Raw genomic sequence first — 72,089 nt, forward strand, 5'->3', positions numbered from 1 at the left:
AAAGATGATAGCATACGTTTGAAATGGAGGAAGTCTGCCTTAGAGCGTGACTTTCTCCACTGTCCCTCAGTATTACGTGAGCATTTTTGCAGATACCTGGAGCATTTGGTGGGCCATGGGTTAGGTGTTGATCTTTGAAGGTGAATGGTGGTTAGTGGAGCGACGGAGTTAAGAGCAGAAGTAAGTGAAGCCTTGTATAGGAAGTGGCATGTTCAGAATATGAGAGAGACAGTATAGGAGAGAGAAGGGAGTCGAGCAGGGAGGATAAGGAAGTGGTGTTGATAGCCTCAATGTCATTTCTTTTTCACTGTTTTATCACTTGTCCATGCTTAATACATCTACCCTTATATTTCCAACCAACAGTTGATTATTGGTTTTCTCGTTCAGAATCTTCTACCCATGAATTATTATTAACTTCTGATGAGGAACTGAGGAGAACAGAAAGCCCTTAACTAAAATCAAAGAATGGCCTGATGTTGTGATAAAACCTTCAGATAAAGGGTGAAATATTGTATTATAGCCCACAGAACTACATCTAAAGGAAGCGTAACATCAGTTAGAGGACAAACTGTGTTACCAACATATTACCTTTAATCCCACTGAGGATTTCTCCATCCTCAATCATATCATCAATAAGGCCAAAGCAGTCTGTATTATAACAAAACTAGAAAATGTATTTCACCATGTAGCCCACCCCAAGATACCCACATTTTATTTCCTGCTAAATATGTATGAATATCTCACTGGCCCACTGGGTGGAACAATTGTGTCTGTATACAGGGACTTTCCAAACATTTTTATTTATTTTACTTTAGGAGATGATCACACTGTCACCTGCATTCCCATGACAGCTACTGAGGCTGATAAACCATCATATGATAACACTGATATCCTGGTTACTAATGAATATAAATAACTGGATCCTAGTGTATATAAACAGAATTCCTGAGCCAGTAAATTAATAGACGTGAGCATCAGACAGCCTGTGACACAGTAATACAAGATGGATGCCAGCACCCATAAATTCTATCCTGTACACGGCATTGATTCTAGAGAACATCTGGACACATATTTATCTAGTAAACCAGGCATGGCCTTTGCAGACGATACAATTAAATTTCCAATGGAATGTTTTCACCATGTATTCAGTGAGGGTATGTATATTATACTGACAGTATGTATACTATACTGACCAACTTACCCTAGTGTGAGTGATTGCATGTACATTGTGTTAGGGAATTTAGACTGTATTCTCGAATGGAGCAGGGACTGATGTGCATGACAATTATATTCTCTGTACAGTGCTGTATAAAATGCTCGACTATATAAATAAATTGTAATAATGATACTTTATGATGGAGCTAAGATTATATATTTCTATGCAGTTGTTAAAGTTAATAATTCGTTTTTTAATTTGCTAAATGCAATGCCTATGAGTCTGTCTTTGATGATGGAACATGACTGTGTACAGTACATACTGATTGCCATTGAGTGTTAGGAATATGCATTACATCATTATATCTGTCCACTGAAATGTCTATTTAACATAGTACTACATAAGTAGTTCTTGCGCTATAGTGTATTTCAATGGAGACCTCCCGCATGCACAATGGTGATTCTTGCACTATAGTATTTTATTTGACACCTCATGCATGGGCAGCAGTGCATTTTAAAAGCAAAATCTGGTGGATGATCACTAGTATTACACTCGGCAGTAATGCCATACACCGTGCCATATACGCCAAATGCCAGAGATAGATAGATGAGTGAGGCTTCATCTGTATGCATTATGTCATTAGATCTGCCCACTTACATACTGTAGTTACAGTGTATTGAGTAAGGATTGAAGAACCCTGTGTAATCACACTGTCAGATGACAAGGACTAGAAGGGCAAATTGAGCACTTGAAATGGCCTCAGACAAGACCAACTAAAAAGTAGGTGGGATTGACCAGGGACAAAACTAGGAATTTTGTCACCCAGGACAAGGCAGCAATTTGGCACCCCTCCTGTCTGACATAAAAATAATATAATTCCTCCTCCCTACCACTCTTTATACAGGACAGAGTGCACTGCAAACAGAGGGGTCTTACAGTAGGGTGGGAGGATCCCTGTCAGCCAGGATACCCCCAGGTCTTACAGTTTGGTGGGAGGATCCCTGTCAGCCATGATACTCCCAGGTCTTAAAGTTGGGTGGGAGGATCCCTGTTAGCCATGACAATCCCAGGTCTTACTCCAGGGTCACAGGATCCCTGGCTGCACAGTACCAGACCCCAAGACATGGTACAGGATCTCCTCACATTAAGTGTAGCCACCAGCCCATGTGCAAGCTACTGTAACTCAATAGCTAGTTCCCTTGTTGGATGTAATTTGTGGTCACACCATCTGGGTCCCCCCTCAGAGCTTGAAGTCAGGGCAGTGGCAGGAAAAGGGCCAGCATGATGTTACCAGAGTAGGATGTGGGACTGTGCCATCGCTAGGGAGGATGGAGTAGAAGATAGATAAGTAAGAGAAGGAAAATCACATGAGGGTAGAATGCCCTGCTCAAGAGAGCTTAAATTCTAAATGGGAGGGGCAGATAAACAAGGGTGACACAGATGGGGTAAACAGTGGGTGTGGGAAAGAAGGCCTAGGAGGAGAGTTTGCTGGGGTTGGTAAACAAGTAAAGAAAGGGGTGCAGTGTGTACAGTTTTAGCCCCCCTTAAAGCTGCATGGTCCCCATAAAAGAATGAAATACAATGCTCAAAAAGCTTCCTACCTAGAGTAGAGCTGAGATGGGAAGAGCTGGCAAAACATATATAGGGCCTGGAAGATACAGGGGGTGTGGCCAAATCCTGGGGGTTTGGCCATGCACCTCTAAAAAAATGAATGAGGAACACTATGCATACTCTATGGACAGGAGCATTTATCCTTCTCAACAGCTGGCCCAGGCCCCTGCCAGTACCCTCAGACATGGCTGTGCCCAGGTAAAGAGTTTCTAAATCTGTTTTTGAAGTGCTACAATGCAGCAGCAACACTTTTTCATTCCAAGTTCTGTTGTGCTTCACATACAGACTCATTTGCACACAGATATACAAGTGTTGCATTTCATATTAATCTGCACACTCTCCTGGTACGGGCTAGGTGTATTGCATTGTAATAGTAGTAGCGGCTCTTGCCACAGGAAAGCAGGACTTTTGCCCGGGGTGCTGCTGTCCCAAGGGCGCCGCCGCCGTGGCAAGAGCCGCTACTGTGTCCAGATGGCGACGGCGGTGGTTAGGGAAGGTCCTCTCCGCGAAGGGAAACTAGACACCTTTCCCTGCTACTGGAGCCTGTCGTGCGGTGCACCTGACGTCATCACGCACCGCACGGCAGTTTAGGACAGTCATAGACGCTAGGGGTCATAATTGACCTCTAGTGTCTATGCGCTCCTATGGATCCGAGGAGTGGCGCTGGCAGCCGAAGGCAGATGGCAGCAGTGGTCAGGAAACAGGAACGGGGCTGGTGAGTATTCTTGATATTTTTTTTTACTAGGGGCACAGCAATGGGGGCTAAAGTAATGGGGGCACAACAGATACTGGGGGCAAAACTAATGGGGGCACAACAGCTACTGGGGGCAAAACTAATGGGAGCACAACAGCTACTGGGGGCACAACAGCTACTAGGGGCAAAACTAATGGGGGCACAACAGCTACTGGGGGCAAAACTAATGGGGGCACAACAGCTACTGGGGGCAAAACTAATGAGGGCACAGTACTGGGGGCACAGCTGCAGGGAGCCCAACAACTAATGGAGGCACAACTAACGAGGGCACAGTACTGGGGGAAAAACTACTGGGGGCACAGCTGTAGGGGGTGCAACAACTACTGTGGGCACAACTACTGAGGGTGCAGTACTGGGCGCACAGCTGCAAGGGGTATAGCTACTGGGGGCACAACAGCTACTGGGGACACAACTACTGAGGGTGCAGTACTGGGGTCACAACAGCTACTCGGGGCAAAACTACAGGGAGCAAAACTGACCCCGCCCCTTCCCTATGAAACCACGTCCCTATTTTTGGTGCGCGCCTGCGGCGTGCACTAACTCTATTTCACCTCTGGGGGGGGGGGGGCGCCAAAAGAAACTTTCGCCCTGGGAGCCACAAGGTCTACAAACGGCCCTGTGTAATAGACACTAGCAGAGGGAACTGTTAACTCACACACGCCAGGCATAGGTGATATCTAAGTGTGCATGTTTCCTAAGAGATCAAATTATGGCACATTATGGACACTAATGAGGTCTGTAAATGTCTGTGTGTTTATGCTGGAAAGGTGGCTCCAGTTACTGGAAATGCTGATCAAAGAAGTACTTGCATACCTCATACACTGAAGCAGCAACAGGTGTGTTGTGAGGAAGTGGCTTACCTGTATCTAGGGATGTGCGGGTTCTCACTTGTTTTGTATAACCAATAAGATAAATATGGATAAATCCAAACTTGCAATAAATTTGGCAAAAAAAAAGTTAATCCGAACCCACATATCTCTACCTGTAACAGGACATTACAGAATGATGCATAGTAAAGTACTGTAGATGCCACATATTATATTACACTCTGTAATCACTGGGATCTTTCCCTGCAGGTCACATTAAGGGAGACCTTTTGATTGACATCAGTACTGGATCCTTCATTCATCAACTCTATACAGCCAGTGGATATTTCAAACAGATCCTTGTGCTGAAATGCTCTGAGCAATGTATTATGGAGCTGAACAAATGGATTAACACACGTACCGGAGCATTTGATTGGTCTCACATAATGGAATATGTTAAATGCACAGAAGGAACCAGGTAAGAAAACATATTTTCCAAAACATCTATCACTGTAAACCCAGTGTCAGCACTCAGTACATTTTTCCAAATGCTTTACACTGGGCCTCATTTAGCCTAGGATGAAAGAAATATCTGTTGTACAACTCATGCCATTGGGGGTAATTCAGATCTGATAGCTGCTGTGCGATCAGGTCCTAACTGCGCGTGCGTATGCACTGCAATTCGCATGCGCGTCAGTCAACAACTGAGATTGTCGGTCAGCGACGGGATGGTGCGAAAAATCCATTTGCATGGGTATTCGCAAGATGATTGACAGGAGGAAGCCATTTGTGGGTGGTAACTAACCATTTTCGGGGAGTGTTCTGGAAAATGCAGGCATTCCCAATTATTTTCAGGGAGGGTGTCTGACGTCAGCTCTGGCCATAATCAGCCTGATTCAATCGCACTGGAAGAGTAAGTCCCGGGCTGCTTACAGACTGCACACACAGAATTTTAGCAGCTCGGCGTACACATAGCTTTGCACACTTGCACAGCAAAAATACACTCCCCCTGTAGGCAGCCACAATCTAAATGCAGGACAGCATAAAAAAACGCAGCCCAGCAATCACATCTGAATGACCTCTATGGTCTCCTTTTTATATGTATTTCAACAGATTTAGCTAATATTATGAAACCCATTACTGTTGAACTCTTTCATTTGAAATAAACAACTTTCCCAAATCCCTGGGTTTCAATTTCATCCATTGCCATCCATATGGATTCTTCTTCTCTTCTCTCCTGAAGGAGAGCAATAGGTAAAATAAAAAAAAACCTTTACTGAGGGACATGAAGCTGCTCTTTACAGAATATAGACAGAAATTAATCAAAAGGAGCCTTATATCACATAACTGTTGTGAGTCTGGCTGCAGTATGAGGAACCATTCTGTTAGCTGTTTATTATTGACTTCTTGTGGTCAATGAATGAACATATTATTAAGTCAGATCAATTAAAGTACTGGCATCTATTTTTATAGGTGTGATGCAGCCTGTGGCAGGCTGGGATTGGGGGGCATGTTGCCATCTGCCGTCTTAGCTCCTAGGCTACCTGCAGCCACACTTTGTTTGCACATGGCTGGCTGTGGGAAGCAGGAAGGAGGTAAGCAGAGAGGATGCTCGCTGCCTGGCCACCCTGCACTATAACACAATAAGATAACCTGGCCAGACAGCTCCGCCTCCCTGAGCTCCTCTCTCACTGTCAGTCAGGTGTAACTATGCATGTGCATCGGGCTGCTGTGTGCAGCCGCTGGGGAGCTTGCCATCATTGGACAAGAAGAGCTGGGCAGTCACAGGAGACTAGGCAAAAGTAGAGCAGGTAAATTTGTTTGTGCTGCTGAGGGGTGGTTATTGGAGGAACCAGGGAGATTGCTGTGGACTGGGTGTGGGAGAGAGAGACTGCTGTGGGGTGGATACTGATGGGGCTTGAGTAGGGGTTGATGTGTGATGGTTGTTGAAGGGGAGCGCATTGAAGGGAGATGCTGTGAGGTGGACATTGAAAGGGTTAGGGAGTGATGTGAGATGGACATTGTAGGGGGTGCTGTGTGGGGTGGATAGTGAAGGGGGAGTTCTGTGATAGATGGACAGAAAAATAGGGAGGGGTACTTTGACATGGGCATTGAAGGAGGGTGACTGCCAGGTGGTGTGCATTGGAGGGGCAGGGGGGTTGTAAGGTAGTTATTAAAGGTGGGGAGTGCTTGGGAAGTACAGTGAAGGCCCTGGTGGGAGTGCTGTGAGGTGGATTTTGAGGGGCCGGGGTGCCGTGGGGTGGCTGTTAAAAGGGGCTGTGGAAGGGGGGAGTGCTATGAAGTGCATAGTAGAGGAAAGGGATGGGCTTTGAGGTGAACTTTGAAAGGGACAAGGGTGACACATGGTAGATAGTGAAGGAGAAAGTGAATGCTGTAAGGGGACAGTGAGGGTGTCTCTGAGGTGGACAGTAAGTGCTATTGTTGATACAGTGAGGCCATTGTGTGCTGTGCGGTCAGTGAGTGAACTGTGGGGGAGGGGGGGGGGGGCATGGGTGAGCTATGAGATCACTGAGTGCTGCAAGGGGCTCAATGTTATTTGGAAGGAACTGACTGAGACCGAGAGCTATAGAGGTGGTAATGAGAGTCGAGGGGAAAATTGAGGATATATGCAGGGAGGACTAAGGGGCCTATTTATCACCAACCGCATCCTTGGATGCAGATGTCATGTGATAAAATTGCTCAAACTCGCACTGCAATAATTGATAACATCGCAGGGATATATCAATTATCACATGCAGGGACACAGCTTGCGAGCAAGCTCTGTCCCTGCAATGACACTCCACATCATCATCGGGGTATTTTTTGTCATCGCCGATGGGCTGAAAAAGCTGGGCAAATGACTGGCCTTCACAGTGCTGCCATGTGATCTCACCAGCCTGAGCTTGCAAAATTTTCACAGGGCACACTGCAGTATTTTTTCACATTTTTTTTTTTTTTGTAAATTCGGCCACATTGCATTTTCCATTATAAGTATTGGGAATGTATTGTGGCTTATAGGATTTGGAGTCGTTTTTCATGAAAACTGCTCCAAATGCCCTTTAATACATTCAGGTGATACTTAAATAATGTGAAACGGGTGTGAAAACAGAAAACACCCCTTTTCACATTATTTTAGTAAAAATAATGTTAATAAATGGACCTCTAAATGAGGCAGCTATGGATGGGTCAGTCAGGAAAATATGTGGCGCCCCACAAAAGATCACTTTCCCTTTTCATATTCACTGTGGAATGTCTTATTTGTACTCATATATTTGTCTTATGTGTTGTTGTGGTATATGTATTTATTAATACAGTATCTACAAATGCATAGAGTGCCCCTTGTACATTGGTGACAGTGGGCAGGAATGTGCAATGCTGAAAGTACAGATGCTTCCTCCATTATCTTGGCTGTTTCTGCACCTAGACAGAGGTTCAGTCATGCCTAGGCAATAGCTTAGGTAGCTGAGTTTAATCAGAGAGGTGCTTTGAGGCATGAGAATGCAAAACACATCTCCACTACTGGGTGGCTAATGTTCCACTAATCGAGTACATTAGTTTGAATAGTGGCAAATTGATATATAGTACAAGCTCTGACAAATGGTCATTGACGACTTGAATGTTAATATACAATCCTGTACTGCATAGCGCACAAACAGAAGTTGAGCAATGGTCAGACGGAGAGAGTAAAAGAAATAGTTCATACAGACGCAAAAGAACATGTTAAAACACTTGTGTATGCAGACGCAACTAATGTGTGAAAGGAATAATGTAGCTCATTGACTTTAAAGTATGTACAGTGCACTAATTATCGTGTATTGACGTATGAGCGTCCGAGTCCCCTAACTGCTTAAACAAACACCAATTGGAAGGAATCGCTGCTTGCATTACTTTAATGCATTAATGAGCACCGGTAGACATACAGTACCAGTCAATATAAATTAGTGTATTCTGACGCAACTAACTGTTCAAGCAACACAGTACTGTAGATTGTCGGCGTTAGAGAATCTGTGTTATACTTTATACAACTCGGTAATATACAAAGAATTTGTATTCTCAGTCACTGCTGACAATAGTCAAACACTGCCGAGAGAGCCTAGAATTTGGGAGGGGGGGGGGGGGGGGAGCTTTCAAATAGACCTGCATTTTCAGTCAGATCCGTGCATGTTTCTCTCTGGAGTAGGGTAAGAAATAGTTTTAAAAAAATATTGTCTTTTGTTTTAGAACTAGAAGTCCCAGCAAGCCTCTCCTGTTTGCTGGTACTTGGAGAACCACAAGTACCAGCATGCGGGGAAATAAGAGCCCACTGGTACCTGTAGTTCTACAACAAAATAAATACCCAAATAAAAACAAGACACACACACCGTGACAGTACAATTTTATTAAAACACACTTACACACTCATACATACTTACCTACATCCCACAGCGGGGAATCACGTCCCCTTATCCATTTAGAATCCAAACATCTTCAAATACTACTGTGTGGAGCAGCACTTACCGGTGTTAGTCAGGAGAATGCTAATTCACTTCCCTTTTCTACTCTCTCAGTGAACAGGCATAGATAGAGCAGGGTTATATGGATACACCTGCTATTATTGCTAGAATGCATTAACCCCTTCAATCCCTGTGGATTTATACAAGTAAAGAGAGATTGGGGAAGCCTAGTTAGTGTTGTTTCACTCTCTGGAGCCTTGTAACCGGCAACTGTTTCAGAGGAAAACAAGACTCATTTAATAGAGACATAACCTACAAAGGATTTTTCACATGTGCACCAACAAGGGAGAAGGGGTACCCCGATGCACTGATATTGATATTGTACTGTGAACTTGATGTATTATTATATAGTCAGCTAAGTCAGTGTTAATTGTTGTGGTGACCAAAGCAAGCATTGTATCAGGGCCGGCCCGAGCATATTTTTTTTGGTAAGCGAATATAGATTTTGGCGCCCCTTGATAGTATAAACTTTATAAAGCAACAGTAAAGAGAGGGTGTGGTCTCACAAGAAAGAGGCGTGGTCACACAACAGTACCCAAATCAAATGTCTACAGCGTGCAGATTTGGCCAAATGCAGTCTGATCTTCACTATAAGGCCATGGAGAGTAAGGCCTTACAGATCTGATAATTTGATGATAAGGCCCAATAAAGATGAAAAGCCAAGGCATGATAAACATATTACTGACATAACAAAAAACACTACGAGTGCAACTGTTTACTCTCTTCACAAAACATAGGTTGCAGACAGTTATATTAAAAACACAGTGCCAACATAAGCACAAACTAATATACATACAGTATAAAGCAATAATTCCTTACACATAACAGTTCTCTCCCCTCACCTCATAGCGCAGCACCTCTCTCCCCTTACCTCATAGCGCAGCACCTCTTCCCTCACCTCACAGCACAGTAGCTCCCCTTTCTCACATCGTAGGACCTCTCTCTCCTCACGTAACAGCACATCTTTCATCTCACAGCACAGTAGCTCTCTTCCCTCACCTCGTAGCACCTCTCTCCCCTCACCTCACAGCACCTCTCTCACCTCACAGCACCTCTCTCACCTCACAGCACCTCTCACCTCACAGCACAGTAGCTGTCTCCTCTCATCTCACAGTACCACTCTCACCTCACAGCACAGTAGCTCCCCTTTCTCATATCATAGGACCTCTCTCCCCTCACCTCACAGCACCTCTTTCATCTCACAGCACAGTAGCTCTCTTCCCTCACCTCATAGCACCTCTCTCCGCTCACCTCACAGCACCTCTCTCACCTCACAGCACCTTTCTCACCTCACAGCACCTCTCTCACCTCACAGCACAGTAGCTCTCTCCTCTCACCTCACAGTACCTCTCTTACCTCACAGCACAGTAGCTCTCTTCCCTCACCTCGTAGCACCTCTCTCCCCTCACCTCAAAGTGCAGCACCTCTGTTTCCTAACCTCACAGTAGCTCTCCTTTCTCACATTGTAGGACTTCTCTCAGCATACCTCACAGCACAGTAGCTCTCTCCCCTCACCTCACAGCACCTCTTTCCCCTCACCTCTCAGCACCTTTCACCTCACAGCACAGTATCTCTTCATCCCTCACCTTGTAGCACCTCTTTCCCCTCACCTCATAGCTCAGCACCTCTCTTCCCTCACCTCACAGCACCTCTCACCTCACAGAACAGCTCTCACCTCGCAGTAGCTCTCTCCCCTCACCTCACAGCACCTCTCTCACCTCACAGCAGAGTAGCTTTCTTCCCTCACCTCGTAGTACCTCTCTTCCCTCACCTCACAGCACAGTAGCTTTATTTTCTCACATCATAGGACCTCTCTCAACTCACCTCACAGCACATCTCTCAGTTCACAGCACATCTCTCACCTCACAGCATAGTAGCTCTCTACCCTCACCTCACACCACCTCTTACATCACAGCACAGTAGCTCTCTCTACTCACATCACAGCACAGTAGCTCACTTCCCTCACCTCACAGCACAGTAGCTCTCTTTTCTCACATAGTAGGACCACTCCCAGCTCACCTCACAGCACATCTCTCACCTCATAGCGCAGCACCTCTCTCCCCTCACCTCATAGCACAGCACAGTAGCTCCTTTCCCTCGCCTTGTAGCACCTCTCTCCCCTCACCTCATAGTGCAGCACCTCTACTCCCTCACCTCAAAGTTCCTCTCTCCTCACAGCACAGTAGCTCTCTCCCCTGAAGTCAACAATAGATCAAGCAGGATAAAAAGTGATACACCTTAGCGTTTCACTCAGCTTTTCTATATTGGCATAATTAATCACAAATTCATATATTCAATGTTAAGTGCTCACACATCTATTAATGGCTGTACTCCTTCATAGCCACACAATAAAAGTAATCTTAAATTCTGTATGCAGGCTTCAGGCAGCATATATCTAAAGAGGCACACTGTGCTGGAATGACTCACAGCACTGCCCTCCCCTGCCCACCTCGTAGTTACATCCCATCCATGTCTGAGATGCCGGCGACACTTGGCTGTGCAATGTGCATGGCGGCTACAGGCGGTTCTGATACAACAGGCACAGCGCTCACCTCATAGCTGGTCACTGCCACTAGAGTCCCAAGTCCAGCTGCCGCATCCAGGTGTCCGAGCTCTGCAGTAAAGTCATAGGGGAAGAGACTGGGCGGAAGCACAGAGGAATAGACTGAGCAACATTATAGCCATGGAGAAGCAAATGGGAGGAGACACTAGAGGGAGGCAGAGAATGGGCATGGCTCAGGGAGGAGACTCAGTTGGGAGCCATAGACCATGGGAATAGGGGGCGGGACACCTGAATCTGATTGGCTGCGGTAGGCGCCACATTTGAAAGTCCGCTGGCGCTGTGTGTCTCTGTGACTACCCAACACCCTACTAACTGTGGTGCCTTACTCGGCGTATGGGGCGAGCTGGCCCTGCATTGTATGATAAATAAGGTTGAGGGTATGGTATTGTGTTAATCTAAAAGATATTGCACTAACCCTTTATACCTGAGATACTCTAGCAGAACCAGGTAAAAGAAGTGACAAAGAGATCCGGAACAATAAAAATAATTTATTGTTTTTAGGTGTGAAAACTTTACTGCATTGGGGGTAATGCAGACCTGATCGCTGCTGTGCGTTTTCTTATAGGCTGTGATCAGGTCTGAACAGGAAAGCAGGGGCCAATTGGTTGCATTTTACCCCCAGGCTGAGAGTTACCAGCCAGCCCCTGGATGCAGCATTCTGCATTAGTGGACACCAGTATAAGAGGAAATTATAAAAGCTGCACAGAACTTACAATAAATGTCTGTTTCACTATTTTGTATTTAGTAACATCATAAATACTTTCCGGGTGGAGCCCCAAATAAAGTGTCTAAAGCATGTGGCAACAAAGAAAGTATTCTCAAGGGTCCTCTGGCTCCGAAGCATAAGATGATCCCAGAAGTGCTTCCACATGTGCAGCAAATCTCTGTTACAGCCTCTAAGCCTTAAGAGCCACCACAGATTCCACTGTGCCTGTATATTGAGTCTTCCCATGGCCTGAGTCGGTAGTGTAGTGAATCACGTAGATGGGTCTCAGGCATAACTTGTGGCTTCAAAATATTGGAAAAGCATTCCACTTCAGCCTAGACCAACATCTTCTTACCTCACCATAGGGACTTTCTTCATCCTGAAGCATGCCAACGCTCAGTCTTGTCAGTACTGTAGACTATATAGAAATCTCTCAGGTACTGTTATCATATATACAATTTATGGCACCTGCACCTCCTATAATTTCCTGTTTTCTACTTTGAGCAGTTACAGATGTAGCCACACTCATTGTGGCTGCACCTAGTCATGGTTGCAATTAAGTTGCTGCGTATGCATGCGTGTGTGTATATTCATGCACGTGATGCATACGCATAGCATGTAATTAAGCATGGGTGTGAATAGGCATAGCCAGGCACGGCTAGTCATTGTTGTGATGTGTATGAACGTACACATTGCGGCAATGATGAGCCTGGCTATATCTGTAAATCTCCTAATCCAGTGGTTCCCAAACTTTTTTAAATCACGGCACCCTACAGTACCAGAAATCTTTTCACAGCACCCATAGGCTAAAAGTTTCTTAAGAAAGAAATATTAAATTAAGTAAATTGTCTTTTTATGTTATCCTCTGGTTCAATTGTGTGGTGAGGGGCAATACCTGCTTCTGTTTGTCCACATATATTATAATTAGCAGCCACCAGCACCTATTGCATTGACCATAAATCATTTGAATTAGTCCTGGACCATAAATCTAAGGCTCCCCTGCAAGTTCCCTGAGAAACACCAGGGAGCCACAGTTTAAGAACCATTGTCATAATTGTAGAAACATCTCAAAGGATGAAATGTACCTGACTTTAGTCTAGTTCTAATGTTTATGATAATAAAAACAAGTGCAATACTTGCCCAATGCTTTATATCTAACTAAAGCAATCTCTATTGCCATTTGTCTGACCTTGCCAGAGTCAGACTGGCCGACAGGGGTACAGGGGAAACCCCCAGTGAGCCCCATTGCCGTTGGCCCACCTCCTCCTCTAGGGATCTTGTTCCAGACTGACCACTTGAATTTTGTCATTGGCCCAGAGACGCAGCACACTGACTTGGCACGTGGGGGTATGAGACACTATGACACAGAAGTTTGATCAAATTCTCTATGGTATAATACCAGCAGCTGCAAAATGAATGGGTAGACTGCAATAAACATCTGATTAGGATATACTCACTGTTATGATCTATGTACTCGGAACACGAGAGATAGGATGGCAATAGTTGAGCTCCGAATACAGAAGCGTGATATTGCAGTACAAACTGAGATTCGCAGCAACCCCTAACGGAAAACCCTGACTCCGTTGTCCTTCCCTAATTGTCGGTTAACGCCTGCAAGACTATGGTTTCTTATGCCAACGGCAGCTGCATTTGAATGGGTGGATTAGGTCTGCCCGAAATCAAATGCCCCCTGGTCTTAATAAGTGACAAGGCATTAACAAAGACAGAGAGAGAACAAGGGGAAAACTAAGACAGACACAAAAAAAGGTGAAACCACAAAAACAATAAACTAATTTATGTGCGGCGTGGCCGCCAAGAAAAACCGTAACCAAAATAACGCTGCCCAAATACCGAATACAAATCCGTTGTAGTTCAGCAAGGACAACAGTGGCAGAACCTCCGCAGAAAACACGACAAGATAATTAGGATAATACGGCTTCATCCGTAAGGTGCGGCGGAGCCGCTACTCTCTACACCAGAAAAGGTGCACGTAGAAGCAACAGAACCCCAAGGCTGAACATTCAGGATCACTAGACTGGAAGGCTGGAACAGATTCCTAGGACCAGGCTCTGGAAACCGGGACACAGGATGCAGGAACGAACTGGCTGAAAGCAGGAACACTCCAGAGGCAGGGTACAGGCTCCACAGGAAGCTATCACTGGCGGGGATGCACTGCCCTGACTCCAATAAAAGGCCATGCAGACCAATAAGAGGAGACCCAGCAGCCCCCCAGACCTTGATCATCGCACCTGTCTCTGGGCACGCAGCGCTCAGCGTCCTGGCTGCTTAGCAACAGCTGGGATCGAAGTGCAGGGCGGCAGCCTGGCATCCCTGGTTGCCAAGCAACCAGCTGGGGATGGAGAGCCAGGGGCAGAAGTGATGCACCAGCCCCGCTGCCTAGCAACGGCCAGGATCTGGTGCTATGCTCTGCCACCCCTGACATTGCCCCCCCTTGAGGAAGGGTTAAGGAACCCCTAAATCCAAATTTAAGCGTCAATTCCCGAAAAGACATCTTTCAGTTTAGTAGCATGCAAATCCTTGTCGCGGACCCAAGATCTCTCCTCTGAGCCATAGCCCCTCCAATGGACCAGAAAATAAAGCTGACCATGAGAACGCTTAGAATTCAAAACCTTTTCTACCAGGAATTCCTGTTGGCCTTGAACATCCACGGGAGGCCTACCGCAGATATCTTTCCGAGGGAATTTCCTGGAAAACTATAGGGCTTAAGCAGAGAACAATGGAAGGTGTTGGAAATTTTAAGTGAGCTTGGCAATTGCAGCCGACAAGCCACTGGATTGACTTGTTTGATAATACGAAATGGCCCGATGAATCTGTGGTCCCAACTTAGCCGGAGGTTGTTGAAGTTGATGTTACGGATTGACAACCACACCTTGTCTCCCACCTTAAATGTCCATGGACGTCGGAACCTTTCAGGAAAAAAATTCTCCGGGAATTCAGCATTCTTAAGAGCAAGGTGTACCTTCTTCCAAATAGCTCTGAGGCGGGAAGTTAAGGCCAGGGAGAAGATGGACAATTAGGAGTAAAGGAATTGGACTAGGATGAAAGCCAAAGACCGAAAAGAATGGAGACACCTTGGTGGATGAATGACAGGCATTGTTGTAAGTCGACCAGGGGAAGATAGTCCGACCAATCATTCTGAAGCTTGGCAGTATAAAGACGCAGATACTGCTTCAGCGATTGGTTCACATGCTCCATTGGACTGTGGATGGTATCCAGAGGTTAAACTGAGTCTCATGTTTAACGATGAGCAAAAGAGCTTCCAGAAACACGCAATAAACTGCGGTCCTGGGTCCGAGACAATATCAACGGGTGATCCATGGAACCTGAAAATATGACGAAGGAACAAGACTGCCAAAACCTGAGCGGACAGCAATCAGGGTAAAGCAATGAACTGGGCCATCTTGCTAAATCGATCCACCACCACCACCACCCAGATCACCTGAAAACCACAAGAGACTGGAAGATACACAACGAAATACATGGAAATGGGTCACCATGGCCTGACTGGAATGGCTAAAGGCAGGAGCTGCCCCACGGGCAGAGACCGGGACACCTTGTGCATAGCACAATCTTGACAAGAGAGAACAAACTCCCTAAAATCCTTGGAAAGATTAGGCCACCACACCAAGTGAGAGAGTAACTCCGTTTTAGCAACACCAGGATGGCCAGCAACTTTGTTATCGTGAAACTCTGCAAGGACACTGCCTCTCAAGAACTCTGGAATGAAGAGACGGCCAACGGGAGTGTTACTGGGAGCCTGTTGCTGAACCTGAACTAATTGTGTGTGTAAATCCTGTGTGAGGGCAGTCCGGATAGAGTATGCCAGAATAATAGGAGTGGCAGGAGAACGGTTATCGTAAACAGGAAGAAAACAGCGTGACAGGGCATTGGCCTTGGTGTTCTTAGAACCGGGCCTGTAGGTGATAATGAACTAAAAACGAGTAAAGAACAGCACCCAGCAAGTCTGCTGGGAATTAAGCCACTTAGCTGACTCAATGTACTGTAAATTCTTGTGGTCCGTAAACACAGTGATGGTATGCTTTGCTCCCTCAAGCCAGTGCCTTCATTCCTCAAAAGCCCACTTGACCGCCAACAATTATCTGTTACCCACATCATAGTTGGTCTCTGCGGAGGAGAATTATTTTGACATGAAAGCACATGAATGAAGCATCAACGACTTGGGGTCTTCTTGAGACAGAACAGCTCCCACCCCAACCTCAGAGGCATCTACCTCCACGATGAAAGGAAGATCAGGGTTGGGGTGTCTAAGGACAGGAGCAGAGACAAAGGATTGTTTCAAAGCCTAGAAAGCATGCTCGGCATGAGGCAACCACTTAAAAGGATCAGACCCCTTTTTAGTCAAAGCCACAATAGGGGCAACTAACTCGGAGAAAGCATGAATAAACCGTCTATAATAATTATCAAAACCCAAAAACCTCTGAATAGCCTTCAAGTTGGTGGGTTGAGCCCAATTCAAGACTGCCTGGAGTTTTTTAGGGTCCATAAAAAACCCTTCCGGAGAGATTATTTATCCTAAAAAGGACACCTCTGTAATGTGAAAATCCCATTTCTCCAACTTGGCATACAAGTGATTCTACCGCAATTTTTGAAGCACTTGCCGAACATGGAAAAAATGATGTTCAGGAGACTCAGAATAAATTAGGATGTGATCCAAATAAACTACCACGAATATCCCCAGGAAATCACGAAGGACATCATTTATAAGATCATGTAACACTGCAGGAGTGTTGGACAGACCAAACGGCATCACAAGATATTCATAATGTCCGGACTGTGTACTGAAAGCCGTCTTCCACTCATCCCCAGATCTTATTCGGATGAGGTTATACGCTCCTCTAAGTTCAATTTTAGAAAAAATTACCGCGGTCGGAGTTGATCAAACAACACAGAAATGAGAGATGAGGGGTAAGTGTTCTTGTCAGAAATCTTATTCGGGAACCAATACTCAATGCACGGCCTAAGAGATCCGGGTTTTTTTCTCAACAAAAAAGAACCCCGCACTCAAAGGGGACTTCAAGGGCCTAATAAACCCCTTTTTTAGACTTTCCTGCACATAGTCGTCCATGGCCTTAGACTCTGTCTGTCACTGTCTGGCCCGGAGACTATCTTTAGGCAAAGTAGCACCAGAAATGAGGTCAATGGCGCAGTCATAGGACCGATGGGGTAGAAGGATATCTGCATTTCCCTTGGAAGACATCTGCATAGACCTGGTAAACTGCTGGAATAAGTTCTGAAATAAAGTGACAGCTACCCATACCGAATGAGTAATACACCTCTTAGCGCAGTTGGAACCCCACCATGAAATTTCCCCAGATTGCCAATCAATGGTTGGATTATGGATGGCAAGCCAGGGGTGACCCAAGACTAAAGGCACGGCCGGACAATGGGTGAGAAGAAAATTCAATTCTTTCAGAATGCAACACTCCCGCCATCAAATGCAATGGTGGAATCTGATGAGTAATTACCCTGTTAGAGAGAGGGCCACCATCTAGACTGTGCATGGTAATAGGTCTACAAAGCTGGAGCTGCGGAATTCCTAGAGTTTAAGCCCAAGTAAGATCCATGAAGTTCCCAGAAGCTCCGCTATCAATAAATGCTGAAACATTAGAACTCTGACTTCCTGAAGATATTTCAGCAGGAACTAACAAGGAATCATGTGAGGAGACTATTTGAAGATCAAAGTGAGCCCCCTCAACTTTAACTTAGTCAGGGCATTTCCCTGCCTATTTGGGCAGCTGCGCGCAACATGTCCCTTGCCGCTACAGTATAAGCAGAGCCATAAATTCAACCTTCTGGTTCTCTCTTCAGAGGAAAGTCGGGACAGACCCACTTGCATGTGTTCCTCGACATCCTCAGGGAGAGCATACACACATGGACTAGGCCTAAAACTAGCCCCTCTTTCAGTCCTCCGCTCTCGGAGACAGCGATCGATCTTAATAGCAAGTTCCATGAGCTTATCCAAAGTCTCTGGAGCTGGGTACTGAATGAGACTATCCTTGATCCCTTCTGATAAGCCGAGGCAAAACTGACAGCACAAAGCAGGATCATTCCAGCCACAGTCGTTTGACTAACCGCGAAACTCAGTACAATACACATCAGAAGGATTTTACCCTGTTCTAACGCACGTAAATGGCTCTCTGCAGATGCTTCCCTATCCAGATCATCATACAACAGGACTAACGATTTAAAAAAGGCATCCACCGTGAGTAACGCTGCATCATCAGGTTTTAGCCCAAAGGCCCAAGTTTGTGGGTCTCCCCAAGTAAAAACATAATTATGCCCACCTGCTGGGATTCTGAACCCGAGGACTGGGGCCTTAAGTGAAAGTAAAGTTTACAGCTCTCCAGAAAATTTAGAAAAAAAAATTGGTTACCAGAAAAGCGGTCAGGAAGATTCATCTTGGGTTCTGGGGCTACACTCAGGGAAGTTCGCAAAAGATCCTCCTGAGGCCTCACCCAAAGGGTAAAATCCTGCACTATCTGAGTGAGATTCTGGAACTGACTAGCCAATACCTGGCTGGGATTCTGACCTTGCACCGAAGAATTCATGAGGACAGAATTTCAAGGTCACCCTGATTGTTTTGTTGCCAGTGATAATGTTATGATCTATGTACTTGGAACACGAGAGATAGGGTGGCAATAGATAAGCTCCGAATACAGAAATGTGATGCTGCAGTACAAACTGAGATTCACAGCAGCCCCTAACGGAAAACCCTGATTCCGTTGTCCTTCAATAGTGGTCGGTTAATGACTGCGAGACTATGGTTTCTTGTGCCCATGGCAGCCGCATTTGAACGGGCGGATTAGGTCTGCCCGAACTCCGATGCCCCACGTTCTTAATAGGTGACAAGGCGTTAACCGAAACAGAGAGAGAACAAGGGGAAAACTAAGACAGACACAAAAATGAAAGGGGAAACTACAGAAAATAATAAACTAATTTATGTTGCTGCGCGGCCGCAAAGAAAAACCTTAACCAAAGTAACGTTGCCCAAATGCCGAATATGAATCCATCATAATTTGGCAAGGACAACAGTGGCGGAACCACCGCAGAAAACACAACAAAAAGATAATTAATTAGGATAATACTAGTGATGAGCGGGTTCGGTTTCTCGGAAACCGAACCCCCCCGAACTTCACCCACTTTACACGGGTCCAAGGCATACTCGGATTCTCCCATTTGGCTCGGGTAACCCGAGCGCGCCCAAACGTCATCATCCCGCTGTCGGATTCTCGCAAGATTTGGATTCTATATAAGCAGCCGCGCGTCGCCGCCATTTTCACTCGTGCATTGGAAATGTTAGGGAGAGGACGTGGCTGGCGTCCTCTCCATTATTGTTGAACTTGATTGTGCATTATTGCTTAATATAGGAGGAGTACAGTGCAGAGTTTTGCTGATCAGTGACCACCAGTTTTATCCGTTCTCTGCCTGAAAAAAACGCTCCATATCTGTGCTCAGTGTGCTGCATATATCTGTGCTCACACTGCTTAATTGTGGGGACTGGGGAGCAGCTGTATTATATAGTAGGAGTACAGTGCAGAGTTTTGCTGACAGTGACCACCAGTATACGTTGTCTGCCTGAAAAACACTCCATATCTGTGCTCAGTGTGCTGCTTTATTGTGGGGACTGGGGACCACCAGTATAATTAATATTATATAGGAGTACAGTGCAGAGTTTTGCTGACCAGTGACCACCAGTATATAATATAATATATAGCATTACGGTACAGTAGGCCACTGCTGTACCTACCTCTGTGTCGTCATTAAGTATACTATCCATCTACATTCTATACCTGTGGTGCATTTTAGTTTTGCAGTTTGCTGACACAGTGACCACCAGTATATATAGCAGTACGGTACGGAAGGCCACTGCTGTACCTACCTCTGTGTCATCATTAAGTATACTATCCATCTACATTCTATACCTGTGGTGCATTTTAGTTTTGCAGTTTGCTGACACAGTGACTACCAGTATACTATATATAGCAGTACGGTACGGAAGGCCACTGCTGTACCTACCTCTGTGTCATCATTAAGTATACTATCCATCTACATTCTATACCTGTGGTGCATTTTAGTTTTGCAGTTTGCTGACACAGTGACCACCAGTATACTATATATAGCAGTACGGTACGGAAGGCCACTGCTCTACCTACCTCTGTGTCGTCATTAAGTATACTATCCATCTACATTCTATACCTGTGGTGCATTTTAGTTTTGCAGTTTGCTGACACAGTGACCACCAGTATATATAGCAGTACGGTACGGAAGGCCACTGCTCTACCTACCTCTGTGTCGTCATTAAGTATACTATCCATCTACATTCTATACCTGTGGTGCATTTTAGTTTTGCAGTTTGCTGACACAGTGACCACCAGTATACTATATATAGCAGTACGGTACGGAAGGCCACTGCTGTACCTACCTCTGTGTCGTCATCCATTAAGTATACTATCCATCTACATTCTATACCTGTGGTGCATTTTAGTTTTGCAGTTTGCTGACACAGTGACCACTAGTATATATAGCAGTACGGTACGGAAGGCCACTGCTCTACCTACCTCTGTGTTGTCATTAAGTATACTATCCATCTACATTCTATACCTGTGGTGCATTTTAGTTTTGCAGTTTGCTGACACAGTGATCACCAGTATATATAGCAGTACGGTACGGAAGGCCACTGCTCTACCTACCTCTGTGTCGTCGAGTGTACTAGCTTAGTCACACAGCGACCTTGGTGCGCCTCTTTTTTTCTTTGCATCATGTGCTGTTTGGGGACAATTTTTCTGAAGTGCCATCCTGCCTGACACTGCAATGCCACTCCTAGATGGGCCAGGTGTTTGTGTCGGCCACTTGTGTCGCTTAGCTTAGTCACACAGCGACCTTGGTGCGCCTCTTTTTTTCTTTGCATCATGTGCTGTTTGGGGACAATTTTTTTGAAGTGCCATCCTGCCTGACACTTCAGTGCCACTCCTAGATGGGCCAGGTGTTTGTGTCGGCCACTTGTGTCGCTTAGCTTAGTCACACAGCGACCTTGGTGCACCTCTTTTTTTCTTTGCATCATATGCTGTTTGTGGACAATTTTTTTGAAGTGCCATCCTGCCTGACACTGCAGTGCCACTCCTAGATGGGCCAGGTGTTTGTGTCGGCCACTTGTGTCGCTTAGCTTAGCCATCCAGTGACCTTGGTGCAAATTTTAGGTCTAAAAATAATATTGTGAGGTGTGAGGTGTTCAGAATAGACTGGAAATGAGTGGAAATTATGGTTATTGAGGTTAATAATACTATGGGATCAAAATGACCCCCAAATTCTATGATTTAAGCTGTTTTTTAGGGTTTTTTGAAAAAAACACCCAAATCCAAAACACACCCGAATCCGACAAAAAAAATTCGGTGAGGTTTTGCCAAAACGCGTCCGAATCCAAAACACGGCCGCGGAACGGAATCCAAAACCAAAACACAAAACCCGAAAAATGTCCGGTGCACATCACTAGATAATACGGCTTCAGCCGTAAGGTGCGTCAGAGCTGCTACTCACGACACCGGGTTAGGTGCACATAGAATCAATAGGACCCCAAGGCTGAAGATTCAGGATCACTTGACTGGAAGGCAGGAACAGATTCCCAGTACCAGGCTCTGGAAACCGGGATACAGGATGCAGGGACGAACTGGCTGAAAGCAGGAAAACTCCAGAGGCAGGGTACAGGCTCCACAGGAAGCTATCACGGCGGGGATGCACTACCCTGACTCCAATAAAAGAACCTGCAGACCAATGAGAGGAGACCCAGCAGCCCAGCCCACGAGACCCTGATCATCGCACCTGTCTCTGGGCGCGCAGTGCAGAGTGTCCGACTGCTTAGCAACAGCTGGGATCGCAGTGCAGGGTGGCTGACTGGCATCTCTGGTTGCCAAGCAACCAGCCGGGGATGAAGAGCCAGGGGCGGAAGTGACGTACTGGCCCCGCTGCCTAGTAAGGGCCGGGAGTCGGCACGATGCGCCGCTGCTCCTGACACTCACTCAGTGAAGTTGTTACTGAAATACAGTGCATTTACAGCACATTATATATCATCAATAACAGGGGTTGAGTTTGAGATCCTGCCGGTCACCAGATTGCCGGTGGGGGGACACAATGTAGCCCTTGGACTCGCCATGTAGTGGGCTCGGTTGCTCGCTGCACTTGCCACAGGTTCTGTTCCCTCTCTATAAGTGTTGTGGACATCCATGAGTTGGAATAGTCCCTGTTAGCATGCCGGCTGTCGTGCTGTTCAGCGCTTGGGATTCTGACGTCGACATAGTGACCGTCATTCTCTCATGACCACATCCCAATAGCAGCTATATTATTACAGAAGTCTAATTAAGTTCTCTAAGTTATAATACTGATAGCTGTAATAGGAATGTATAGACTGCAATAATTTAAAACAGCTGACTAATATATACTCAATCAATAAAGTTATATGAAATAAAGTAAACTTATAGTGTAGTATACTATATATCATCAAATAGCAGCTATATTGACTGACTGTGACTATAGATACTCCCAATAAAAGCCACCCATATAGCCTATAATGACAAGGTCAGTTCTAGACCTTGTGACGCCCAGAGCGAATGTTTCCTTTGGAGACCGGTGCCCCCCAAACCCGATAGGCAAAAGAGGGTTTGTGTGTGGCAAAAAAGGGCGCGGCTTCATGGGGAAGGTGTGTGGTCACAGTTATGCCTCCTGTAGCGGTGCCCTCTGTAGTTGTGACACCAGTACTGTGCCTCCTGTAGCTGTGCCTTCAGTTGTGCCCCAGTACTGTGCCCCCTCCCCTGTAGCTGTACCCTCAGTAGTTGTGCACCCAATACTGTGCACCCTGTAGCTGTGCCGCTTACCTAAATAAATAAATACTCAACATCCCCACTCCTGCTTCCCGACTGCTGCTGCCCTCCGTCTCCGGCCTCCAGTGCCGCTCTTCAGATATATGGGAGAGATGGTGGCAGCGCCCTCCGGACGGTAGTTGCGCCCTCGGGAGAGCAGCGCCCTGGGCAAAAATCCTACTTGCTTATGGCAAGATCCGCTACTGTATAATGATATCATACATTGAGAGATACATTATGTGATAATAGAACACTTCAGATATAGTTTGTGTATGAATATACATGAACTGTGAAAGATAATAGCTGCTGTGCTCTCATAGAATTGATTTAAAAGCCAAAAAATAGACAACAGTTAATATTGGATAATTTTATATTATACACACTTTTTCTTTTCTTTTTCACTATCTTTTATTTTATGTTTCACTGTTTTAGCAATGAAATAATGAGATATTTTAATGCATACCAATAAAGTGATTAACCTTTAATAGAAATTGTTTGAGTCCCAGTGCACCCTGGTAAACTACTTAATCTCTTCGTCTTTTACATCTCTAATGCATTTACCTTGGTTCTTATTTATGCTTTCAACTATAACCAAATATCATTTCTTTAAAAATTATTCAGAAAGCTATCCTTTGTGCCAAAAAGGTGTTGTTATCATTGGCTGAATCCCACCATGGCTAGTAATGTGGAAACATCTAGGGCAGAAGTTCCCAAATGCGGTCCACAAGGCACCTCAATGGTCCAGGTTTTAAATGTATCCATGCTTGGCCACAGGTGATTTAATTAGCACCTCAGTCAATTCGATTTAAACATCTGTGCTGAACCATCGATATACCTAAATTCTGAAATGTTGGGTGCCTTGAGGACCACATTTGGGAACCTCTGATCTAGGGTAAATAATTTGTAGACCACTTAGATGGTCAATAATAAAATAACTAGCCAAACATTTCACACCCTATCCTATAAGGCATATTCTCAAAACAATTTTATGTAAATAAATGTAATAACTCACTTTCTGGTAAGGGCTAATATAGTGTCAGATGTTTTGTCAGATCCTCCTTCTTTCTCCATGATAAGAGTCACCCTACTTGGTGACTTGATAGCTCTATACTTTTGAAAGCTCCTTTGCTACCAATAGTTCTTGCACAACCATTTACTGTACATGATGCACAGTAAAGAGTTAACTAGGAATATAAAATGGAAGCTGCTCAAGTAATTTAGTAATACTTTCAGGTGCATGAAAGGGAGAAGTTATTCTAAACAAGAAAAAGAAAAAGTTTCTCCCCGCACTCCAAGGGGTATCAGTAATAACTTGAACACTACAAAATAATAGCAAATTCAGAGATTATAATCCACTAGGCCTCGGCAAGGCTTCTCTGTAATATTCAAGTCTTATTGCTGATTCTTTTTACTTTTCTCTTTTTCTTGATTAGACCGTAAGATAGGCAGTACAATATACAATTCTCTATGTCACAGTTCTTGGATGGAAATATGAACTTTCCTGTACCGGGAGTTGGCTAAACCCAGTGCAGAGACACAGAGTCTAATGTTCTGGTTGGGTTCGCCAGGGACCCCTGCAAGGAAGTGTTGACTACGCTGTGCCCAGCATGCAGGTTGCAGTCCTCTGCCTGGGTTCCTAGTACAGGACCTGGTATACACTGGAAAATGGAGAGAACACTTTGACCTGACTGAAACCGACCTCTCAGAATACTGGACTGGGACCGGAATGGGCAAAACCCAGGCTGGAACCAAATTAGCTTGATGCTGGGTATTGCTCGTATAATGGAACAAGTAAATCTAAACTAGGATCAGAATTGCTGAGAAAGTCTAATGGTGCCCCTACACTTGTGAGATTATCGGTACTAGCCTTCAATTTCGACTGAATCTGTAAGAGAAATCGGGGTATTGTATGCACATTTTGGGTACCTTTTGACACGATGCGCGGGCACGCATGTCGAATCTCGCGTCTTAAGATATTATGTGCTGCACTTAATATTTATCGAATCGCAGTGCGATCGCATGTGTTTTTGAAAAAAAAACACATGCTATATATCGCACTGCGATGTGCGATGGGCACCCGCCAGGAGCAACCAGAGGCCACTCCCACTCGACAGTTATGTGCCCATCACGTGATTGCCATGTGATCTATCGCATGATCGCATGGTAATCACTTTGGCAGTTCAGGTGCGATTTCATCGCACCTGAACTGCCAGAGTGATGCCCCGCGATGTCGCGGGGCATCGCACAAGTGTATGGGCACTATTAGTGATGCGAAGTTGAACTGAACTGGGAACTGAGTAACAGCCAGGAACTGGAATAGCTTGTATTAATTTGCAGAAAAATACTGGAATAATCAGAGACAGAGAAATATAAACACAGTACTGAGCTAATAAAGTCCTCTAGTGTGAGCTTACTGTAACTGTAAATTAGATTACTTGCTTAAAGAAATGCAGGAGATAAAGAAGTGTCCACTCACATCTAGCCTCCCTGCATGTTAAACAGCCCTTCTAGTCACACCATGCCGTGGCATGACTGGTAGCACAGAGTGTCTTTATGTGTAATCTTTCCATTAAAATGCATCTTATTTAAAACAATGTGAATATGCTGCACAAACAGCTTATGCTGAGTAAAATGATATGCAGCATTACTATATTCTGTGTGCAACTGTATCTGCACATGAAATGCTTCATTGCAGTGTTTTCTAGTAAAAACTGTAACATACTGTACCTTTTTGTATGCAGATACAGCCACAGACACACACGCACATCATTCTAATCAGCAGTGTCTGCGTATGCATTCTACTCACATTGTAATGCAAATAAGATGCATTTCAGCAAAAATAGATGCCATATGAAAAGAGTTGCATGGGACCTGTCAGATCACTCACACCAGGGATCTCCCAATACATGGCATATTGAGGCAAGATGTTTCAGGACATATCCGAAGTTGCAGTACTTGGAATCAGCGGACAGAATCTTGCTGGAGATGATTACAGTAGGCTGAGAATTAAGCTCACAAATATTATCGCATGAGACTTGTTCATTAAGTGACCCTGGTGACTTGCAGGATATGAACAGTTCATCAGTGGTCCTTAGTGCTCACTAGTGTTGTTATTCTAAGGTAGCAATATACTATGAAACTGTTGCTTTAATATCTTTTGCAACTAAGTAGCATTTTTGTAGCACTAGAATTTCCAAATAAATGAATTACATCACTGCATCCAAAGGCTTTTAATGGTAACAATGTTCCGCTAAGTCAATGCTGGCTGCCGGCGTCCCGGCTAAGTTCAGACACAGCATACTGATTACCGTAGTGTGGCCATTGTAATAGTTACCCCATCACATGTGTAGAGAGCCTTCCTCTGCAATCGAGCCCCCATTCCTCTTCTCCCGGTGGTGAGGCTATCACCGCCCCGGGCAGGTAACAGCGCTGGTAAGCATTTAGTTCTGTTTGGTTAGCTGGCAGATGTTTGTCGCTGCCAGTGCAGACCACAGTGGCCGGGTAGTTTCAGTCACTTACAGCAGCGTTTCTCCCTGTGCTGGTGATGCAGTAGAGGTAAGCCAGTGAGTGATAGTGTCAACGTGTTTCATCCCACAATGCACTTTCTAAAGACTACAGACTCCTTGGTCCTTTTCTTCCACTAACCCAAAAGTGGCACAAATGCTCTAAGATCCACATACACTATTTATATTACATGAGGATAAGCAATATAGAAATCTGATGCTCTGATCATCTTCAGTCATATTCTTTGCTTTATAATTGATTATAGCTTTGTTTTAAGCAGAGAATAAAGCAGGTAGAATCTGAGTGTTTCCAGATAGAGGTATCCAATGACCCCCTGTTTCCCACCACTGCCATATAAAATGTTCCTGAAAGATTAAAGGGGTGTCTGATTGAAAGTGTAGAATAATGCCCAATCTCTACCACTTTCGGGGGGAACCCTTCTGGAAAACAAACAATCCCTTCCTAAATTATACCTTCCCACCCATTCAATCTCCATATAAAACTATATCCTATTTTTCAGGTTACATGGCTAGTCCTAGATCCCAGTGAACTTTATTGTGTTTGTATATTTCAGTGACCAGCGTCAGCACAAAGACATGACATTGAAGACAGCAATAACAAAGATCATGAAATGTGACATTGACAATGAGAATCTCACAGACCCGGAGGTGCTCCCACCAGCAGACTGTGTCATCAGTGTAGCTTTCTTGGATTTCATCAGCAAAGACCAAGATGATTATATAAATAATTTCAGAAAATTTGTGAAGCTACTAAAACCTGAAGGATACCTGATATTGTTTGGGACTTTAAATACAACTTATATGATGGTTGGGCAGGACAAGATACATGTGTTCAGATATGATGAGAAATTTGCAAGAAAAGTTTTCACTGATGAAGGGTTTGTTATTGATCACTGTGCAGTCCATAAAAAAACAGCAGATAGTGACCTTACTGACTATGAGGCATTTATGTTTATTACAGCTCATAGACCGTAATAAGGGCCTGATTCTGAGTCACATGCTTTGTCGGGTGCAGTTAAACATTTTCTTTATACTGCGCATGTGTCTAAATAGCAATGTCCATACATCCTGATTGTGTTTGTACACATTTAAAGTAGCTTTGACATACACACGTAGAAGTGTATTGAAAATGTATTAGGTGTTCCCAGATGTCGGTTCAGAGAAGAGGGGGCCCATATACAGGTTCTGTATGGGCCACCTCCTCTCCATTTGTGCAGTAGACTCTGGCTTCGTGACACAGTTTGCTCTGCATGCGCAGGTCTCTGAGAACTTGGCACCTGCACCTCGATCCCAGGGAAAATCTCTACTGCGCAAATCACAAAGATAATGGCCACAGCAGACACTTTCCCTATGATTTTTGCAGCTCTGCAGACAATGCGGGGACAGCGGAGTGAAAAGTATAATTATAAGGGTGCAGGGTGTGCGGTGTGTGGGTTTGAAAACAGTGGGCGTAGGCCCTCATTCCGAGTTGTTCGCTCGCTAGCTGCTTTTAGCAGCTTTGCACACGCTAAGCCGCCGCCCTCTGGGAGTGAATCTTAGTTTAGCAGAATTGCGAACGAAAGATTAGCAGAATTGCGAATAGAAATTTCTTAGCAGTTTCTGAGTAGCTCCAGACTTACTCCTACACTGCGATCAGTTCAGTCAGTTTCGTTCCTGGTTTGACGTCACAAACACACCCAGCGTTCGCCCAGCCACTCCCTCGTTTCTCCAGACACTCCCACGTTTTTCCCTGACACGCCTGCGTTTTTTCGCACACTCCCAGAAAACGGTCAGTGTCCGCCCAGAAACACCCACTTCCTGTCAATCACACTACGATCAGCAGAACGATGAAAAAACCTTGTTACGCCGTGAGTAAAATACCAAACTTTTGTGAAAATTTACTTGGCGCAGGCGCACTGCGAACATTGCGCATGCGCAGTTTGCGACTAATCGCTCCGTAGCTAAAAAAAATAACGAGCGAACAACTCGGAATGAGGGCCGTGGTTCATAATCACATAATTCCTGCAAAGTCATGCCCCATATTTGCCAAGTCCATGTCCCCTTTTTGGGTGCAGGAGTCCCTACTTCACCATGGAGAATGTTAGGTGGTTTGTATGTGAGTGTCATGGAAGTGTTGCAGGTAGAGATGTGTCCACTTAAACCTTTTTTATACTTACCATGGCTAAACTTTTTTCTACATGCAGCGAGTGGATGGATTTAAAAAAAAAAATGTTTCCCATAATAGAATATATATAAAGTAGCATAATAAAGCATGGCTAAATCTCTGATTCTATGGCATGCCAAACTGTGCCATACATGGCAGGATATAGGAAAGGTGTATGAGGACATATCTGTACGTCGGTGAAGTGGTTGTGTATAGAGACGTTTAGATGCTCACATTGGAGGTCACACTCAGATAGAAACTCTGCACCTAGCATGGGGATGAGGTAAGTGTCTATGGTGCGACTGATGGTGGTGTGTAAAGACGTGCTGAGCGGTGTTACAGCATCTGCAGATGCTGGAGGTCAGAGTCTCAGTCCTGGCACAGTCAGACGCAGCTTGTACACCAGGGGAAGGGCTTTTACCCGCATTAGCATATAATTGCAGACACAACTACACCAACAGAAGCGGCCCCAGCATGTGACTCAGATCAGTCCCTACTGTAAGTCTGAGATGCAAATAGACATAAATATACCAGATCTTCCTGTCAATTTGCAAATGATAAACCTTAATAATAAATAATCACATATATTACTGTACATTTATATTGATCTGATGTTAAAACCTGATTAACAGATAAAGTAATTGTCACTTTTTGAAGTTTACTGTGTGATTAAAGAGCCTGAGATTCATGTGTGATCTGAGAGTGGTTCAGTCACCCACCAGGAATCATTGCTGTCATTCGCTCACTAGACTTATAGTTACTACAATGACCCACATATAATTTTATTATCCCCCTGATCAGGGGCATCATAATGTTTTTAGGTTGGGGGGGCAAGATATAGTCTCATTTTGGCACCACTAAATTGCTGAATCGCAGAAGGCCAGATCCACACTAAATTCCCACACCCAGAAAAGCATACTATTTTTTTGACTTCCCCATGTACAGATGTAACCATCATGACATGGATAGTGTGGCTAGTGTGCCCACATCTATGGCATGCACGCCATAGACTTCAATGGTGCAATCGCCAGCTGTGAATAGTTGCAGTATGGCGTATGCTGTAGCTTGCCGCGATGTGTATGCCCATGTATATGCATCATGGCAATGATGAGCGTGGCTACATCTGTAATGAGAAACCAAAATGTCTGATTGTATGATGTCACTTCCGCTCTCCCATGTCACTCTAGTTTCCCACCACGTGCCCCATGTAGAAGGGAGAGTAGATCAAGCACTAGCAGTGACCAGTGCAGTGCAGTCACCGAGGTGACTGATAGTAGTGGCCATGGGCGTTACAGGGAGGGTGAGGGCAGGGATGCTGAGAGGGAGTTATAGGGAGGGTGAGGGCATGGATGCTGAGAGGGAGGTACAGGGACGGTAAGGGCAGGAATGCTGAGAGGGATTTATAGGGAGGGTGAGGGCATGGATGCTGAGAGGGAGTTATAGGGAGGGTGAGGGCATGGATGCTAACAGGGAGTTACAGGGAGGACGAGGGCAGGGATGCTGAGATGGAGTTACCGGGAGGGTGAGGGCAGGGATGCTGAGAGGGAGTTATAGGGAGGGTGAGGGCATGGATGCTAACAGGGAGTTACAGGGAGGGTGAGGGCAGGGATGCTGAGAGGGAGTTATAGGGAGGGTGAGGGCATGGATGCTGAGAGGGAGTTACAGGGAGGGTGAGGGCAGGGATGCTAAGAGGGAGTTATAGGGAGGGTGAGGGCATGGATGCTGAGAGGGAGTTATAGGGAGGGTGAGGGCATGGATGCTGAGAGGGAGTTATAGGGAGGGTGAGGGCATGGATGCTAACAGGGAGTTACAGGGAGGGCGAGGGCAGGGATGCTGAGATGGAGTTACCGGGAGGGTGAGGGCAGGGATGCTGAGAGGGAGTTACAGGGAGGGCGAGGGCAGGGATGCTGAGAGGGAGTTACAGGGAGGGCAAGGGCATGGATGCTGACAGGGAGTTACAGGGTTTGTGAGGGCAGGGGAACTTAAGGGGGAATTACAGGGAGGGTGAGGGTAGGGATGCTGAGAGGGAGTTACAGGGAGGGCGAGGGCAGGGATGCTAACAGGGAGTTACAGGGAGGGTGAGGGCATGGATGCTGAGAGGGAGGTACAGGGAGGGTGAGGGCAGGAATGCTGAGAGGGAGTTATAGGGAGGGTGAGGGCAGGGATGCTGAGAGGGAGTTATAGGGAGGGTGAGGGCATGGATGCTAACAGGGAGTTACAGGGAGGGTGAGGGCAGGGATGCTGAGAGGGAGTTATAGGGAGGGTGAGGGCATGGATGCTGAGAGGGAGTTATAGGGAGGGTGAGGGAATGGATGCTAACAGGGAGTTACAGGGAGGGCGAGGGCAGGGATGCTGACAGGGAGGTACAGGGAGGGCGAGGGCAGGGATGCTGAGATGGAGTTACCGGGAGGGTGAGGGCAGGGATGCTGAGAGGGAGTTACAGGGAGGGCGAGGGCAGGGATGCTGAGAGGGAGTTACAGGGAGGGCAAGGGCATGGATGCTGACAGGGAGTTACAGGGTTTGTGAGGGCAGGGGCACTTAAGGGGGAATTACAGGGAGGGTGAGGGTAGGGATGCTGAGAGGGAGTTACAGGGAGGGTGAGGGCAGGGATGCTGAGAGGGAGTTACAGGGAGGGTGAGGGCAGGGATGCTGAGAGAGAGTTACAGGGAGAGTGAGGGCATGGATGCTGAGAGGGAGTTACAGGGAGGGCGAGGGCATGGATGCTGACAGGGAGTTACAGGGAGGGTGAGGGCAGGGGCACTTAAGGGGGAATTACAGGGAGGGTGAGGGCAGGGATGCTGAGAGGGAGTTACAGGGAGGGTGAGGGCAGGGATGCTGACAGGGAGTTACAGGGAGGGTGAGGGCAGGGATGCTGAGGGGGAGTTACAGGGAGGGTGAGGGCATGGATGCTGAGAGGGAGTTACAGGGATGGCGAGGGCAGGGAAGCTGAGAGGGAGTTACAGGGAGGGCGAGAGCAGGGATGCTGAGGGGGAGTTACAGTTAGGGTGAGGGCAGGGAAGATGACAGGGGAGTTACAGGGAGGGTGAGTGCATAGATGCTAAGAGGGAGTTACAGGGAGGGTGAGGGCATGGATGCTGAGAGGGAGTTACAGGCAGGACGAGGGCAGGGAAGCTGAAAGGGAGTTATAGGGAGGGCGAGGGCAGGGAAGCTGAGAGGGAGTTACAGGGAGGGTGAGGGCAGGGATGCTGAGGGGGAGTTACAGGGAGGATGAGGGCAGGGGCACTGAGGAGGGAGTTACAGGGAGGGTGAGGGCTGGGATGCTGAGAGGGAGTTACAGGGAGGGCGAGGGCAGGGATGCTCAGAGGGAGTTACAGGGAGGGTGAGGGCATGGATGCTGAGAGGGAGTTACAGGGAGGGCGAGGGCAGGGATGCTGAGAGGGAGTTACAGGGAGGGCGAGGGCAGGGATGCTGAGGGGGAGTTACAGGGAGGGTGAGGGCAGGGAAGATGACAGGGGAGTTACAGGTAGGGTGAGGGCAGGGATGCTGAGAGGGAGTTACAGGGAGGGTGAGGGCATATATGCTGACAGGGAGTTACAGGGAGGGTGAGGGCAGGGATGCTGAGAGGGAGTTACAGGGAGTGTCAGGGCAGGGGAACTGACGGTGAAGTTAGAGGGAGTGTCAGGGCAGGTGCGCTGAGAGGGAGTTACAGGGAGTGTCAGGGCAGGGGAACTGAGGGTGGAGTTAGAGGGAGGATGAAGGCAGAGATGCTACAGGGACTACTGGTTGGATGAGGGCAGGGACGCTGATAGTGGAGTTAGATGGAGGGTGAGGGCTGGGACTTTGAGGGGGAGTTACAGGAACGGTGACAGTAGGGATGCTGAGGGGTGAGTTATTAGGAGGGTGAGTGCACTCTAAGGGGGAGCTACATGGAGTGTAAAGGCAGGGGCAATGAGGGGGGAGAGATACAGGGAGAGTGAGGACATGGGCACTGAGGGTGGAGCTACAGGGAGGGTGAGGACAGGGGCATTGAGGAGGAGCTACAGGGAGGTTTAGGACAGGGGCAGTGAGGTGGGTGCTACAGGGAGGGTGAGGACTGGGATGCTGAGAGGGGAGTTAGAGGGAGGGTGAGAGCACAATGAGGGGGGCATTACAGTGAGGGTGAGGGCAGGGGCACGGAGGGGGGAGTTAGAGTGAAGGAGAGGGCAGGGATGCTGACAGGGAGTTAGAATGAGTGTGAGAGGCACTAAGGTTGGAGTTACAGGGATAGTGAGGGCAAGGATGCTGACAGTGGAGTTAGAGGGAGGGTAAGTGCTGGGATGCTGAGGGGGGAGTTAGAGGGAGGGTGAGGGCACTCTGCGTGGGGAGTTACAGGAAAGGTGAGGGCTGGGATGCTGAGAGGGGAGTTAGAGGGAGGGTGAGAATAGGGATGCTGAGGGGGGAGTTAGAAGGAGGGTGAGTGCACACTGAGGGGGGAACTACATGGTGGGTGAGGGCAAGGACATTGACAGGTAGTTACATGGAGGGTGAGGGCAGGGATGCTGATGGGGAGTTACAGGGAGGGTGAGTCCATTGACACAGAGGGGTGTTAGAGGGGTGATAAAAGGAGGGTGAAGTCAGGGGCACTGAGGGGAGAGTTACAGGGAGGGTGAGGGAAGGGGCCTCAAAAAATAGCTTTATTAGAATAAATAAAATACTCTAAATCCAAGTGTGGATTAAACATTCATATACAGACTATAAGCTATGGAGAGCCATCCCCCTTGATTGTAGATTACCATATATTTGGCGTATAAGTAGTGCCTCCTCTCTTCTTTAGGAAAAGGCAGCAGCCTGTCACACGCGGGATACTGTCTGCGTGCTGTGGCTAACCCTTTGTTTTAGAGCAGCCTACAGAGGAGACTCGGGACTCAGAGAGAGTACTCAGAGCTATGATAGTGTGATCTTCCTTGGCGGGTGGGCGGCGCATATCAATTACATTTCTGCGGCATATCTCTTCATGCTGCCGGCCAGGGCCGGTGCTAGGGTATTCGGCTCCTTCCAACAAATACACGTTGCCGCATTCAGCCTACCCGCAAGCAGCCGCATCGCATCACTGACTAGCTGTGGCAAGCTTTGTCTGGTTTGCAGGAGCATACACACCATGCGATCATACAAGAAAGACAAGAGAGAGGTGACAGCACACCTTACTATATAGAATATAAGTAGAAATAGAAAGTTGCGCAATAATCTCTTACCACACATTTTCACTTATTAAAATGCATAGAAAAAACATGTAATCACCCTTGTAAATATGTTGTCATGTCTTCATATTGTCTGTAAATTCATAGGATATTGCCAATATAAAGAGATCCTTCAATGTCCATATAATGAGTTCTGCAATTCATAAGGTGAGTCCACGTTTCCACAACAGGAAAAGAAAGACCAGCAGCGCAGATAACTCAAGGTAATTGGACAAATTTAATGTACATAGCACTCACATTTCATTTATTATACACAAGCATGTAAAAAATACCCGACTGGTGATGGTTCATCTCAAACCCCAACTGGACCTGATGGTAACTGGTAGGAAAAGAAGATGCCCAGACACTCCAGCAACCCACATGTGGTATCCAAGCTCAGGGTAGAATAACACAGTTGGTCAGTGTTAGAAGCCACTCACGCTTAATGTGTTTCAAACCTTGCACTTCTTCCTCAGAAGCGTATGGTGGCTAGTGACATTGATGGAGGTTTTATGCCATTTCTAAAGAGGAGCAGGTGCCCACACTTAAAACATTATAAAGTGTTAAGCAATGCAGAATGTCCGATCGGCTCTGTTGTCTGAATGCGCTTTGGGTTCCACCTATGTGCACATAACCGGAAGTAAAGTCTTTCCATTGGTATGCTAAGGAACCTGGAAAGACTTAACTTCTGGTTATGCAGACATACTGTAGGTGGAATGCATGCTCGAACACAAAGCACATTCAGACACTGGAACCAATTACCTTCAGTTATCTGCACTGCTGGGGGTTTATTTACTAATATTCATGATTGTGCCAATTTTTAGGGAGTTTGATCTCAAATTTTATCGGACATATTTTACTGCAACTTTTTTAATCCATATACGGTCATTTACTAAGCTGCCGAGTTTTCTATTTTCGTATTTTCCAATGTCGATGTGATTCGTATTGTAGGGCAGTGTTTTACGGGAGTGATTAGTAAAACACTGCTGGATATAACACAATGAAGTCCGGCTTGCTCAGTGAGATCCGTGCAGGGCTTCAATGTGTACATTATGATAAGTGTGTAAATACTGTAGTTAAAAATTCAAGGAAAAAATTGTGTGGGGTCTCCCCTTTTAAGCATAACCAGCCTCGGGTTCTTTGAGCCGGTCCTGGTTATAAAAATACAGGGGAAAAATTGCATAGGGTCCCCCCATATTTATACAAACAGCACCGGGCTCTGCATCTGGTCCTGGTTTAAGAAATACAAGGGACAAAATATGTAGGGGACCCCCGTATTTTTAAAACCAGCACCGGGCTCCACTAGCCAGAGAGATAATGCCACAGCAGGGGGACACTTTATATTGGTCCCTGTGGCCTTGGCATTACCCCCCAACTAGTCACCCCTGGCTGGGGAACCCTGGAGAAGGGTTAACCACTTAAATCAAGGGGTCCACCCCTCCAGCCACCCTAGGGCCAGGGATGAAGTCCGAGGCTGTCCCACCTATCCCTGGGAGGTTGATGGGGGGCTGGTAGCCTTTGTGTAAAAATAAGAATATTGTTTTTTCTTGAAGAACTACAAGTCCCAGCAAGCCTCCTCCGCAAGCTGGTACTTGGAGAACCACAAGTACCAGCATGCGGGAAATAATGTGTCCGCTGGTACCTGTAGTTCTACAACAACAAAAAATACCCCCAAAAGACACAACACACACACCATGACAGTAAAGCTTTATTTTACATACATGCACACTCACATACTTACCTGTTGTCCCACGGAGCCCCTCGGTCTCCTTGTCCAGTAGAATCCACAAGGTACCTGTCAAATAAATATTATACTTACAACCAATCCTGTGTAAATCTGTCCTCTTCTTATCTGACGTAATCCACGGACTTGAATAAATAAAACAAACCTAAAACCCGGTCCACGCACTTAAAGGGGTTCCATGTTTACACATGGAACCACTTTCCCCGAATGCTGGGACACCCCGTGACTTCTGTCAGTGAAAGTCCCGTCAGCCAATCAGGGAGAGTCATGTCATGGCGTGGTCAAGGCGTAGGTCAAGACATAGTCAAGGCCAACAGACTATCAAGCAGCAGAGGTAAATTAACTCCAAAATCTGAAGGGGTGGCAGGGGGAATATGAATCCCTAGGTATTGAAGTGAAATTGAGCGCTAATTGTATGGATACTGGGACGTAAGGACAGAAAAAAATGGGGTTGGAATATTAATGGGGAGGGCATCAGTTTTAGTCGTATTAATCCTGTAATAGGAAGCACTATAGTTTTGTAATATACCATGTAAACAAATAAACATAATCTATGTGTACTATTGCTAACTGTAATCCCGGGAAATTCCCTAGTCATCCGAATTTTTTCAGGAAGGGGTTCCATGCCCAAAGTAAAAATCAAGGTCGACAAAGGGCATCCTTGTTGGGTACCAGTCGAGATTGGGAAAGCATCCAATAAAAACCCATTGCTGAATACACGGGCAGAGGGGCAGCTGTATAAGGCTAGTACTGAAGATAAAATGTTATCACTAAATCCGAATTTCTCTAGGACCGAATGCATGTACAAAGAATTAAGTCAGTCGAATGCTTATTCTGCATCGAGAGAGAGCAGCAGGAGGCCATTACTAGAGCCAATTGTATCAATCAAGTCAAACACCCTACGGGTGTTGTCTGAGGTCTGTTTGTCAGGCACAAAACCGACTCGGTCAGTATGAATCGAGGATGGCAAAAAAGCATTCAAAACGGGTAGCTATAAGTTTGGTGAATATTTTAACATTTCCATTCAGGAGTGCATTAGGCCTATAGTTTTGACAGCGCAGATCTTGCGCATTGGCAGGAAGCTACCTGTTGCTGTGATTCTCACAGCGGCTGTGTGTGACATCTTGCAGCTGCCATGTCCCGCCCCCACATGGTCCGGGCATGCCTGTGTTGCCTGGACCGTGCACCCTTAATGGCAGCCAAATGCCAACGGTGTGCCCCCTCCCACCAACCAAATACCTCTGCCTGTTAATCAGGGCTGCCTTGCCAAGCACCAATGCACTGTGGCGCCGGCACATGCACAGTTCAGATCTGATCAGCTGCTGTGCGATAACACACGGCACCTATCAGGTCTGAATTAGGCCCCAATTCGAGGAGTTTCTGCAGTTGGCCCCTAATAGCAGTCAGTTCTCTACGAAGGGAGCTAGAGGGACACAACTTATTTTTATCCTCAACTTCCTTAAGTTTAGCTTCTAAATCCTTTTGTTGTTGTAATGCCTGTCTTTTAAGCCTGGCCCCTGCCTGGATTGCAGCACCCCATACTACTGCCTTATGCAAACACCAAAAAGTGGACATGGAGGTATCTGAGGGGGAATTAGTGGCCAAATAAGTTAAAACACAATCAGTTATCGCCTTGTTAGATAGAGGATCTGAAAGAAGGTGTGGAGATAAGTGCCAAGGTCTTGGGTGAACAAATTGATGGGAAATATTCCAGGACTAGAGGAGAAGGGCATGGTCAGACCATGATATAGGTAGAATATCCCCTAGTCTGAATGTTGTAATGTTCATTTATCTCACAAACTAATGTCTATGTGGGAGTAAGAATTGTAGACAGGCAAAACATATGTGTAGTCCCATCCAGATGGATTCTGAACCCTCCATGGATCATATAGATCGTACTCAGACAACAAATTACGAAAAGCTGAAGAGGAGCTATTGCGGGATTTGGCAGACTGTGTAGTGGGATGGTTAAATCTATCCAATTTTGGGTCTATCACTAAATTAAAATCGCCCAAACAATCAATGCACCGTAGCGGACCTTCATGACAGCAGAGCAAACTTTAGTTAAGAAGGGGACCTGATTTGAATTTGGGGCATAAATAGAGACTAATGTAACTGGCCTATACGCCAGTACTCCAGTTAATATAAGGTAACGGACATTTTTATCTGCTGTATGGGATTTAAGTTCAAAAGAGACTGAATTTCGGAAGAGGATGGCCACTCATTGCGTTTAAAAGGGCCATTTGCAAAAAATCCTACCGGATATCTCTTTCAGAATGTGGATGCCCAATGCTGAGCAATGCATTTCCTGCAATGCCACTACATAAGTCCTATGCTGGAAGTCAGGACTAACCTTTGATTATGATTATTTAAAGGAATAAACTTGTACCATTCAAAGAGTAAACGTAAAAGTATGATAACCCCGGCCAGGGGTGACAAAACACAGGGAAGGAAAGGACAGGACAAGGAAAAATTGAAAGGACCCAGGAAAACAGGTCCACATCACTACCAAAGGGGAGAGGAGTGTGGTAGGAAATAAAGGGCGGGTAGTGGTTATTTTCAGTTTTGCTTTCACCCGTTAAAGATTTTTAATGGGTAAAGATAGAGTTATCGCGGAATGGTATTCATTTTGTGCTACCCGATATTTTTCGTCCGTTTTGACTGGTATTTATCGCAGAATGTACTTCACCTACATGGAGTAAGTGAAATATTTTTTAATGTTAACTATTTTCTGAAAAAAGTTTATAGTTTGGTGGTGGTTTGTTTTTTAAGTGCTTCCCAGGTTTTGTATTTTTAAGCTGTTTGTAATTTTTATAACATTTTTCAGTGCTTTTTTTGTTACTGTAATCTAAATCCCCAGGATGCAATGCTAAAGTCCCCAGGATGAAGTGCTTTGTTTTGACAGGAATCTGTCACTCCTCTTTTGGGAATTTAGGGAGAAACTGCTGTTGAGACACAGGAGGACAGGACAGATGATGAAGGTGCAATTGCTCCATGTGGTGAGGCAGAGAGTGTTTCAATTCCCCATCCATGCCTACATCACTATCGTAGCAGGCGTGTACTGGAAGATCTCTCCGAGGTGGAGGTGATACAGAACTATCGCTTATCATCTCATACAATCAATATGCTGTATGACTTGATGGAGCCAGACTTGGAACCTCGGGTGCCCACTAATCATGCAGTCAGTGGTATGTCTAGACTACTGGCTGCATTACTTTTTTTGCGTCTGGCACTTACCAGCCAGTTTTATCCCAAAAATTTGGTTTATCCCAGCCCACATTGTCACATATTTTATCTCAGGTCAGTACGGCTTTCTGTAAATTAACGAAAATGTGTTTCCCCAATGTTATGGGCACGATAGATTGCACTCATGTGGCACTTGCACCACCAAGGCAAATTGAAGAATGTTTTCAGAATTGAAAACTCTTCCATTCCTTGAACGTTCAGATGGTGTGTGATGCCAAAATGAAAATCACTAATCTTTTTGCGGGCTTCCTTGGGTTGGCTCATGACTCCTTCATTTTGAGCCAGTCATCTTTGTATCATGACTTTGAAGGAGGAAAAATGCCGGATGGCTGGCTGTTGGTTGAATATATATATATATTAGTATGTAATTTAATTTTGACTTTTTTCTTTTAAGGTGATGGGCGATATCCTAACAAGAGTTGGCTTCTTACCCCACTGTCAAATCCTGAAAGTGATGCTGAGCATATGTACCAAACAGTGCACATTGCATCAAGGTGTATAATTGAAAGGACCTTCAGTGTACTTAAATCCCAGTTTCGCTGTTTAGACAGGTCCGGGGGTATGCTGTTATATTCACCAGATAAAATTAGCAATATAGTAAATGCTTGTTGCATTTTACATAACATCTGTGTTGCAAACCAATATCCGGAGAATATAGATCCAGGGGGTATATTTACTAAGCTCCCGATTTTTTTCGATTTTGACCGATTTGGTGTTTTTTCTTCAAAGTGTCATATCAGGAATTTACTAAACTCAAATCTCGGCAGTGATGATGGCATTCGTATTTTTTTTTAAGTCAAAGTTAAAAATTTACAAATGAATACACCATCGGTCAAACGTGGCTGTTTAGGTATACAACTCGGTAATTTACTATGCATTCATATTTTAAATCTCTACCGTGAAAGTGCATTGTCGGTCGTGAAAAAAACTGATTCGTAAAAAAAGGCTGAAAAAAAAATAGACCTGCTTTTGAGAAGCGTGTTTACATGTGTTTACAATTCTACATTAATCACACCTTCATTTTGGGTCCTTTAAAAGGGAAACAAGTACATTTTTAACATCTCTCATTCTGAAATGGCTGCTGCCGTGTGTAGTACTGTTTTTTTTTTTGGCCTGTGGGATACCTGAGAGTGCTCCAGCAGGCTACAATTAACCAGGGCCACGAAACTGACCATGGTCAGCAGGTTGTCCAGGTTACACGGAGACTGTGCAGGGCTAGTTTTTTTAGGGGGCGTTTAAACTTTAACACATTGGCCGATGACCACCTCATAAAGGTGTTCTGGCTACATACAAACATCATTTCCTGTCTGTATGACCTTGTCAAACTGGACTTAGACCCTGAGACAGCACGCTCTCGCTCTGTCTCAGACCTGGACAAACTGCTGGCTGTATTGCACTTTATGGCTACTGGCAGCTTTCACGCTGTGACTGGCGATGTAATTGCTATCTCACAGGCCACCTTTTCTAAATTTTAAAATCAGGTAAGTTAACACATACATACTCCTCTATGTCTAAGTTGTGCTTCTGTTATGTACTGTAACACAGTATTGTATTTTAAACACGTCATGACACTCACCTTATATTTTGAAATCTCCACTCAGGTTTGGGATGCTTTGTATCCACACATAGATGCCTCTATCTGCTTCCCTACCCAGGAGTCATAGTGGCATGCAGTCAGGGTATCTTATTATGAGCTTGCAGGCATGCCCAATGTGCTGGGTGCCATAGATTGCACACATGAAGTAAACAGTCAGCAAGCAGAGGAGATAGAAACATCTTGCCACAGTGTGAGTACAGATGTAGGTAGGCAGGTAAGCCAGTAACTGATTATGCGTCATTTTACAGGTAAATCTTAATTTATGTAACTCAACATTGGCTAACCCCAAACATAAAATATATGTATTTATGAATTATGTTTGTGAAGCGTTTTTGTTTGATATTAGGCATGTTGTTTACAATTACTCAATAACAGTTTCAGATTACACTGTCAGTCAATAGCAAAGTAAACATTACACATATAGCATGAGAGTTATTTATTATCTTAAACACTATAATTGTGTTGGGAACAAATCTAGAATCGTGAGTGATATGTGACAATACTTTATTATTATTTTTGTGGCTTGCTCAGTTTCGTGTGCTTTTTTTGGTGGCTGCAGAGGATTCTGTTGGCACATTGGGCCGTGTCCAGCTTGATCGCCTAACTGGGGAGGAAATTGGGGTCTGGCTAGGTGTGGTTGTCCCTGAGCTTGAGCCTTGTTGCTGGGCTGCCAACAAATTGATGTTTTGGCTCAAGTTGTTGATGCTTGCTGTCAGTTGTGTTGTTGCGGCTGTGTTGTTGGCGACTATTCTGGACATACTTTCTGTGATTAGCTGATTGTTCTGGATTATGTACATGAGGGCTTGTTGCTGGCGGTTTTGTTCATCCATGATGCGTTGAAAGCTTCCTATCATTTGGCTGTTGTCTGCTCTCATTTGTTCCATGCTATTGGCCACTCTGCCAAGTTGAACAATCAGTCTGCCTGAGTTTCTACTCAGTCTCGGTAGATGATGTGGCAGACTGGCAAGGTATTGGCTGGGGTTTTGCAGACAGGCATATTGTTGGGCCTGTTGTGTGGTCCAACTGGACCAAAAGTCTTGTTCCATTTGTGGCTGGGGTGGTGTTGGGCTCACTTGTTGGGTGGGGGTTGTTTGGGGTGGTGGAATAATGTCAGCCAGCGTGGGTGGCTGGTTAGGATCAGCAGCTTGCAGGTGTAGTGTGTAAGTTTGCTGCAAGTCAGTTTCCTGCTGGGTATCCTGGGGCATGATGTCTGGATCTGTATGGGTTTGAAGGCAGTCACAATTTAATTACTGTTGGGCTTCTGCTTTTATTGTGCTTTACGACAACATGCATTACTTCTTAATATGCATGTTGAAAAATATAAATAGAGTGTGGCCTAAACTTATGATGATATTGGACATTATATTTAAAAAATGTGACTTCTTTGGTTCCCTACTCATTACAACAATCTTTAAGGTAAATGTTGGGCTATGAGCTTAACTTAATGGTCAAACACGTTGAACTGTAAAAATGCTACATTACACCCTTTACATATTCTGTTTAAAGCTTCCTTTTGGCCAAAAAACAGAATACATTAAATGTGTACAACAATACACTCATACATTGTTAAAGGCTGTCAGTCTTTCCCAGTAAACATTTTCAATTCTAGTGAAAAAACATATACTTAAAAATATGGTTGGCAAAAGTGTCCACACATATTTTGTGCATATTGTTAATTTGAGATGTGTACCATGAAATAATGCTTACCATGGTGTCAAATTACTAACATTGAATTTGTTTTTAAGATGGGATGTTGTCCATAGCAACCAATAACATTGCAGGGATTATATTCGAGAAGGTGCTGTATTAATGTTACGGAGAATAGGATTGGTTGGTATGGGCAACATCACATCTTAAATAGAAGTCCCATCTTAGTAACGTTACCCACATGTGTTTGCTGGTGTTGCTTACTACAAGGATGAGTGTGTGCTTTTGTTTAATTTTGAAAAACACTGTGTAAAATGCATTGAATTTTAAGTAATAAGGTTTACTCACCAGACAGCTGAGGGGATTGAGGCTCATCGCTTTGTGGACTGGCCAAAATGGCTTCTGGTGGCTGAGCCAACACAGTTGAGATGCGCCGTTGTGGTGGTGAGGATGCGGGTGTAGGTATGGCCTCAAGATGGCGTCTCTTACTACCCATCTTCTGGAGACTGCCAGACCCCTGCGAATGTCATCTTAGTGGAGTGCGGTGCGATGATGAAGTTCCTATGGGATAATAAAAACATTATAATTCTGTCTTTATATGGGGTCTAATCATGAAGAAGTGAAAAGTGTGGAGAAGTGAGCCAGTGGAGAAGTTGACCATGGCAACCAATCAGCATTAACGTAACATTTATAATTTGCATACTTTAAAATTATACTGAGCCACTGATTGGTTGCCATGGGCAACTTCTCCACTGACTCACTGCTCCACTCTTTTCACTGCTTCTTGAATACAGCCCTATGTGTTTAAAGAATATGTGTACCCACAACATTCTTACCTGCATCGCCAGCATCCGCATCTCTTGCCAGTGTGGTTTGTGACCTGGCTGTGCTGGCTCTCTTTCGTACTGTTGAAATAGGAATTTTTACCTTATGTTCATTATATTGTGAATACATATTTACTCCAAAACATTATTGTGATGTGGACATATGAAGAACATTAAGACTATTACACTAAACTTGGCTTATGCTTTTCTGGCTAACTTCATTGGGTGTGTATACTTTAATCATGAACCAATTACAACAAACAATCCATACCCTAAGGCAGGCCTGTCAAAACTGCAGCCCTCCAGCTGTTGTGAAAATACATATCCCAGCATGCCCTGACCCAGTTTTGTTGTCAGAAAATGCTAAAGCTGTGTCATGGCATGCTGGGATATGTAGTTTCATAACAGCTGGAGGGCCGCAATTTGGACATGCCTGCCCTAAGATGCATAATTAACTATATTATACAACTACAAAACCAACCATGGAACTTTAACACAACAAGAATATTAGTCTGTTAGAAACATAAAAATTGTAGCCACAAATAACTCACAATAAACAAATATATTATTTACATTAAAAAATTAACAAATTATTCTGCGGCAAAAATCACATCTTTTCTTGCACATAAAGGCCTATGCACAACAACATACATTAACCAAAAAAACATTAAATAACATGGATTACACATTCATGAAAACACATGAGTCACACTTCATTTAAATGGAAAAAAACAAAAAAACAAAACCACAACAAAATTAAATAATAAACAAATTGATGCTGCAAAAGGGACAGGCCAACTGATAACTTCACAAAACAATGGGAAATAACATAACTATTTATCCAAAAAAAACCCCATCACCAACACATTACAATAATTAAGCCACTTACAAACAGAATCAGCTACAATACATTTGACACAACTAAGGACAAAGCACATATGTTAAAATAATATAAATATTGAACCACAAACTCACCATCCTGCCTTGGACGATCCGAATCCCAGACGTAGGTCGCACCAACCACTTCTGGTGGAAAAAGGGACCGCACAGGCTCCTCCCAATCCCGATATGACGCTCTGTAGGGATGGCCACCCCCTGTTTGCCTGGCAGACTTTGCCTCCTTGGCCATCTTCGCCTTGACACGGCGCTTGATATTGTAGAAACTCTTACGACACGTGTCCTCGGTCCTCCTCACCACACCCTCACTATTAACTGCCGCTACTACCTTCCCCCACAGAACACTCTTCCTGCGTGAAGGTACCTTGGCAGCATCATGCCCAAACAGCTGATGATGATGTTTCATCAGCTCCCGCACCAATGCCACATTCTCTGCATAGCTGAATTTAACATTGCGCCCAGTCTTTGTAGTGGTGCGTGGCTGTGGAGCCACAGCACCATCACTGTCACTATCACTCGAGGCCGCAGCAGCAACCTCCCCCTCCTCCTCACTAACCGCCTCACTCACCTCCTCCCTCTCACTCACCTCTGACTGGGACATATTCCGGACAAACAACAAATAACAATTATAAAAAAAAAACACACAACACAGTCCTCCACTACCACTACACACCACACACCAAACACACACACACACACACACACACACACACACACACTCACAAACAATGACAATAGACTGAATTTTTTTTTTACAAAAACCAAAAAGTAAAAAGACTTTTAAATAACTATACAACAAGTATGACAAGACTACTTACACACACACAGTACAGCACTCAGCAATCGCAAAAAAACACCTCCAAACCACAAAATACTCCAAACTACTCACCAACACCAAACACCACTTCCTCTCACCTCTCCACTAGCTAAACCCAAGAGGTTCGGACGGTTTGGGGTGTTTTTATAGTAATGAGCACAGACACGCCAACATCAGTAAACAAACCAATCACGGACGAGTGACAAAAACGGAAGTTAGACCAAAATCGCGGCCGGGAACGGAAAAATACTATCGTAACATTAAAATGACGCATTCGTTAAAAAAAACCCACAACACGGCCGCAAAAACACAAAATCGTCCGCATTCTACCATTAAAAACCACGAATGACATCGACATCGAAAAATGAAAATAATCAAAATACGACAGCTTAGTAAATGAGGCGTAAAAAAGACAAAAAGTTGCAAATTCACACATTCGATGTCATTCGCGTTTAATTACACTCCAAATCGACACATATACGAATTTTAGTAAATATACCCCCAGGTGTTTGGCGGGATTGGGACATTTGCTCAGCACCTCTGGAGGGTATGAATGAAGGAGGTGATTGTCATCGAACACTAATTGATGGATTCTTTGCTGGTGAGTTTATTTATTGCCATTATTTTAGTGTGTGTATGAAAATGATCGTACTAATGTTTTTTTTTGTTTTTTTTTAAATTTGCAGAAGAATCTACTTGAGTTTTTCCTCCAAGTTTGGCTCCTGTTGGTCGAAATTTGGCCTTTTGTTCTTAATGGTTGCTGTTTGAAGCGCTGTTGGGTTTTTTTCGTTTTACTTGGTGGTTTTTTAATATTTTTTCATCATGTCAGGTACTTACAGTAGTTTTTATTTTTCTATGATGTGACTGCGAGTTTGCTAATTATAAATGTGTACTTTGAGACAAATTTTTACAAATACAATTCCTTCTGTCTTTGCAGCTATTGGCACCCTATCTCCCAGAAGGCCTTTCCTCTCTCCCTTTACTTACCTGTCCCTGGGTTCTGTGAGCTATTCTTCCCAGCAGCGAGATGGCCTCTCACCTTCATTTCTGCCAGAAGGAGGATGATGATGATGGAGCTGGATGGATCCCAAGGCAGTGCATCGTGTGAGTATTCCTCCCCAAACCTCCCTGCCTCTGTGTGTCCACACTCACTATTATGTGGTAAATTTGTACTAAGACCAGTCCCCCATGTGTGTGTGCCTCCCTCCTGTCTTTGCAGCAACTGGTACCCAGACTCTTTGAAGGCCTTTCCTCTCTGCCTTCACATATGTTAAATATCTTAGCGCATAAGGAATATAATTTATTTTATTAATTCAATATGTTTGCATATTTTATAGGTATACAGCTATCCCTATACCCTAACCCTCCATCCATTTTGTTAGATAGGTGACCTTTATACAGACATTAGTTCACTTATGAGATACATGTACCTTTGAGAGAGTTTAGCAGACTCATTGTGTGTAATAGAATTGGAATTAGCACCAAATAAGGCTAACTAGCTTCTAGCTGGTACCTTGTCTTATTATGATCATAACATTGTACTCCAAGATTAATAAAATCAGGGGGAGTGTTAAAATAATTGGGCGTAACTGAATATTATAAAAACTAGTTCATTGCCATGTTTTTCTCTGTTGCTATATTTGACCCAGGCTGAGAACATGCTGTCTCTCAGCCTGTATACAGGTGTGGTCTTTTTAATAAATAATTAATTGTTTTTATAAATCTGACTTCAATTCAATCTTTAACTTAGTTGCAACAAGGAAAGCACAACGTTTAAATTAAATTTGGTATTCAACACTTACCTGTCCCTGGGTCCCATGATCTATTCATCCCAGCATCGAGATGGCCTCTCACCTTCATTTCTGCCAGAAGGAGGATGATGGACGGATCCCCACAGTGTGCTTCTGGTGAGTATCCCCCAAACCCTCCCAAGCCATGTTTGTTGTATTGTATTCTCTTGCATTGTTTTGTTGATAAACATTATCTAAATTGGTTCTTGCCTCAACAGGCTTTCTTGTGTCCTCCTTGAAGTCTTTAGTATAATTTTCAATGATTATCCCAGGGACACTGGGGGTCATTCCGAGTTGTTCGCTCATTGCCGATTTTCGCTATGCTGCGATTTGTTGCTAAATGCGCATGCGCAAGGCACGCAGGGCGCATGCGCTTAGTTATTTAACACAAAACTTAGTAGATTTGCTGTGGATTCTGCTGCGCTTTTCAGTCGCTCTGCTGATCGATGAGTGATTGACATGAAAGGGGCGTTTCTGGGTGGTAACTGAGCGTTTTCCGGGAGAGTGCTAAAATATGCAGGCATGTCAGAGAAAAACGCGGGAGTGTCTGGAGAAAAGGGGGAGTGGCTGGCCGAACACAGGGCGTGTTTGTGACATCAAACCAGGAACTAAACGGACTGAGCTGATTGCAATCTAGGAGTAGGTCTGGAGCTACTCAGAAACTGCAAATAATTATTTAGTAGCAGTTCTGCTAATCTTTCGTTCGCTATTCTGCTAAGCTAAAATACACTCCCAGAGGGCGGAGGCCTAGCGTGTGCAATGCTGCTAAAAGCAGCTAGCGAGCAAACAACTCGGAATGAGGTCCACTGTCTTGGCTGTTTATTGGAAACTATCCCCACAACCAGTTGAACATGCATACCAAACAGAACATGTGAGGAAGCAGTGCTTTATACATACAAAGTTTAAAATTGTAAAGATAAACATGATTTTCATGGCATATTCAAGTGATGCATTTTATATAGAAAGTAAATGACAATGAAATGTATACAAATTTGCCTGGTTTTGTATTTGTTAACATTTTAATATTTTGTAACAATCTTGATTATTAAATTATATTTTGGATGTTTTGTGTTTTTAATCTTTACTTAGTATGGTGTAATGTTACATTTTTACTATTAGATGCCCACAATCCAGAAAAAAATAAGGGAAACATTGCAAGCCACAAACATTTTTAAGCAGCCACATATAATGCACCACTTTTTTAAAACAAACAATGCAGGACTGGCAAAAGAAACCACGGGACAGTGCTTACTTCAAAGTGCAAATGTTTTAGTAGGAAATAGTTGGAGGAGGTCATTAGGTTGTCATGCATTGGGTAGACCACTTTTGGTCGACATGCATGAGGTTGACAGGGTCATGAGGATGACATGGTCATTTGGTCGACATGCACAAGCTCCAAAATGGGAAAAGTTTTTTTTTAATTATTCTCAATTTTGGACCTTTTTGATACTTGACCATCCACGTGGACTACAAATGGGAACGGCAACCTGTGTCAAGTGCAGCGGATCGAGTCTCCTTGACCGATGTCTGGGGAGTGAAGCGTGGGGCAGTGGTGCACTAATTGGGGTTCCCCAGCATTTTAACAAAAAAACAACTACAAAAAAAGGACGAAAAATTATGCCAACCTTTATCCATGTTAACCTACTGCATGTCAACTTAATAACCATGGCGGCCTAATGTCCCTGTCAACCTCATGCATTTCAGCCAAAAATGGTCCACCCAATGTATGTCCATCTAATGAACCACATTCGGAAATTGTTGGAAATAAGATCCACACATATAACACAAAACCATAAAAAATGGAGTGCAAACTAGAAGGGGTCAGTCATATCGACACAGGAACAATGGGGTATATTTACTAAGATTCGTAATTTCCGAAAATAGGTCAAAGTTCAATCACGAATGACATCGGCAGTGTAAAACTGCAACTTTTTGAATTGATTACGACTAATTTACTAAGCTGTCGTATTCGTATTTTTCTTTGCTTCCGATGTCGATGTCATTCGTGTTTTTTTACCTAATTTGACGGCAGTGATTAGCAAAACACTGCCGTTTTTTTTTACAATCAATCTCGGCCGGATCTGTGTGATCCGTGCTGGGGTTCGTATTTTTTTTTTTTTTTTAAATTAAACAAAGTAAAATCCTAAAAAAAATTGCGTGGGGTCCCCCCTCCTAAGCATAACCAGCCTCGGGCTCTTTGAGCCGATCCTGGTTGCAGAAATATGGGAAAAAAAATGACAGGGGTTCCCCCATATTTAAGCAACCAGCATCGGGCTCTGCGCCTGGTCCTGGTCCCAAAAATACGGGGGACAAAAAGAGTAGGGGTCCCCCGTATTTTTAAAACCAGCACCGGGCTCCACTAGCTGGACAGATAATGCCACAGCCGGGGGTCACTTTTATATAGCGCCCTGCGGCCGTGGCATCAAAAATCCAACTAGTCACCCCTGGCCGGGGTACCCTGGGGGAGTGGGGACCCCTTCAATCAAGGGGTCCCCCCCCCCCAGCCACCCAAGGGCCAGGGGTGAAGCCCGAGGCCGTCCCCCCCCATCCAATGGGCTGCGGATGGGAGGGCTGATAGCCTTTGTTGTAAAATAAAAGATATTGTTTTTAGTAGCAGTACTACAAGTCCCAGCAAGCCTCCCCCGCATGCTTGTACTTGGAGAACCACAAGTACCAGCATGCGGCGGAAAAACGGGCCCGCTGGTACCTGTAGTACTACTACTAAAAAAATACCCAAAAAAACACAAGACACACACACCGTGAAAGTATAATTTTATTACATACATACACACATACATACATACTTACCTTATGTTCCCACGCAGGTCGGTCCTCTTCTCCAGTAGAATCCAAGGGGTACCTGTTGAAGAAATTCTACTCACCAGATCCAGTGGTCCAGGCTCCTCGGCAAATCCAGGGATAATCCACGTACTTGAATAAAACAAAAAAACGGTTGCCCGACCACGAACTGAAAGGTGACCCATGTTTGCACATGGGTCACCTTTCCACGAATGCCAGAAACCCACTTTGCCTTCTGGCTAAGTGGGTTTCTTCAGCCAATCAGGGAGTGCCACGTTGTAGCACTCTCCTGATCAGCTGTGTGCTGCTGTCCTCACTGACAGGCGGCACACGGCAGTGTTACAATGTAGCGCCTATGCGCTACATTGTAACCAATGATGGGAACTTTCTGCTCAGCGGTGACGTCACTTTAGGTCAACCGCAGGGCAGAAAGTTCCCATCATTGGTTACAATGTAGCGCATAGGCGCTACATTGTAACACTGCCGTGTGCCGCCTGTCAGTGAGGACAGCAGCACACAGCTGATCAGGAGAGTGCTACAACGTGGCACTCCCTGATTGGCTGAAGAAACCCACTTAGCCAGAAGGCAAAGTGGGTTTCTGGCATTCGTGGAAAGGTGACCCATGTGCAAACATGGGTCACCTTTCAGTTCGTGGTCGGGCAACCGTTTTTTTGTTTTATTCAAGTACGTGGATTATCCCTGGATTTGCCGAGGAGCCTGGACCACTGGATCTGGTGAGTAGAATTTCTTCAACAGGTACCCCTTGGATTCTACTGGAGAAGAGGACCGACCTGCGTGGGAACATAAGGTAAGTATGTATGTATGTGTGTATGTATGTAATAAAATTATACTTTCACGGTGTGTGTGTCTTGTGTTTTTTTGGGTATTTTTTTAGTGGTAGTACTACAGGTACCAGCGGGCCCGTTTTTCCGCCGCATGCTGGTACTTGTGGTTCTCCAAGTACAAGCATGCGGGGGAGGCTTGCTGGGACTTGTAGTACTGCTACTAAAAACAATATCTTTTATTTTACAACAAAGGCTATCAGCCCTCCCATCCGCAGCCCATTGGATGGGGGGGGACAGCCTCGGGCTTCACCCCTGGCCCTTGGGTGGCTGGGGGGGGGGACCCCTTGATTGAAGGGGTCCCCACTCCCCCAGGGTACCCCGGCCAGGGGTGACTAGTTGGATTTTTGATGCCACGGCCGCAGGGCGCTATATAAAAGTGACCCCCGGCTGTGGCATTATCTGTCCAGCTAGTGGAGCCCGGTGCTGGTTTTAAAAATACGGGGGACCCCTACTCTTTTTGTCCCCCGTATTTTTGGGACCAGGACCAGGCGCAGAGCCCGATGCTGGTTGCTTAAATATGGGGGAACCCCTGTCATTTTTTTTCCCATATTTCTGCAACCAGGATCGGCTCAAAGAGCCCGAGGCTGGTTATGCTTAGGAGGGGGGACCCCACGCAATTTTTTTTGGAAAAAAAAAGCACTTTCCAACCCCTTCCCACTGATATACATGCACGGATCTCATGGATCCCTGCATGCATCTCAAATCACGAATAAAAAAAGCAGGTCTGTTTTTTTTTAGGACTTTTTTACGAATTGTAATTTTTCACGGCAGTGTTTTGGTTTTTTTTGCTTTGCACTTCTTAGTAAATGACCGAGATTCATACTTAAACAGGCGTAATTTGACCGATGGTGTATTCATTCGTAATTTTTTACCTGAACTAGAAAAAAATTACGAATGCCCTCATCACTGCCGTGATTAGTGTTTAGTAAATGACCGAGATTGACCGAGATGACACTTTGATGAAAAAACGGCATCTCGGTCAAAATCGGGAGCTTAGTAAATATACCCCAATGTGAGAGCCTGAGAAAAACAGTTAAAAATGCTCTTCAATTTTTGAATACAATCACTACATCTGTTCAAAAAAAATAGACATCAAATACAGCAGTTTTGACAACTATGCAAAGGATATTATATAAAAAATAGCTTTTATTTGGAGGATTCTGGAAGATGAAAATCATCTGGGTTCTGGTGTTGTGAGTATGGTCCCGGTGTGGTCGCACTATCTGGAGGTGCCAGACTTGGAGGCGGAAGCATTTGTACAAGGACATATATAGGGTCAATTCTTTGTAATTGTACCTCAGGCTGGATGGTGTTATCCCTGACTCAGAGCTGTCAACATCTTCAACATTATTGTATTCATTGTTTGGAGTTGTGTAGCTATTAGTGAGGTATTTGTCGCGGTTTGGGTATGGCTGGTTTGCATGATTTCTATGGTGTTTGCCTGGCACAAAGTGTTGTCTACAAGCTTGTTTAAGGGTACAATTATGGTACCCAGCTTTGTGTCTATGGCCTGAAACACTGTAGAAGTGGAGGTCGACACTTATTTTAAGTAGTCTGTGACCCGTCCAAGTGTTTCATCCATCTTTTGCAGACTTTGGTAAAGTCACGTTGAGCATGACGAAACGCGTTAGTACCCCACCTCTTTGCACACCTTGGACCAGGTATCTGCCATGGAAGCAAGTTGCACCATTCAAGTGCTTTCTACACCGGCCATCCACATCGCCTCTCCCATTCCTGCATGCTGCCGTCCCCCAGCACGCCGCTAATAGCAAGTCATACCCGGCTGACGCATTTCAATAATCTATCCACTGCACAGCATTAGTGGGCACCGCAGGACTTCAAACCAAGGACGCTCGGTTAAGACCAGCCCACCAGAGAGGTACACATCTATTAAGCTCAGTAATGGCAAGCCTATTGAAATACCGGGATTGTTACCACTGCATGTTCTTAACCAGTAGTTAACTGACTTGTGGCTGTTCTTTGTGACTGTGGATACCATTTATGGAGACATAAATTGGACACACTGTTTCTCCATTGTTGAAAGAGTTACCTTCCTGGCTTATTACAACTACATCACCAAGGTGTTTAAACATTCAATTTCACGGTACTATTAAATTTTATTAATACATTTCAATTAAATGTGATAATTTTATTGTCAAATAAATCCTTTTACCTTTACATGTTGGCTCTCATCTTTGTGTACTTTTCCCTGCTATACTGCGCAGCCATTTTTTATAGTCTCAATTTAAACACTTACACAATGTTTCACAGCAGCGCAATTTATCAGGGTAATTTCGAACCATCAATACTGTTAATTATTGAGGCGCTGTGTAGCAGTTAATTGATGTTTTTTTACCAGCTTGTTTAAGGCTACAATCATGGTACCCAGCTTTGCGTCTATGGCCTGAAACACTGTAGAAGTGGAGGTCAACACGTCTTTTAAGTAGAGATGAGCGGGTTCGGTTTCTCTGAATCCGAACCCGCACGAACTTCATGTTTTTTTTCACGGGTCCGAGCGACTCGGATCTTCCCGCCTTGCTCGGTTAACCCGAGCGCGCCCGAACGTCATCATGACGCTGTCGGATTCTCGCGAGACTCGGATTCTATATAAGGAGCCGCGCGTCGCCGCCATTTTCACACGTGCATTGAGATTGATAGGGAGAGGACGTGGCTGGCGTCCTCTCCATTTAGATTAGGAGAGAGAGAGAGAGATTGACCTGAGGCTGATACTGTAGAAGAGAGTGCAGAGTTTAGTGACTGACCACAGTGACCACCAGCAGTGCAGTTGTTTTATTTAATATATCCGTTCTCTGCCTGAAAAAAACGGTACACACAGTGACTCAGTCACATACCATATCTGTGTGCACTGCTCAGCCCAGTGTGCTGCATGCCTGCATCATCTATGTATATATTATATATCTGACTGTGCTCAGCTCACACAGCTTATAATTGTGGGGGAGACTGGGGAGCACTGCAGTGCCAGTTATAGGTTATAGCAGGAGCCAGGAGTACAAGACAGTCACATACCATATCTGTGTGCACTGCTCAGCCCAGTGTGCTGCATCATCTATGTATATATTATATATCTGACTGTGCTCAGCTCACACAGCTTATAATTGTGGGGGAGACTGGGGAGCACTGCAGTGCCAGTTATAGGTTATAGCAGGAGCCAGGAGTACATATTATATTAAAATTAAACAGTGCACACTTTTGCTGCAGGAGTGCCACTGCCAGTGTGACTGACCAGTGACCTGACCACACTGGCCACCAGTATAGTTAGTAGTATACTATATTGTGATTGCCTGAAAAAGTTAAACACTCGTCGTGTGACTTCACTTGTGTGGTGTTTTTTTTTTTATTCTATAAAAAACTCATTCTGCTGACAGACAGTGTCCAGCAGGTCCGTCATTATATAATATATATACCTGTCCGGCTGCAGTAGTGATATATATATATTTTTTATATCATTATTTATCATCCAGTCGCAGCAGACACAGTACGGTAGTTCACGGCTGTAGCTACCTCTGTGTCGGCACTCGGCAGTCCATCCATAATTGTATACCACCTACCCGTGGTTTTTTTTTCTTTCTTCTTTATACATACATACTACTACATCTCTTTATCAACCAGTCTATATTAGCAGCAGACACAGTACAGTACGGTAGTTCACGGCTGTGGCTACCTCTGTGTCGGCACTCGGCAGTCCGTCCATAATTGTATACCACCTAACCGTGGTTTTTTTTTCTTTCTTCTTCATACATACATACTACGACATCTCTTTATCAACCAGTCTATATTAGCAGCAGACACAGTACAGTACGGTAGTTCACGGCTGTGGCTACCTCTGTGTCGGCACTCAGCAGTCCGTCCATAATTGTATACCACCTAACCGTGGTTTTTTTTTCTTTCTTCTTCATACATACATACTACGACATCTCTTTATCAACCAGTCTATATTAGCAGCAGACACAGTACAGTACGGTAGTTCACGGCTGTGGCTACCTCTGTGTCGGCACTCGGCAGTCCGTCCATAATTGTATACCACCTAACCGTGGTTTTTTTTTCTTTCTTCTTTATACATACATACTACGACATCTCTTTATCAACCAGTCTATATTAGCAGCAGACACAGTACAGTACGGTAGTTCACGGCTGTGGCTACCTCTGTGTCGGCACTCGGCAGTCCGTCCATAATTGTATACCACCTAACCGTGGGTTTTTTTTCTTTCTTCTTCATACATACATACTACGACATCTCTTTATCAACCAGTCTATATTAGCAGCAGACACAGTACAGTACGGTAGTTCACGGCTGTGGCTACCTCTGTGTCGGCACTCGGCAGTCCGTCCATAATTGTATACCACCTACCCGTGGTTTTTTTTTCTTTCTTCTTTATACATACATACTACTACATCTCTTTATCAACCAGTCTATATTAGCAGCAGACACAGTACAGTACGGTAGTTCACGGCTGTGGCTACCTCTGTGTCGGCACTCGGCAGTCCGTCCATAATTGTATACCACCTACCCGTGGTTTTTTTTTCTTTCTTCTTCATACATACATACTACGACATCTCTTTATCAACCAGTCTATATTAGCAGCAAACACAGTACAGTACGGTAGTTCACGGCTGTGGCTACCTCTGTGTCGGCACTCGGCAGTCCGTCCATAATTGTATACCACCTAACCGTGGTTTTTTTTTCTTTCTTCTTCATACATACATACTACGACATCTCTTTATCAACCAGTCTATATTAGCAGCAGACACAGTACGGTAGTTCACGGCTGTAGCTACCTCTGTGTCAGCACTCGGCAGTCCGTCCATAATTGTATACTAGTATCCATCCATCTCCATTGTTTACCTGAGGTGCCTTTTAGTTGTGCCTATTAAAATATGGAGAACAAAAATGTTGAGGTTCCAAAATTAGGGAAAGATCAAGATCCACTTCCACCTCGTGCTGAAGCTGCTGCCACTAGTCATGGCCGAGACGATGAAATGCCAGCAACGTCGTCTGCCAAGGCCGATGCCCAATGTCATAGTACAGAGCATGTCAAATCCAAAACACCAAATATCAGTAAAAAAAGGACTCCAAAACCTAAAATAAAATTGTCGGAGGAGAAGCGTAAACTTGCCAATATGCCATTTACCACATGGAGTGGCAAGGAACGGCTGAGGCCCTGGCCTATGTTCATGGCTAGTGGTTCAGCTTCACATGAGGATGGAGGCACTCAGCCTCTCGCTAGAAAAATGAAAAGACTCAAGCTGGCAAAAGCAGTAGCACCGCAAAGAACTGTGCGTTCTTTGAAATCCCAAATCCACAAGGAGAGTCCAATTGTGTCGGTTGCGATGCCTGACCTTCCCAACACTGGACGTGAAGAGCATGCGCCTTCCACCATTTGCACGCCCCCTGCAAGTGCTGGAAGGAGCACCCGCAGTCCAGTTCCTGATAGTCAGATTGAAGATGTCAGTGTTGAAGTACACCAGGATGAGGAGGATATGGGTGTTGCTGGCGCTGGGGAGGAAATTGACCAGGAGGATTCTGATGGTGAGGTGGTTTGTTTAAGTCAGGCACCCGGGGAGACACCTGTTGTCCGTGGGAGGAATATGGCCGTTGACATGCCTGGTGAAAATACCAAAAAAATCAGCTCTTCGGTGTGGAACTATTTCAACAGAAATGCGGACAACAGGTGTCAAGCCGTGTGTTCCCTTTGTCAAGCTGTAATAAGTAGGGGTAAGGACGTTAACCACCTCGGAACATCCTCCCTTATACGTCACCTGCAGCGCATTCATAATAAGTCAGTGACAAGTTCAAAAACTTTGGGTGACAGCGGAAGCAGTCCACTGACCAGTAAATCCCTTCCTCTTGTAACCAAGCTCACGCAAACCACCCCACCAACTCCCTCAGTGTCAATTTCCTCCTTCCCCAGGAATGCCAATAGTCCTGCAGGCAATGTCACTGGCAATTCTGACGAGTCCTCTCCTGCCTGGCATTCCTCCGATGCATCCTTGCGTGTAACGCCTACTGCTGCTGGCGCTGCTGTTGTTGCTGCTGGGAGTCGATGGTCATCCCAGAGGGGAAGTCGTAAGCCCACTTGTACTACTTCCAGTAAGCAATTGACTGTTCAACAGTCCTTTGCGAGGAAGATGAAATATCACAGCAGTCATCCTGCTGCAAAGCGGATAACTGAGGCCTTGACAACTATGTTGGTGTTAGACGTGAGTCCGGTATCCGCCGTTAGTTCACAGGGAACTAGACAATTTATTGAGGCAGTGTGCCCCCGTTACCAAATACCATCTAGGTTCCACTTCTCTAGGCAGGCGATACCGAGAATGTACACGGACGTCAGAAAAAGACTCACCAGTGTCCTAAAAAATGCAGTTGTACCCAATGTCCACTTAACCACGGACATGTGGACAAGTGGAGCAGGGCAGGGTCAGGACTATATGACTGTGACAGCCCACTGGGTAGATGTATGGACTCCCGCCGCAAGAACAGCAGCGGCGGCACCAGTAGCAGCATCTCGCAAACGCCAACTCTTTCCTAGGCAGGCTACGCTTTGTATCACCGGTTTCCAGAATACGCACACAGCTGAAAACCTCTTACGGCAACTGAGGAAGATCATCGCGGAATGGCTTACCCCAATTGGACTCTCCTGTGGATTTGTGGCATCGGACAACGCCAGCAATATTGTGTGTGCATTAAATATGGGCAAATTCCAGCACGTCCCATGTTTTGCACATACCTTGAATTTGGTGGTACAGAATTATTTAAAAAACGACAGGGGCGTGCAAGAGATGCTGTCGGTGGCCAGAAAAATTGCGGGACACTTTCGGCGTACAGGCACCACGTACAGAAGACTGGAGCACCACCAAAAACTACTGAACCTGCCCTGCCATCATCTGAAGCAAGAAGTGGTAACGAGGTGGAATTCAACCCTCTATATGCTTCAGAGGTTGGAGGAGCAGCAAAAGGCCATTCAAGCCTATACAATTGAGCACGATATAGGAGGTGGAATGCACCTGTCTCAAGCGCAGTGGAGAATGATTTCAACGTTGTGCAAGGTTCTGATGCCCTTTGAACTTGCCACACGTGAAGTCAGTTCAGACACTGCCAGCCTGAGTCAGGTCATTCCCCTCATCAGGCTTTTGCAGAAGAAGCTGGAGACATTGAAGGAGGAGCTAACACGGAGCGATTCCGCTAGGCATGTGGGACTTGTGGATGGAGCCCTTAATTCGCTTAACAAGGATTCACGGGTGGTCAATCTGTTGAAATCAGAGCACTACATTTTGGCCACCGTGCTCGATCCTAGATTTAAAGCCTACCTTGGATCTATCTTTCCGGCAGACACAAGTCTGCTGGGGTTGAAAGACCTGCTGGTGAGAAAATTGTCAAGTCAAGCGGAACGCGACCTGTCAACATCTCCTCCTTCACATTCTCCCGCAACTGGGGGTGCGAGGAAAAGGCTCAGAATTCCGAGCCCACCCGCTGGCGGTGATGCAGGGCAGTCTGGAGCGACTGCTGATGCTGACATCTGGTCCGGACTGAAGGACCTGACAACGATTACGGACATGTCGTCTACTGTCACTGCATATGATTCTCTCACCATTGAAAGAATGGTGGAGGATTATATGAGTGACCGCATCCAAGTAGGCACGTCACACAGTCCATACTTATACTGGCAGGAAAAAGAGGCAATTTGGAGGCCATTGCACAAACAGGCTTTATTCTACCTAAGTTGCCCTCCCACAAGTGTGTACTCCGAAAGAGTGTTTAGTGCCGCCGCTCACCTTGTCAGCAATCGGCGTACGAGGTTACATCCAGAAAATGTGGAGAAGATGATGTTCATTAAAATGAATTATAATCAATTCCTCCGCGGAGACATTGACCAGCAGCAATTGCCTCCACAAAGTACACAGGGAGCTGAGATGGTGGATTCCAGTGGGGACGAATTGATAATCTGTGAGGAGGGGGATGTACACGGTGATATATCGGAGGGTGATGATGAGGTGGACATCTTGCCTCTGTAGAGCCAGTTTGTGCAAGGAGAGATTAATTGCTTCTTTTTTGGGGGGGGTCCAAACCAACCCGTCATATCAGTCACAGTCGTGTGGCAGACCCTGTCACTGAAATGATGGGTTGGTTAAAGTGTGCATGTCCTGTTTTGTTTATACAACATAAGGGTGGGTGGGAGGGCCCAAGGACAATTCCATCTTGCACCTCTTTTTTCTTTTATTTTTCTTTGCGTCATGTGCTGTTTGGGGAGGGTTTTTTGGAAGGGACATCCTGCGTGACACTGCAGTGCCACTCCTAAATGGGCCCGGTGTTTGTGTCGGCCACTAGGGTCGCTAATCTTACTCACACAGTCAGCTACCTCATTGCGCCTCTTTTTTTCTTTGCGTCATGTGCTGATTGGGGAGGGTTTTTTGGAAGGGACATCCTGCGTGACACTGCAGTGCCACTCCTAAATGGGCCCGGTGTTTGTGTCGGCCACTAGGGTCGCTAATCTTACTCACACAGTCAGCTACCTCATTGCGCCTCTTTTTTTCTTTGCGTCATGTGCTGATTGGGGAGGGTTTTTTGGAAGGGACATCCTGTGTGACACTGCAGTGCCACTCCTAAATGGGCCCGGTGTTTGTGTCGGCCACTAGGGTCGCTAATCTTACTCACACAGTCAGCTACCTCATTGCGCTTCTTTTTTTCTTTGCGTCATGTGCTGATTGGGGAGGGTTTTTTGGAAGGGACATCCTGCGTGACACTGCAGTGCCACTCCTAAATGGGCCCGGTGTTTGTGTCGGCCACTAGGGTCGCTTATCTTACTCACACAGTCAGCTACCTCATTGCGCCTCTTTTTTTCTTTGCGTCATGTGCTGATTGGGGAGGGTTTTTTGGAAGGGACATCCTGCGTGACACTGCAGTGCCACTCCTAGATGGGCCAGGTGTTTGTGTCGGCCACTAGTGTCGCTTAGCTTAGTCATCCAGCGACCTTGGTGCAAATTTTAGGACTAAAAATAATATTGTGAGGTGTGAGGTATTCAGAATAGACTGAAAATGAGTGGAAATTATGGTTTTTGAGGTTAATAATAATATGGGATCAAAATGACCCCCAAATTCTATGATTTAAGCTGTTTTTTAGTGTTTTTAAAAAAAAAACACCCGAATCCAAAACACACCCGAATCCGACAAAAAAAATTCGGTGAGGTTTTGCCAAAACGCGGTCGAACCCAAAACACGGCCGCGGAACCGAACCCAAAACCAAAACACAAAACCCGAAAAATTTCAGGCGCTCATCTCTACTTTTAAGTAGTCTGTGACCCATCCAAGTGTTTCATCCATCTTTTGCAGACAGTGGTCTACAGTTGTCCGAATGTTTTCCTGACGGCTTTCCATTTGTTTAGCTATGTCATTCACCCATTGAACTGTCCCTTATGATTGCCCTGTCTGGATTTCTTCCAAAACTTGAAATTGACTTTCTAAAATTTAACAGATTTAAAAAACGGTTGGCAAAAATGAATCATTAAATACTTGCCTATAATATACTTTTAAATTCAAATGTCTGAATACCCTAGTTACACATTTACCTATGGAAGTTGACTGTCCTTGTGACATATCAAGCTCATATAAAGGATCAACATCCTCTTCAGCGGACAATTCTGAAGTAAATACTGGGGCAGATTCAATGTGCTCTTTCGATGTTGTGGTAGGTATGTCTGATAAGTGTGTCCTCTCTTCCTCTGTTACCTGGAAAGGCTGCATTATTGGGCTCGATGGAGAAGTTGCAATCCAATCTACAGTTGTAAAATAAAGGGAGAAAGGAGGTAACTTAGTAAGTAGTTTAGCCTAAAGACTGGTTTTTAAAGAGTGCATTAACAAGTTCCACTAGAGGAGGTCAATCTGCTGCTGATAATACGCATGTGGCTTTTTGTAGCTCCTCTAGTGTGCGACATAACTTCATGAGGTATCATTGCATTATAAGAGGCTGAGCAGAATTTGGCCACTGACTCTGGGTGAACATAGGGGGTCATTCCGAGTTGTTTGCTCGCAAGCTGCTTTTAGCAGCTTTGCACACGCTAAGCCGCCGCCTACTGGGAGTGAATCTTAGCTTATCAAAATTGCGAACGAAAGATTAGCAGAATTGCGAATAGACACTTCTTAGCAGTTTCTGAGTAGCTCCAGACTTACTCGGCATCTGCGATCAGTTCAGTCAGTTTCGTTCCTGGTTTGACGTCACAAACACACCCAGCGTTCGCCCAGACACTCCTCCGTTTCTCCAGCCACTCCCGCATTTTTCCCAGAAACGGTAGCGTTTTTTCACACACTCCCATATAAAACGGCCAGTTTCCGCCCAGAAACACCCACTTCCTGTCAATCACATTACGATCACCAGAACGAAGAAAAAACCTTGTAATGCCGTGAGTAACATACCTAACTGCATAGCAAATTTACATGGCGCAGTCGCACTGCGGACATTGTGCATGCGCATTAGCAACTAATCGCTCCGTTGCGAGAAAAAAATAACGAGTGAACAACTCGGAATGACCCCCATAGTATTTAGCATTATTGAGTGCAGTGGTGCTGCTTCTATGCGAGACAAATGTAAGAGCTGTTCTTAAATAACATAGTTTGCCAAAAGGTGGGACAGGCATAGAGGTGTGTACTGTTACACAATGGTCATACACCTGTACACTTTATAACAAGGGAGGGACAGAGGGAAAAAAGATGTAAATTTGTGTTAAGTTTGAAATCTACTCTTAAATTAAGCTCAACAGTTTTGCCTATGTTCACTCTGACTGTATTGCCTCCACATGCATTTGCTTATGAAAAAGTTATGTTGGTTGCTCATCATTTGCAGACAGTGAAAATGTGAATTTTCTAGTATCTTCTGCAACGGCCTGTGGGTCCTCAGATATTGTCATTGAGGCTCTGGGGATTCTTTCCAGTATATGTGAAGGAGTCATTTTTTCCGGCACATTTTGATGAACAGTTTTTCCTAACCTTGGTCCAACCTCTGAGGTGGGCTTTTTTTGTGGTGTCTTCTTCTCGCATCCTGACTTACTGCTCATTGGCTTTCTGTCAATCTCCCTGGTAAATAAGAAAGTTATGTTAGAACAAATTAAAAATTCAGATAAACTACACAAAAGGTAAGCTAAAATTATTAAAAATTAACTTATGTTTATAATATATTTACCATGAGATTTGTTCGGCCTTTTTGCGGATGTGCCAGATGTTGAAGCTACTGTTTCACCAATAGATAGCAGCATGGTTCTCCCACGCTGTGGCCCTCATTCCGAGTTGTTCGGTCGCAAGGCGATTTTAGCAGTATTGCACACGCTAAGCCGCCGCCTACTGGGAGTGAATCTTAGCTTCTTAAAATTGCGAACGATGTATTCGCAATATTGCGATTACACACCTCGTAGCAGTTTCAGAGTAGCTCCAGACTTACTCGGCATCTGCGATCAGTTCAGTGCTTGTCGTTCCTGGTTTGACGTCACAAACACACCCAGCGTTCGCCCAGACACTCCCCCGTTTCTCCGGCCACTCCTGCGTTTTTTCCGGAAACGGTAGCGTTTTTTCCCACACGCCCATAAAACGGGCTGTTTCCGCCCAGTAACACCCATTTCCTGTCAATCACACTACGATCGCCGGAACGAAGAAAAAGCCGTGAGTAAAAATCCTATCTTCATAGCAAATTTACTTGGCGCAGTCGCAGTGCGGACATTGCGCATGCGCACTAAGCGGAAAATCGCTGCGATGCGATGAATTTTACCGAGCGAACAACTCGGAATGAGGGCCTGTGTTTCACTTGGTTCTGGTAATGGGGAAATAAAGGTTTACAGGGTAAATATTTTATATATAAATAACATTCAACTGTACCACACTTTACTATTGTTTTACTATTGCTAGAAATTACCTTGTAATCTACCTTGGCCTTTTGGAGTTTTTGCAGATGTTGCTGTTCTACTTCCGCTAATAGATACCAGGACATGTCTTGGACGATCTATTTCACTGGGATCTGTGTTTAAGGGAAAGATATGCAGATATGTGAATTTTCTGAACACAAAGGCAAGCTTGAAGTGTTGACTAGTATAAATAATGCCCTTTTTACACTGCCACCCCGGTGCATGTATTACTGTCACATCAATGATGTGGAGCTGAAAACGTACATTTTGTTTTTTGTAAAATGTGTTAAGCATTTAAAAAAATTAAAATACAGTAATATGTGGGGCTTATAATTTATCCAAGAGGTAGTGATGTGCACCGGAAATTTTTCGGGTTTTGTGTTTTGGTTTTGGATTCGGTTCCGCGGCCGTGTTTTGGATTCGGACGCGTTTTGGCAAAACCTCCCTGAAATTTTTTTTTCGGATTCGTGTGTGTTTTGGATTCGGGTGTTTTTTTTACAAAAAACCCTCAAAAACAGCTTAAATCATAGAATTTGGGGGTCATTTTGATCCCATAGTATTATTAACCTCAATAACCATAATTTACACTCATTTTCAGTCTATTCTGAACACCTCACACCTCACAATATTATTTTTAGTCCTAAAATTTGCACTGAGGTCGCTGGATGGCTAAGCTAAGCGACACAAGTGGCCGACACAAACACCTGGCCCATCTAGGAGTGGCAATGCAGTGTCAGGCAGGATGGCACTTCAAAAAAATTGTCCCCAAACAGCACATGATGCAAAGAAAAAAAGAGGCGCACCAAAATTGCTGTGTGACTAAGCTAAGCGACACAAGTGGCCGACACAAACACCTGGCCCATCTAGGAGTGGAAATGCAGTGTCAGACAGGATGGCCCTTCAAAAAAATAGTCCCCAAACAGCACATGATGCAAAGAAAAAAAGAGGCGCACCAAGGTCGCTGTGTGACTAAGCTAAGCGACACAAGTGGCCGACACAAACACCTGTCCCATCTAGGAGTGGCACTGCAGTGTCAGACAGGATGGCACGTCAAAAAAATAGTCCCCAAACAGCACATGATGCAAAGAAAAAAAGAGGCGCACCAAGGTCGCTGTGTGACTAAGCTAAGCGACACAAGTTGCCGACACAAACACCTGGCCCATCTAGGAGTGGCACTGCAGTGTCAGGCAGGATGACACTTCAAAAAAATTGTCCCCAAACAGCACATACTGCAAAGAAAAAAAGAGGCGCGCCAAGGTCACTGTGTGACTAAGCTAAGCGACACAAGTGGCCGACACAAACACCTGGCCCATCTAGGAGTGGCACTGCAGTGTCAGACAGGATGGCACTTCAAAAAAATAGTCCCCAAACAGCACATGATGCAAAGAAAAAAAGAGGCGCACCAAGGTCGCTGTGTGACTAAGCTAAGCGACACAAGTGGCCGAAACAAACACCTGGCCCATCTAGGAGTGGCACTGCAGTGTCAGACAGGATGGTACGTCAAAAAAATAGTCCTCAAACAGCACATGATGCAAAGAAAAAAAGAGGCGCAATGAGGTAGCTGTGTGACTAAGCTAAGCGACCCAAGTGGCCGACACAAACACCTGGCCCATCTAGGAGTGGCACTGCAGTTTTCTAGCGAGAGGATGAGTGCTTCCATCCTCATGTGAATCTGAACCACTAGCCATGAACATAGGCCAAGGCCTCATCCGTTCCTTGCCACTCCGTGTCGTAAATGGCATATTGGGAAGTTTACGCTTCTCATCAGACGCTTTTAATTTTTGGATCATTTAACAAGTGATGTGCACCGGACATTTTTCGGGTTTTGTGTTTTAGTTTTGGATTCGGTTCCACGGCCGTGTTTTGGATTCGGACGCGTTTTGACAAAACCTCACCAAAATGTTTTTGTCGGATTCGGGTGTTTTGGATTCGGGTGTTTTTTTTCAAAAAACCCTAAAAAACAGCTTAAATCATAGAATTTGGGGGTCATTTTGATCCCATAGTATTACTAACCTCAATTACCATAATTTCCACTCATTTCCAGTCTATTCTGAACACCTCACTCCTCACAATATTATTTTTAGTCCTACAATTTGCACCGAGGTCGCTGGATGGCTAAGCTAAGCGACACAAGTGGCCGACACAAACACCTGGCCCATCTAGGAGTGGCACTGCAGTGTCAGGCAGGATGGCACTTCAAAAAAATTGTCCCCAAACAGCACATGATGCAAAGAAAAAAAGAGGTGCACCAAGGTCGCTGTGTGACTAAGCTAAGCGACACAAGTGGCCGACACAAACACCTGGCCCATCTAGGAGTGGCACTGCAGTGTCAGGCAGGATGGCACATCAAAAAAATTGTCCCAAAACAGCACATGATGCAAATAAGAAAAGAGGCGCACCAAGGTCGCTGTGTGGCTAAACTAAGCGACACAAGTGGCCGACACAAACACCTGGCCCATCTAGGAGTGACACTGCTGTGTCAGGCAGGATGGCACTTCAAAAAAATTGTCCCCAAACAGCACATGATGCAAAGAAAAAAAGAGGCGCACCAAGGTCGCTGTGTGACTAAGCTAAGCGACACAAGTGGCCGACACAAACACCTGTCCCATCTAGGAGTGGCACTGCAGTGTCAGGCAGGATGGCACTTCAAAAAAATTGTCCCCAAACAGCACATGATGCAAAGAAAAAAAGAGGCGCACCAAGGTCGCTGTGTGAATAAGCTAAGCGACACAAGTGGCCGACACAAACACCTGGCCCATCTAGGAGTGGCACTGCAGTTTCAGGCAGGATGGCACTTCAAAAAAATTGTGATTTTGCCAGCTTAAGTCTTTTTATATTTCTAGCGAGAGGATGAGTGCTTCCATCCTCATGTGAAGCTGAACCACTAGCCATGAACATAGGCCAGGGCCTCAGCCGTTCCTTGCCACTCCGTGTCGTAAATGGCATATTGGCAAGTTTACGCTTCTCCTCAGACGCTTTCAATTTAGATTTTTGGGTCATTTTACTGAACTTTTGTTTTTTGGATTTTACATGCTCTCTACTATGACATTGGGCATCGGCCTTGGCAGACGACGTTGATGGCATTTCATCGTCTCAGCCATGACTAGTGGCAGCAGCTTCAGCACGAGGTGGAAGTGGATCTTGATCTTTCCCTATTTTACCCTCCACATTTTTGTTCTCCATTTTTTAATGTGTGGAATTATATGCCAGTATCAATAGCAATGGCCTACTACTATATATACTGCGCACAACTAAAATGCACCACAGGTATAGAATGTAGATGGATAGTATACTTAATGACGACATAGAGGTAGGCACAGCAGTGGCCTTCCGTATCGTACTGCTATATATAGTATACTGGTGGTCACTGTGTCAGCAAACTGCAAAACTAAAATGCACCACAGGTATAGAATGTAGATGGATACTATACTTAATGACGACACAGAGGTAGGCACAGCAGTGGCCTTCTGTATCGTACTGCTATATATAGTATACTGGTGGTCACTGTGTCAGCAAACTGCAAAACTAAAATGCACCACAGGTATAGAATGTAGATGGATAGTATACTTAATGACGACACAGAGGTAGGCACAGCAGTGGCCTTCCGTATCGTACTGCTATATATAGTATACTGGTGGTCACTGTGTCAGCAAACTGCAAAACTAAAATGCACCACAGGTATAGAATGTAGATGGATAGTATAATTAATGACGACACAGAGGTAGGCACAGCAGTGGCCTTCCGTATTGTACTGCTATATATAGTATACTGGTGGTCACTGTCAGCAAACTGCAGAACTAAAATGCACCACAGGTATAGAATGTAGATGGATAGTATACTTAATGACGACACAGAGGTAGGCACAGCAGTGGCCTTCCGTATCGTACTGCTATATATAGTATACTGGTGGTCACTGTGTCAGCAAACTGCAAAACTAAAATGCACCACAGGTATAGAATGCAGATAGATAGTATACTTAATGACGACACAGAGGTAGGTACAGCAGTGGCCTTCCGTATCGTACTGCTATATATAGTATACTGGTGATCACTGTGTCAGCAAACTGCAAAACTAAAATGCACCACAGGTATAGAATGTAGATGCATAGCATACTTAATGACGACACAGAGGTAGGCACAGCAATGGCCTTCCGTATCATACTGCTATATATAGTATACTGGTGGTCACTGTGTCAGCAAACTGCAAAACTAAAATGCACCACAGGTATAGAATGTAGATGGATAGTGTACTTAATGACGACACAGAGGTAGGCACAGCAGTGGCCTTCCGTATCGTACTGCTATATATAGTATACTGGTGGTCACTGTGTCAGCAAACTGCAAAACTAAAATGCACCACAGGTATAGAATGTAGATGGATAGTATACTTAATGTCGACACAGAGGTAGGCACAGCAGTGGCCTTCCGTATTATACTGCTATATATAGTATACTGGTGGTCACTGTGTCAGCAAACTGCAAAACTAAAATGCACCACAGGTATAGAATGTAAATGGATAGTATACTTAATGACGACACAGAGATAGGCACAGTAGTGGCCTTCCGTATCGTACTGCTATATATAATATACTGGTGGTCACTGTGTCAGCAAACTGCAAAACTAAAATGCACCACAGGTATAGACTGTAGATGGATAGTATACTTAATGACGACACAGCGGTAGGCACAGCAGTGGCCTTCCGTATCGTACTGCTATATATAGTATACTGGTGGTCACTGTGTCAGCAAACTGCAAAACTAAAATGCACCACAGGTATAGAATGTAGATGGATAGTATACTTAATGATGACACAGAGGTAGGTACAGCAGTGGCCTTCCATACCGTACTGCTATATATACTGGTGGTCACTGTGTCAGCAAACTGCAAAACTAAAATGCACCACAGGTATAGAATGTAGATGGATAGTATACTTAATGACGACACAGAGGTAGGCACAGCAGTGGCCTTCCGTATCGTACTGCTATATATAGTATACTGGTGGTCACTGTGTCAGCAAACTGCAAAACTAAAATGCACCACAGGTATAGAATGTAGATGGATAGTATACTTAATGACGACACAGAGGTAGGCACAGCAGTGGCCTTCCGTATCGTACTGCTATATATAGTATACTGGTGGTCACTGTGTCAGCAAACTGCAAAACTAAAATGCACCACAGGTATAGAATGTAGATGGATAGTATACTTAATGACGACACAGAGGTAGGCACAGCAGTGGCCTTCCGTATCGTACTGCTATATATATAGTATACTGGTGGTCACTGTGTCAGCAAACTGCAAAACTAAAATGCACCACAGGTATAGAATGTAGATGGATAGTATACTTAATGACGACACAGAGGTAGGCACAGCAGTGGCCTTCCGTATCGTACTGCTATATATAGTATACTGGTGGTCACTGTGTCAGCAAACTGCAAAACTAAAATGCACCACAAGTATAGAATGTAGATGGATAGTATACTTAATGACGACACAGAGGTAGGCACAGCAGTGGCCTTCCGTATCATACTGTTATATATAGTATACTGGTGGTCACTGTGTCAGCAAACTGCAAAACTAAAATGCACCACAGATATAGAATGTAGATGGATAGTATACTTAATGACGACACAGAGGTAGGCACAGCAGTGGCCTTCCGTATCGTACTGCTATATATAGTATACTGGTGGTCACTGGTCAGCAAAACTCTGCACTGTACTCCTCCTATATAATATTAATTATACTGGTGGTCTCCAGTCCCCACAATAAAGCAGCACACTGAGCACAGATATGGAGTGTTTTTCAGGCAGACAACGTATACTGGTGGTCACTGTCAGCAAAACTCTGCAATGTACTCCTGCTATATAATACAGCTGCTCCCCAGTCCCCACAATTAAGCAGTGTGAGCACAGATATATTATGCAGCACACTGAGCACAGAAATGGTATGGAGCGTTTTTTTCAGGCAGAGAACGGATAAAACTGGAGGTCACTTATCAGCAAAACTCTGCACTGTACTCCTCCTAACAGCTGCTCCCCAGTCCCCCCCACAATTAAGCAATAAAGCTATCAAGTTCAACAATAAACGGAGAGGACGCCAGCCACGCCCTCTCCCTATCATCTCCAATGCACGAGTGAAAATGGCGGCGACGCGCGGCTGCTTATATAGAATCCAAATCTCGCGAGAATCCGACAGCGGGATGATGACGTTCGGGCGCGCTTGGGTTAGCCGAGCAAGGCGGGAAGGTTCGAACCTGCCTCGGACCCGTGTAAAATGGGTGAAGTTCGGGGGGGTTCGGTTTCCGAGAAACCGAACCCGCTCATCACTATATTTAACGGAACTTTTGTTTTTTGGATTTTACGTGCTCTCTACTATGACATTGGGCATCGGCCTTGGCAGACGACGTTGATGGCATTTCATCGTCTCGGCCATGACTAGTGGCAGCAGCTTCAGCACGAGGTAGAAGTAGATCTTGATCTTTCCCTATTTTAACCTCCACATTTTTGTTCTCCATTTTTTAATGTGTGGAATTATATGCCAGTATCAATAGCAATGGCCTACTACTATATATACTGCGCACAACTGAAATGCACCACAGGTATGGATGGATAGTATACTTGACGACACAGAGGTAGGCACAGCAGTGGCCTTCCGTATCGTACTGCTATATATAGTATACTGGTGGTCACTGTGTCAGCAAACTGCAAAACTAAAATGCACCACAGGTATAGAATGTAGATAGATAGTATACTTAATGACGACACAGAGGTAGGTACAGCAGTGGCCTTCCGTATCGTACTGCTATATATAGTATACTGGTGATCACTGTGTCAGCAAACTGCAAAACTAAAATGCACCACAGGTATAGAATGTAGATGCATAGCATACTTAATGACGACACAGAGGTAGGCACAGCAATGGCCTTCCGTATCATACTGCTATATATAGTATACTGGTGGTCACTGTGTCAGCAAACTGCAAAACTAAAATGCACCACAGGTATAGAATGTAGATGGATAGTGTACTTAATGACGACACAGAGGTAGGCACAGCAGTGGCCTTCCGTATCGTACTGCTATATATAGTATACTGGTGGTCACTGTGTCAGCAAACTGCAAAACTAAAATGCACCACAGGTATAGAATGTAGATGGATAGTATACTTAATGTCGACACAGAGGTAGGCACAGCAGTGGCCTTCCGTATCATACTGCTATATATAGTATACTGGTGGTCACTGTGTCAGCAAACTGCAAAACTAAAATGCACCACAGGTATAGAATGTAAATGGATAGTATACTTAATGACGACACAGAGATAGGCACAGTAGTGGCCTTCCGTATCGTACTGCTATATATAATATACTGGTGGTCACTGTGTCAGCAAACTGCAAAACTAAAATGCACCACAGGTATAGACTGTAGATGGATAGTATACTTAATGACGACACAGCGGTAGGCACAGCAGTGGCCTTCCGTATCGTACTGCTATATATAGTATACTGGTGGTCACTGTGTCAGCAAACTGCAAAACTAAAATGCACCACAGGTATAGAATGTAGATGGATAGTATACTTAATGATGACACAGAGGTAGGTACAGCAGTGGCCTTCCATACCGTACTGCTATATATACTGGTGGTCACTGTGTCAGCAAACTGCAAAACTAAAATGCACCACAGGTATAGAATGTAGTTGGATAGTATACTTAATGACGACACAGAGGTAGGCACAGCAGTGGCCTTCCGTATCGTACTGCTATATATAGTATACTGGTGGTCACTGTGTCAGCAAACTGCAAAACTAAAATGCACCACAGGTATAGAATGTAGATGGATAGTATACTTAATGACGACACAGAGGTAGGCACAGCAGTGGCCTTCCGTATCGTACTGCTATATATAGTATACTGGTGGTCACTGTGTCAGCAAACTGCAAAACTAAAATGCACCACAGGTATAGAATGTAGATGGATAGTATACTTAATGACGACACAGAGGTAGGCACAGCAGTGGCCTTCCGTATCGTACTGCTATATATATAGTATACTGGTGGTCACTGTGTCAGCAAACTGCAAAACTAAAATGCACCACAGGTATAGAATGTAGATGGATAGTATACTTAATGACGACACAGAGGTAGGCACAGCAGTGGCCTTCCGTATCGTACTGCTATATATAGTATACTGGTGGTCACTGTGTCAGCAAACTGCAAAACTAAAATGCACCACAAGTATAGAATGTAGATGGATAGTATACTTAATGACGACACAGAGGTAGGCACAGCAGTGGCCTTCCGTATCATACTGTTATATATAGTATACTGGTGGTCACTGTGTCAGCAAACTGCAAAACTAAAATGCACCACAGATATAGAATGTAGATGGATAGTATACTTAATGACGACACAGAGGTAGGCACAGCAGTGGCCTTCCGTATCGTACTGCTATATATAGTATACTGGTGGTCACTGGTCAGCAAAACTCTGCACTGTACTCCTCCTATATAATATTAATTATACTGGTGGTCTCCAGTCCCCACAATAAAGCAGCACACTGAGCACAGATATGGAGTGTTTTTCAGGCAGACAACGTATACTGGTGGTCACTGTCAGCAAAACTCTGCAATGTACTCCTGCTATATAATACAGCTGCTCCCCAGTCCCCACAATTAAGCAGTGTGAGCACAGATATATTATGCAGCACACTGAGCACAGAAATGGTATGGAGCGTTTTTTTCAGGCAGAGAACGGATAAAACTGGAGGTCACTTATCAGCAAAACTCTGCACTGTACTCCTCCTAACAGCTGCTCCCCAGTCCCCCCCACAATTAAGCAATAAAGCTATCAAGTTCAACAATAAACGGAGAGGACGCCAGCCACGCCCTCTCCCTATCATCTCCAATGCACGAGTGAAAATGGCGGCGACGCGCGGCTGCTTATATAGAATCCAAATCTCGCGAGAATCCGACAGCGGGATGATGACGTTCGGGCGCGCTTGGGTTAGCCGAGCAAGGTGGGAAGGTTTGAACCTGCCTCGGACCCGTGTAAAATGGGTGAAGTTCGGGGGGGTTCGGTTTCCGAGAAACCGAACCCGCTCATCACTATATTTAACGGAACTTTTGTTTTTTGGATTTTACGTGCTCTCTACTATGACATTGGGCATCGGCCTTGGCAGACGACGTTGATGGCATTTCATCGTCTCGGCCATGACTAGTGGCAGCAGCTTCAGCACGAGGTAGAAGTAGATCTTGATCTTTCCCTATTTTAACCTCCACATTTTTGTTCTCCATTTTTTAATGTGTGGAATTATATGCCAGTATCAATAGCAATGGCCTACTACTATATATACTGCGCACAACTGAAATGCACCACAGGTATGGATGGATAGTATACTTGACGACACAGAGGTAGGTACAGCAGTGGCCTACTGTACCGTAATGCTATATATTATATACTGGTGGTCAGCAAACTGTGCAAAACTTAAATGCACCACAGGTATGGATGGATAGTATACTTGACGACACAGAGGTAGGTACAGCAGTGGCCTACTATACCGTAATGCTATATATTATGTACTGGTGGTCAGCAAACTGTGCAAAACTTAAATGCACCACAGGTATGGATGGATAGTATACTTAACGACACAGAGGTAGGTACAGCAGTGGCCTACTGTACCGTAATGCTATATATTATATACTGGTGGTCAGCAAACTGTGCCAAACTTAAATGCACCACAGGTACAGTATGGATGGATAGTATACTTGACGACACAGAGGTAGGTACAGCAGTGGCCTTCTGTACCGCATTCCTATATATTATATACTGGTGGTCAGCAAAATTATGCACTGTACTCCTACTATATACTACAATGCAGCACAGATATGGAGTGTTTTTCAGGCAGACAACGTATACTGGTGGTCACTGGTCAGCAAAACTCTGCACTGTACTCCTCCTATATAATATACTGGTGGTCCCCAGTCCCCACAATAAAGCAGTGTGAGCACAGATATATGCAGCACACTGAGCACAGATATGGATTGTTTTTCAGGCAGACAACGTATACTGGTGGCCACTGTCAGCAAAACTCTGCACTGTACTCCTCCTATATAATACAGCTGCTCCCCAGTCCCCACAATTAAGCAGTGTGAGCACAGATATATGC

The 72,089-nt window shown here is 44.9% G+C and overlaps 1 protein-coding gene across 1 annotated transcript; it reads left to right on the top strand.

Annotated features, from left to right (window-relative positions):
• Positions 1-1,003: 1,003 nt before the first annotated feature.
• LOC134965339 (indolethylamine N-methyltransferase-like) lies at positions 1,004-29,325 on the top strand. Its single transcript, XM_063941810.1, has 3 exons — positions 1,004-1,154; positions 4,598-4,805; positions 27,060-29,325. The coding sequence occupies exons 1-3, from the start codon at positions 1,004-1,006 to the stop codon at positions 27,478-27,480; spliced, it is 780 nt and encodes a 259-aa protein (XP_063797880.1). The 3' UTR covers positions 27,481-29,325.
• Positions 29,326-72,089: the final 42,764 nt, after the last annotated feature.

Source organism: Pseudophryne corroboree, chromosome 10 (assembly GCF_028390025.1).
Source record: "Pseudophryne corroboree isolate aPseCor3 chromosome 10, aPseCor3.hap2, whole genome shotgun sequence".
Lineage (NCBI taxonomy): Eukaryota > Metazoa > Chordata > Amphibia > Anura > Myobatrachidae > Pseudophryne > Pseudophryne corroboree.

Excerpts from the sequence above, each read along its gene's own strand:
- LOC134965339 (XM_063941810.1), top strand. The coding sequence starts at position 1,004 with ATGGATGCCAGCACCCATAAATTCTATCCTGTACACGGCATTGATTCT. Across the intron at positions 1,155-4,597 it reads TCACCATGTATTCAGTGAGG|GTCACATTAAGGGAGACCTT; the intron begins GTATGTATATTA and ends CTTTCCCTGCAG. Across the intron at positions 4,806-27,059 it reads AAATGCACAGAAGGAACCAG|TGACCAGCGTCAGCACAAAG; the intron begins GTAAGAAAACAT and ends TGTATATTTCAG.